We start from the raw sequence: 72,089 nt of genomic DNA, 5'->3' as shown, positions 1-72,089 counted from the left end.
GCTAACACTTCAGAAAAACATCTCAAAATAGTTAGCCAACATAAGCCATAATAATAAGAGATAAAAACATATCATAGACATAAATGTATACACGGTCATAATAGTCATAGCATATTCTCCATATAAAAGCAACATATAAGTCAACATAAAACATAATAAATTAGCATAGGAAACACATCATAATAACAATAAGGCAATTCCTCATCATAAGCATCATACAAACATAATTGACTCTTAGTCCTCTATATCATAATAACACCATGCTCAAGTAACCACAAAAGCATACAAGTGCAAGAAAAGAATATCATCCCATAATACTATTCAAGTCATGTATTCCTTATTGGCCATCTTAATCATAGTCTACATGAATAGTCTAAGTCATTAGGCTTCACTACCATAAGGGCACCATACGTGTAGGTTACCTCAACACACACAATCCTATCTTAACTTACTTTATTTGTTAACCCTAAGTCATACTTGTGCAATGCAATCATAGCATCCCATAATATTAATCATGCTAAGTATTACTTTAAGTTCCTCTTGCTAATAGTTCTTCATTTGGAACCTAGTTACTCTCTTTATCTTTAGAGCACTAGGAGGTACTCTCTTAAGCACATCTTAGTTCATTAATTAGTTGAACCCTATGAAATTCCACTTTTATAATGTCTAAGTTCATTACTATCATGGATACTATTAGATACTTACTAAGCATGTGTGTCCTCATAACACCTGAACTCTATGACAATACTCTCTAAAGTATGTCAAATTTCATTCACATGGACCCTATGAGATGTTATCCTAAGAATGTCTTAGTCCATCTACACTTTAGAACACTATGAGTTACTTCATTAAGTATGTCTTAGTTTCATAATACTTTGAACACTACGAGATGCTTCTCAAACATGTCTTAGTTCATTATGCTTTGAACACTATGAGATGCTTCCCAAACATGCCTTAGTTCATGGATATGGATATTGCTAGTAGGAACCTTGACCCAACTACGTTAAGGATATCATCTCATGAGATCAAACTGTGGTAAAACCCACACTCTAGTACACAAGAGTTCCCCCTTATGCTTGGATAGTCCTTACATCAACTATATGTGGTTCTCCTTTATACTTAGAGCCCACCCTTTCTTGTGTGACACTTCATCTTATTGTCATATCCACTTCGATCTAAGCATATACCCCAATACTTATTTTCTAAGACTTTCTTAGCACTTGCAGTCATAGAAAGATGTCCTTGACAACCTAACCATGCTCAAGTAATTCTATCACTTCATACATTTAAGCTTTCATAAGATAGGTTAGATAAGTATAAGACTTTAACCATAATCCAAACTATTAGACTCCTACTTTCTTTCAGACTTTGCTCTCAAAAACTTTACCTCAATAGTTAATCATATTAGTTTCATCCTAGCTATCATGATCATAATCTAAAGCTCAACTCTTCTCTCTTAATTTCTTCTTTATAGCTATACTTCATGGTTTTCTAGTCATAACCCTCATTAATAGATGATTCTTATCATAATTGACCATAATGATTCTAATTTATCATTGCTATCCAAGATCAATCATAATCAATCAGGTCTAGTTCAATTCATAATTAGTTGACTTTGATCAATTCTATACAAAATATTAATTTAAGAAGGTCACTCACGAACATTCCATTTTCCCTCTAATGACATCAACCTAAAAATCATGCAATTCAACAAGGAAACAAGGATTAACAATTTAAACAACATAATTTCATTATATAACCCCTAAAAAGCTTAATAAATCATAAATGGTTGATATCAACTAGTTTGGAATCATACCCACACACTACCCACAATAAAAGCACAACCCTAACTCAACTTTGGGTTTTTGACTTCCAATTGGGGGATAACTATTGGGGCTCCATGGGTGGAAGAACCCATGGATGAACAAGCTTCACATACCTTATATCAAAGCCTTAATGAAAGCTCTCAACAATGGAGGCTGATCTTGACCCTATCTTCAAGCCCTAGTTTTCTTCAAACCTGAAAGAGATAATTATTTGAAAGAGATAGGGGTTTGGGGATTTTTATTTCTAAGTGACATAAATGGGTGTTAAAATATTTTTAAAATATTTATATAGGTGTATGAAACCCCTTTAAAATGACCCCCTAATTTATTCACACTTTTAAAAAATTACTAAAAACTCCTCGACTAGGCAGCATGGTGCCAAACACCACGCCCCTCTCTATGGTCCGTCAAGGGAACCATGGTCATTGACCAGTGTGCTAGGTCATATATCCAAGCTTTCCATGCTCTAAGGAAAGACCATTGGACTTTCCACGAGTCGTGGTCTTGACCATGGTTCATTAAGTGGTCCGTAGCTTCTTGGGGAGTGGCTAGCATTCTTGGACAAAACCTATATGAACCTAATAGAATTTCACAAACCCTTTCACTGTTCGTAGTCTTCACCACAGGCCGTGAAATATGTCGTGGTCCCTGGGTTGTGTGATACCAAGATTGGGCATCCTTGGCCCTTTGTCTAAGGCTTGCCCTTTCCCTTGGAACATGCCTTTCCCGAAATATAATATATACTCTTAAAGGTCTCCTGATCTACGAGGTCTAACACGTAACTTAACGTTCAACCACTAACTCTTCATTCTAAACACGAAAAAAGTCTCATCTACGACTCTAATCTTAAACAGCACACTCTAGAACCCTGATCCAAGTCTCTAGTTTAGTCTACTAATTTCCGGGTTGTTACAATATCTCCCCCTTGGGAACATTCTTCCTTGAATGAAATTTCTAAACACTTCTTAAAGGAAACGACTCAAAACTAGCAGCCCATTGTGCATGCATTCTTTCTAAATGTATACACCAAACTAGAATACATCAATTCCAAGATTAACAACTTCAATACACACACAAGGAGGTAGGAATTCAAACTACTTCTACCAACCCGAAATGAGAGAAATTATATCTCTATTCATTTCAGGGATGAACTAATATCTCCTAGGTAAAACATGTTCAAGATACAAACATTGGGCCTAAATGCAATTTACTCTCAGAAAGCATCTATTTAAGTAGGGACATTTCAAGTCCATGCTACGGCATACTCATCATTCATCTCATTAGGCCTATATACAACTATACTAAAGGCACTATAACATGAGACAAGAAAATGCATATAAGTCATTTCAATTGAGACCTAAGCATTTTCATTAACTTGATCATAAAGGAAACATGGCAACTTAATACACCAAATATACTTACTAGATTGTCCCCCTTGGGAGCAAACCTACACATGATTTTCTAAACATCATACTAGAAAAAATATTATAGCCCAAATTAACAAGTCACAAAAGATAAGAAATTCGTAAACTTACTAAAGCATGAAACACATACCAGAAAGGGACATGAAGAGATCTGTCACGACCGGAGAGTACCCCCCTAGTTGTAATCGACATTTTTATCCTCGAAGAGGCCTTAGACAAGCCCTTAGCATATATATATATATATATATATATATATATATATATATATATATATATATATATATATATATATATATTATTGCATCATCGATAAAATAAAAAGCGGAAATTTAGAACTCATCTTTGAAGTTTAATTTTACTTCACATATATCAAAATGGAATCTATAATTCTCTCACATGCCCATCTAAACATAAGATTAAGAGAAATAGGACTTAACCTTAACATCACTACAACATATCTTATAAGAGAATACAACATAGTTCTTCAAACAGGGGAAATAGAACAATGTTGTTAAACGTAGTAAAATATCACATTCTTGATTCATAGGCTTCATCCTCGGACTTGAGGATTCACCAACTTGGGAAGAATCCAAGCTTCTTTGAGAATGTCATTGAAGCACCTCAATGGCCCGAACCTACATTTTTGTAGCTTTAGAAGAGATATGGATTAGTACAAACCACATGTACTAATTATGGAAACATAAGCAAGTAAATCATTTGAAAACATGCACAAAGAGAAACTTTGTTTATAAGCATGCCAAGTTAACTTTAAAAGCCTTCATGCACATTCCAAGGACATACACAAGTCCATAACATAACAACAATGAAGCATATTTATATTCATGTTCAAGAGTAATATCACAACATATCTATAGTCAACATTTTATGTTTGGAATTCATTTCATCAATACAACAAAAGACCTTACTCACAACCCCAATCCAAGTTCACTAGTGCATTGTGTTATAAAGAACCATAACCCCACATAAACAAAGTAGACTAGAAAAGAGACCATAAGTATAGCCTTTACCTCATATAACATCATAACAAGTGTAGTCAACACCATATATAAAACAATTTAGCCCAACATCATGTACATCAATATCATATAACACCAATATCATGCATTTCATGTCTACAAAAAGGACCACCCCTAGAACTCCTCTCAAGGTCCACTTGTGCAATGTAAAGGTAAAGTCCAATTTCCTTACCTACACTAAGTAACACCTCTTAAATAATCCTAGCTAGTGTTTTTCTTACCTTTATTCATTCCATTTATCTTTCGGGAAACTTTGCCATAACCAACATTAGACCATATGAGCTAAATATGGAATCTGGTGTCAACCTCTCACATCGAAAGGAGTCTATTCTACTTGAAAAGGTAGGACATATACAAGATAATAGCATCTAGGTGGATCCACTAGCTATGTTTCCATTGGGGGCACATTGTAAAGGAACTAGGAGATTATTACTAGAAACCCTCTATATGCTAATTTGCACTGTAGTTTCCACCTCATAAGAACATTTGGTGAACCTTCCTTCTTTTCAGGAAGATACACCTCTCATATAGGTCTTAGGAGTTTAACCCCTAAAATATCATATTCATAGCTTCTAGGTTCTAGGATGAGAAATTCCTTTCATCACAACCCAACATCATGTGAGAACTTACCTTATAACATAGTAATAAGATACACATGGGAATCATCTCCCATACCTCATAATAATACACTTATCATCGTCTCATACCCATCATGTTCATAGCATAATCACACATTCATAACTTCATCATTCATACTTTAATGGCAGAAGTCATCGGTGGCCCCTTAAACTTGGCACGAACTTTCACTTGGGCACCTCAACTAGTGGGATTTCATTTTAAACATCTAACGTAGGGTACCTGTGTGTCACTTAAACACATTTTTCACTAACATTTGTAGACCATAGGCGCGTGCAAGAAAACCCGTTCTACGTGGATTAAGTTACCAATTATATTATGCCAACTGTTAAACTTATTTACACGTAATTTTTATTCAAATTATTAGACAAATTAAATCATCTAAAAGAAAAAAGAAAATCTATTCATCTTTTCACAAATTTCTTTCAACTTCCTTCGTACGTTTCTCTATTTCTCCTTCTTCTCCGACGAAAACCCTATGTCAATGAATCTTCCTTTGCATGTATTGCATTGTTTATCCTTAAATTTATTGTTACTAATAACCATTTTTGTATTTTGTGTCAACATTTGTAGGTTTAAGGTTGTATTTACGAGGTATCGTGTTGTACGACGTGAAGTTGATGAGGTATTGCGCTGTCACCATTTTGTTTTTTACCTCTATTTTTTCGTTGTAGAAGATGTGTTTTTTTGTTAATTCTGCTTTTTTTTCATTTTTAATCTAGGTTTTGGTCTTAGCAGTGTTGATAAAGTAAGGGGCTTTTGGGGTATTTCCTTTTGTTGGGGGTGGGTCTTCCTGTTGGGATATGGACAACTATATATTAACATGTTTTCATCCTGGGGGTGTTGTTTCAAACCCTAAACGGACTTATCAATGAGAAGTAGATGTATATGGTGTCTCTATAGATAAAGACTATTTTAGTCTGTCGAGTTTCTTTCCTATGCTAAAGAACTTGGGTACACAAATGTTAAAGCATTTTACTGTGAAGATGGTGATGAATAAGTTCAAGTTACTTCTGATACTCAACTGTTAGAATTTGTGAAAGTCTTGGTAGATGGTGATGAGTTTCATGTGTATGTAGTCCATGAAGTTGATGAATTAGAAGAAGAATTACCTGCTCCTTGTTCTTTTTTACCATTGTTTGACACTGTTGATGAATCTGTGGGTATTAATGATGAGGGGAGTGATGATAATGATTCAAATTCGAATGGAGGTGATACAAATAATAAGTAAGCTGAATTAGATCTTCTTAGTAGTGATTCAAATGTAGATGATATTCCAGATGAAGATGATTCAGATGTTGATGAACAACTGAGATCCCTTAGGGCTGAAAGGAGAAACAAAAAAAATCCTCATCTTAGGAAGAAAAAAGATAAGAAGACAAAAACAGTAACTGAAGAAGTGCCAATAGGTGAGGCAGGTCTAGATAAAGGCTTTGAATATATTGGAGTAAATAAGAAGGATAAATATGTTTCCAGATTGGGAGGGATGAGAAGTACATTGATAGCTTCGAATGTGATAGTGATAATAGCATCGATATCCTAGATGCAGAAGTTGTTGGAGGTGTTGATATACCAGGTAGAAAAAAGAGCAAAAAGGTCGGGTATGATGATGAATGTAGTGTTGCTATTTTTGAACTTGGAATGATTTTTGAGAATGCTAAGGAATTTAGAAACGCTCTAGCTAAATATATCAAATTAAGTCAAGGCCTAATGAAGCTCATAAAGTGAGAGCTAAATGTAAATTCCAAGTAAAATGCAAATAGTTTTGCTATGGTGCTATTGATAGGGATTCTGGTACCTTTATGATTAAGAATTACCATCCTATACACAAATGTTTACCATCTAATAAAAACAAAATGTGTACAACTAAGTTCCTAGCAAACAGATTCAAGGATGAAATAACTAAACAACCATCTTTGAGGATTTGGGAAATACAAGAATTGTGCAGGATGGAGCTAGGACTGCATGTGGGTAGAACAATTTGTTACAAGGAAAAAATGATGATTCTTAGAGAAAGAATGGGTGACTGGAATATGAAATTTGCAAGGTTATGTGATTATGCTGAAGTTATAAAAAAAACCAATCCCTGTAGTTTTGTTTGGGTAAGAATGGATAGGGAAACTGTACCAGGAAAAAATTGGTTTGTGTACTTCTATGTATGCTTAGATGCATTGAAGAATGGGTGGAAGGAAGGATATAGAATAATAATAATAGGATTTTATGGATGTTTCCTAAAGGGAGCTTTCAAGGGTGAATTTCTTATAGCAGTTGGCAGGAATAAAAAAGATTAGACGTTTCCAATAGCTTGGGCAGTTGTGGACAAGAAGACTAAACAGTTGGAGCTTTTTTATCAACTATTTGAAAGATGACATGCAGTTGGGTACTGGATAAGGTCAAACTGTAATGTCAGATATGCAAAAGGTACTTAATTGTCTATTACTTTAATAATTGTAGATTTGTAAGATGTGCTTTCTTTCTTGAATTGTATTTAATTGTATTTGTAGTATCTTCAAGGAGATGTTGTTGAACTACTGCCAAATTTTGAAGTTAGAATATGTGCTAGACACATCTGGTCTAACAGGAGTAAAATATGGAAGGTAGAGGAAAGAATAAAATAATTTTGGAGATGTTCGAAGGCAACTTTTGAATTGAAGTACAATGAGGAGCTTTATAAAATGAGCAAACTTGGTATGAAAACATTAATGAAGATCTATTACATTATCCAAGAGTGTTATGGGTTAGAGCTTTCTTTCAAGAGCACTCTAAATGTGATGCAGTTGAAAATAACATGTCTGAAACCTTTAACTCATGGATATTATCTTGTAGACACAAATCTATAATAACCATGTTGGAGGAAATTAGGAGAAAATTAATGACTAGAACTGTGGATATGGTTAAGTTCGCTGACACCTGGATATGTGATATTGCACCTATGGCTAGACTTATGTTAGAGGAGAATAAGGAAAAGTCTAGGGCATGCAAGGTGCTTTGGAATGTTGACGTTGGGTCTGAGGTTGGAGAAGGGAAGTATACGCAAACAGTCAACTTGACTAATAGAGTTTGTATTTATAGAATTTGGTAGTTGAGAGACATTCCATGCCAACATGCTATTACTGCATTGTACCACATAGGACAGGAAGCTGAACCACTTGGGAGCATAAGTATAGGATGGATACCTTCTTAAAGGCTTATAGTCATTTCATTCAGCCAATTCCAAACATAAAGATGTGGCCTGAAAATAACAATCCAAGGATTGAGCCTCTTGAGCTTAAACAAATGCCTGGAAGACCTCCAAGAAATAGAAGAAAGAGTAAAAATGAACCAAGAAAGAACTATGGAAATATGTCTAAACAAGGGGTGAAAATTACTTGTTTCCAGTGTAAACAACCAAGCCACAACAAGAAATATTACAAGGTAAAATAATTTATTATTTGTTTTTGCCTTTTTAGAAGTCTTCCTGAATATTATGAACATACTTTTTTTATATATAAGTTGGTGTCCATACTTCACAACCATCTAGCCATCATTCATACTTCACAGCTGGTCAAAGTTCACAAGGAAGTAGCCACCCTGAACAAACAAGCTCCTATCAACCTAGACCAACAACATCAAACAATCGTGCTTCTTCAACAACAGTTTGTGGTGATACCAGTAAAGTTAAAAGGGCAAAGGAAACTGCAAAAATAAACCAAACACCACCGGTTGGGGATACAAGTATTCCTGTTACAAGAGGAATAACATGTCAACTACCTCCAAGGACAAGACAAACTGCTGGACAAAAAAGAGGATATGTTGGAACTGGAGAAGATTTTGCAAGAGGGGGACCAAAGAGGCAAACTAAAGGTGGAGCAAGTAATGTTGGATTTGACAGTTACACAAGTGCAAGTAGAACCCAAATACTAAACGTAAGTGTGTCACTAACTGTCTCTTAAATGTCTGAAAATTTATATATTAATTTTGATTTGTTCTTCAAAAAACAGCTTGGGACTTCAAGTCAAAGAATTCTACCAACAGGTTCAAGTTACAAGGATGCAAGTATAACGGGTATAGTGGCTTTAAGCCTAGAGGCTTAAATGGAAAAATAAGGATGTGTCACCACTTGCCAATTGCAGCAGAAGGCAAACAAAAAGAAGAAGTAACACCAATTGTCGTATATTTTTGGAGTATGCTAGATTTATTTTTGTACTAGTAAACACTTTTGTGAAGGTTAAATGTAATCTTTGTTTGCGCTAGCTTTATTTTGGAACCTTATTTTGGTACACTTTTTTTGGTTGTATCCTTGAATATTATGAAGCATAATGCTAAATTTTAACTCATTATGGAACATTCAATATAATTGTCTACGTCTTGTGTAGTTTGGATGTTACATTGTGACAAATATGATAATTGTTTATAGACTATGCATTTTCTTTTGATACTACATTAATGACAAGATAAAAATACTGTAAGAACTTAGAATTTCATTTGATTCAAAAAGACAATTACATAAAAAAATTTACAGCAACAACAACATCTAAAATACTACTACATTGAACACCGTTTGGCTCATCAAAATAGTACTAGATCGAACAACTCAAGAACAATAACAATTAGGATTCAATTTCCATATTCCAAACATAAGCAACCCAGTAGTAACGAGACCAACAATAAATATATTTCTTGCTCGCTTTAACTTTTCATTAGAAGCATTGACTTTCTTCAACAATCCCCACATTACCTTATTTGCTTGTAGAGGGTGTCAATCTTCATACCAAAGAAAAAAGTCACAACCACCCATTTTCTATAAAACCAAACAAACAGAATTAGACGTAAACGAATTAATCATCTAATTGACCTGAAAATGAAAGGGAAACAAGAATTTTACCTTTGAAACTCTACAAGTCAAAAACCTTTGCCCTGAATTTAATTGGGTCCATGAAGTCTTTAATAATGCGTCATTACCACACCTTCAATATCGACCTTCATCCACATATGTCATGGAAAAATTGGAGAAGCTTGACATGAAAGGTTGAAGAAGAGAGAAATTGAAAAAGAAGGAAGAAATTGGAAAATAAGAGAGAAATTGGAAAATAAGAGAGAAATTGGGGTTAAAATTAGGGTATAATTGGAATAACACCAATATCAATAAATAATGTGGAGTAATATTACCGTTGGGGACTCCACATCAGACAAAAATTTCCTGTTTACGTGCCTAGCATCAGTGAAATTCACACGGTACTCCATCTATGCAAAAAGTGTTTAAGTGACACATAGGTACCCTACGTTAGGTGTTTAAAATGAAATCCACCAGTTGAGGTTCCCAAGTGAAAGTTCGTGCCAAGTTTAGGGGGTCATCGATGAAATTTGCCTACTTTAATTGAGAAACATTACCAAGGATAGACCAACATTATTACAATAAGTTTTCATGACCATGAAGGTCTTATCAATGGCCTCTAAGAAACCCATTCAAGACTTCATGCCCAAATCCATGATATTTACTTAACAATTCAATCATCATCATCATATAATAGCAAATTATGCAAGAAAACAATCAATCACATCACCGTAATTATTAATCAACTTTATTCATAAGTTAGGGTAGTATAAGAGGGACATCCATGGGTCTTTTGGGGAATTAGGTCGAAGCCTAAGGTGATACATCAATCCAGTCATATACATTCATAATCCATCACTATTAATCAAATCAATACCAAATTAATCAAGTTTGAAGGGTAACCCACAAAATTGGGCGAAACCTTGATTTTGGAAGAACATTGAAATTCAATTTTGAAGAACCTCTTGGGGAACGGAGTCCCAAGAGTTAAGAGTCTCCATACCTTATCAATACTTAGAGATTTTAGGAGGAAATATTTGTCCTTGTTCTTCTTCATTAATAGGGGTCTTGAGTTGAGAGAGATAATTCTCGAGAGAAGTGAGAGTCTTTAAGTTTTAAGGAATTAAAGTGGGGAGACTTTTTCTATGTGTTAAAATCCCTTAATATACCTAAAATAAATATATTAAACGGACCCTACATTTATATGTCCAAGGGTGAAATTTATCAAACCACCATTGGCTTGGTTGTGTCATGCACAAGTGAGCAGACCCCAATTGACGCCCATGATAGACGGTCCATTGATCCATGAATGGACCATTCTGGAACTCCGTCATTTTGATCAGAGAGTGATGAAATGGATCCAAGTTCCATAATTCTAAGTGGACTCACAACATCCACTGACGGAGCATGAGTCCATTGACGAGGCGCATTTGCACTCGTCAAGTGCATGCCATTTTTGATAGCTTTTGGGTCAAGCGTTTGGGTCCTCCTCGAGGGCCGTAGGGGTGGTCCTTGGGGAGTCGCACCCGTACATTTTGACCCTAAACATTCACTAATGCATACTCTAAGAATTTTTACAAGGTTTGACCTTCATACGACTCTTTAAACCCCTTCCAAGACTTAATGACAAGCTAGGTCACTTTCACTAGTCTCTAGACGTCATGGTCGTTTATTGATGTTTAGGATTTAGTACTTACAAATCAAGTTAATTACATTTGTTTAGGCTTGGAAACAACATGTTAAACATTATTAATTAGGTGAGGCTCTATCCTAGGTCTTTGGGTTTTCGAGGTATAACAATATCCCCCCTTGGGGAACATTGGTCCTCGAATGAAACTTTAAACATCCTTTTGGAAACTATGACTCAAGACTAGCATCCCAACCTACACATGATACATAAGCATAATTAAATAACAAAGGACGAAACATTTACTCTATTCTCAAACACAATAATGCATCTTTATGAGATAGAAACTATGTCAACTACCAATTATGCGCATACTTCATTATTACACATTTTGCAAGGATGAATGTCCTTCTCCTACTCATATAGCTCAACATATTCAACAAGGAGGAATACATCTTTTAATAACTTCACACTTGAGCAATTTCACAAGAAATATCATATAACTCAATTATACCAACCATATAATAATGTACCGTCAAGTATGAAGAACATATAATCTCAAGACACGCATGAAACATGGATTTACACAAGAACATGCATAATGAAGGGAAATCATAAAAGTTAAAATACATGTATGACCATTCATAAACCAAAACGAGGAGAAGCTACTAACCTTAACCTTGACATGAAGAGTAAGGAAAAATATGAGGATACCAGGACATCATATCGGCCTCGGCCTCCCAAGTACCATTTTCCACAAGATGATTCTTCCAAATAACCTTTAGGAAGCTACTTCCTTATTCTTCAACTTCTTCACTTGACGATCTAAGATCTCAACCAGACCTCTTCATAGGAAAGGTTAGCATTAACTGCTAAACCTTCTAGAATAAGGATAGACACTGAATCGCCTATGTACTTTTTGAGAATTAACACATGGAACACTGGATGCACTGGAGCCAACTCAAAAGGTCATTTCAACTCATAGGCAACACTTCCGACGTGTTTCACAACCTCATATGGCCCCACATATCAGGGAATAAGTTTCCCCTTTTTATCAAACCTCATCACCTCTTTCATAGGCAATATCTTCAAATAGACTAAGTCACATACCATAAACTGAAGGTCTCTCTTTATATTGTCGGCATAAGATTTTTGCCAACTTTGGGCCATCTTCAGTGTATCCCTTATGAGTCGGACTTTCTCTATAGCATCCTAGATTACTTCAGAACCTATTAGAGCAAACTCACATACCTCAAACCACCCAATAAGAGATCTACATCTCCTCCCATAAAGGGTCTCAAAGGGTGCCTTTGTAATACTCGATTGATAACTATTATTGTAGGAAACTTCAACCAATGGTAGATGGTCATTCCAATTACCCTTGAATTCAACGACACAGACCCTCAACATGTCCTCCAAGGCTTGGATAATTCATTCCACCAAACCATTCATTTGTGGATGAAATGTGGTATTAAGTTTCACCTTGGTATCAAGTCCACTTTGGAATGTTTTCCAAAAGTGGGAAGTAAATTGATTACCTTTATCAAAAATTATAGACAAACAAACTCCATGCATTCACAATCTCCTTGAGATACAATTAGCATATCCCTCCACCGAGTACGCAGTCTTGACAGGAATAAAATGGGCTAATTTGGTCAACCTATCAACAATAACCCAAATCTAATCATATTGCCTTTGTGTACGGGGCAAACCTCACAACAAAATCCATATTGACATCTTCCCATTTCCAAGTAGGGATTGTTATATCTTGAGTTAACCCTTCCGGTCATTAATGTTAGGCCTTGACTTGTTGATAATTAGGACATTTGGCCATAAATTATGTTATATCCTTCTTCAAACCATTCCACCAATAGATCTCTTTAAGATGACAATACATTTTGGTGGCACCCAGATAAATGGAATATCGAGAACCATGAGCCTCTTCTAAAATCTGTCTTCTTAGGTCATCCACATCCGGCACACACAACCTACCTTGGTACCTAAGTACCTCATCCTCTCTTGGGATAATGATTCATTGGACTTACTAAGAACCGATTCCTTCAAATCTATCAATATAGGATCAAGATGTTGCTAAGATTTACCTCAACCACAAAAGAGGATTCAGAGTTATGATGAACCATGAAACCCCCTTTTGGAGAATCTTCAAGTCGAACACCTAATCAGGCCAATCTATGAACATCCTTCACTAGCTCTTTCTTACCATTGGCAACATGGGCTACACTACCCATAGACATTCGGCTCAAAGCATCCGCAACCATATTGGATTTCTCGGGGTGGTAAAGGACACTCATATCATAATCTTTCAAAAGCTCTAACCACCTTATTTATCGGAGATTTAACCCTTTTTGAGTGAACACATATTGGAGACTCTTATGATCTGTGAACACATCTACATGCACTACATATAGATAGTGTCTCCATATCTTCAAGGCAAACACTACGGATGCTACTTCATGGTCATGAGTTGGATTGTTCTTCTTATTCACCCTAAGTTGTCTAGAGGCATATGTTATCACCTTAACATGTTGCATGAGGAAATAATCAAAACCTAATCGAGAAGCGTCACAATACACCATAAAACCTTTGGTACCCTCTTGTAAGGTCAACACCAAAGAGGAAGTAAGCTTATTTTTCAACTTTTGGAAGCCTTTCTTACAAGCTTCCGTGTGTTCAAACTAGACTTTCTTTTGGGTTAAGGTAGTTAATGGATAAGCGGTAGATGAAAATCTATCAACAAACCTATTATAATACCCAGCTAAACCTAAGAAGCTTCGAATATTAGTGGGAGTCAGGGGTCTAGGCCAATTCTTTACTGCTTCTGTTTTCTTCGGATCGACCTCTATATCCTCAACTGAAACAATGTGACCAAGAAAGGCCATCGACCATAGCTAAAATTTGAAGTTACTATATTTAGAAAAGATTTGATGTTCCTTGAGGACTTGCACTACTATCCTCAAATGTCCCATGTGTTCATTCTTACTCTTGGAGTATACCAACATATCATCGATAAACACAATTAAAAATGAATTAAGATAATTCTGGAACACCCTATTCATAAGGTCCTTACAAGTTGTCGAGGCATTAGTTAGGCCAAAAGACATGACAAGGAACTCATAATGACCATATCTTGTTTGGAAAGCTGTTTTTCAGAATATCAACTCATCTAACTCTAAGTTGGTGATACCCCGAACTCAAATCAATTTTTAAAAAGTAACTCCCACCTTGGAGTTGATCAAATAAATCATCGATTCTAGGGAGAGGATTCTTATTCTTTATAGTAACCTTGTTCAATTGTCGGTAATCATTACACATTCTAAGAGACCCATCTTTCTTTTTCACAAATAATACCAGAGCGCCCCATGGATATATGCTTGGTTGTATAAAATCCTTGTCTAGAAAATCCTTGAGTTGAGTCATTAATTCTTTCAACTCGGTCGGAACCATATGATAAGAATGAACTAATATGGGTTTAGTATCCATTATCAAATCTACGCCGAAATCTATTTCTCGTTCGGGAGAATTCTGAGTAAATCATCTGGGAAGACTTCCTGAAAGTCCTTCACTACGGAGACCGACTCTAAAGGAAGTGCCTCAAACCCAAAATCCTTGACCCTCACAATGTGGTAGAGACATCCCTTAGAAATCAATCTACAAACTTTTAGACATGAAATGATTTGATCTCTATATTGAGTTCCCTCCCTTCATTTTAAAACGGGTTTATTAGGAAATTGGAATTTAAATACCCTTGTTCTACAATCAATTGAAGCAAAACAATCATGTAACCAATCCATCCCCAATATGACATCAAAGTCCAACATATCAAGTTCTACCATATCAACCAATGTGACTCTATTAGACAATAATATGGACAACTCCAATACACTCTTTTAGAAACAACGAAGTCACCCACTGGGGTAGAAATCAAAAAAGGTTCAACTAAGACATCGGGTAACACATCAAACTTCATAGCCACTAAAGGAGTTACAAAAGATAAAGTGGCACCGGGATCTAGCAATGCATAAACATTAATTGAAAATACCTGCAACATACTGGTAACAACATTGGGAAAATACTCTCAATCACTTCTACATTTGAGAGCATAGAAACAGTTTTTAATAGGAGCACTAGAATTAAGATCACATGCTTGTGCTTGATTACTCTCCCTTCCATAATCCTTGTCCATGGGACAATATTTAACTATACGACCACTCTTTTCACAACCAAAACAAATATTCGTTCCCATCAAACATTTACCCACATGTTTCTTGCCACATTTGGTATATTGTGGGATCTCTTTTGACGAACCACCACATTTTCCCATTGGGACCTAACCCTATCATTATGAGCCTATGAGACTATTGGAGGATCTTGGTTGGAGAATATTTTCTTAAACTTGAGTTTGTCTTGAATTTAAAACTTTCCTTAGGAGTACCTCCATAATAAGGACTTTCCCTCTTGACCTCTTTATTATTCCTCTTAATCCTACTCTCCTCAACTTGTTAAGCATGCACCATAAAACGAGATAAATCCATGTCATTGTGAAGCATTCCCTCTTCCATAAGATCATCGGGCATACCCGTAACAAAATGACTTATTTCATCCCTTGGGTTAGTCATCAAACAAGAGACATATTTAGAAAACTTAGTAAATTTAATAGAGTACCCTTGAACACTCATACCTCCTTGATGAAGGTTGATGAACTCTTCCACTTTTGCCTGTCTCTTCTCCCTTGGAAGAACCTATCAAGAAATGCCCTCCTAAAGGCTTCCAAACTTATGGGAGCCGCTCTAAAAGCCATATTATCTTTCTATCGAGTGTACCAAGTTTGGGCCACATCCTTGAGTTGATAATCTCATTTGAACTCACCTCCATAGAATACAAGATCTTATAAAACTCATCTAGAATGTCTTGTTGGGGATATTCATTCACCTTAGACCCAACGAACAGGGGGCGGTTCATCCTAGTGAAGTCCCTTAAACGTGAATTCATGGTACTAGCTTTTTGGTTCACATGGGGTGCAACTTCCCTATTTACTTGAGCCGTCATATCTTGATCTTGAGTAGTTATTTCTTGAGCTTTAGCATTCATAACTTAAGTAAGTTTAGGAAAGTCGTCATAATCTCCCCATTCTTCATGACCAGAGAGTTTACCAGCGCTTGGCCAGTGCTTGGCCACTCAGAGGAACTTGTTCTTGAAGAGGAGCTTGGTTGTCTTGATGAGGAACTCTCGCATAAGTACTCTCCTCTTCAAACCTTCTTGTGGCTGCCCTTATATTCACATAGCCTATAACCACAAGAAAAGGATTAGTAGAAAAGGACACACATAGAGTTAAGACTCTTGAGGCATGACCTAAGGATACCAAAAAGTAAGAATTTACTAAGCATCACATAGCCTCTCATTCATAAGTGTGGAGCGCTTCACAATTATGAACAAGACTCTACATAGACGTGGTTTTGTGAGACATGATTCCTAAGAATTATTTAATCTCATGCTCTTATACAAAATTTATCACAATCGTAAAGTATCCCCTAGTCGTAATCAGTGTCCTCGTCCTCGAAGGGGCCTTAGACAAGCCCTTAGCTTACATTATTCCAGCATAGGTAAAATGAAAAGCAAAAAATTTAGAACTTTTCTTTGAAGTTCAACTTCACTTTACATATATCAAAATAGAATCTCTAATTGTCTCACATGCCCATCTAAACATAACAAGAGAAATGGGACTTAGCCCTTAAATCATTACAACATGTCTTATAAGAGAATATAACATCGTTCTTGAAATAGGGGAAATTGAACAATGCCTTTAAACATAGTAAAATGTCAAAAGCTAGATTCATAGGCTTCGTCCTCGAACGTGAGGACTTATTAACTTGGGAACAATCCAAGATTCTTTGAGAATGGCCTTAAAGAACCTCAATGTCCTGAACCTACATTTTTGTAGAAATAGAAGAGATATGGGTTAGTACAAACCACATGTACTAAGTATGGAAACATATGCAAGTAAATCATTTGAAAATATGCACAAAGGAAAACTTTGTTTATAAGCATTTTTAAGTTAACTTTAAAATCCTTCATTCACATTTCAAGGACATATACAACTCCATAATACAACGGCAATGAGACATATTCATATTTATGTTCAAGATTAACATCACAACAAATCCATAGTCAACATGTTATGTTTGGAATCCAATTCATCAATACAACACAAGACCTTACTCACAACCACAATCCAAGTTCACTAGTGCAATGTGTATGTGAAGCCCCATAACCTCACATAAACCAAGTATACTAAGTAAAGAGACCATAAGTATAGCCTTTACCTCATGTAACATCATAACAAGTGTAGTCAACATCATACATAACAATTTAAACCAACATCATATACATCAATATCATGTAAGACCAATATCATACATTTCATGTATGCATAAATAACCCACCCTAGAACTCCCCCAAGGTCCACTTGTGCAATATATAGGTAAAGTCTCATACCCTTACTTACACTAACACCTCTTAAGTAATCCTAGTTAGTGTTCATCTTCTTACCTTTATTCATTCATTTTACTTTCAGGAAACTTCTCCATAACCTATATTGGACCATGCGAGCTAAACATGGAATTTGGTGTCAACCCCTTACAATGAAAGGAGGACATCCTACTTGCCAAGGTAGGACATATACATGATAGTAGCATCTAGGTGGATCCACTAGCTAGGTTTCCTATGGGGGCACATAGTTAAGGAATTAGGAGATTGTTACTAGAAACCCTCTTTATGCTAATTCGCATTGTAGTTTCCACCTCATGAGAACATTTGCCTCTTAACGAAGTCCATCAAACATTACACTAGTCTAAAACAAGAGCATAAACATCTCAAGTATAAAAATAGTTTAATTTATTTTGCTATATTTATTTTTATTTTTATTTTATTTTATTTTATGATAAAGAGTTTTTTTTAATTTATTGATACAAACAAAATTCAATAAATCTTTTCTATAAATTATTATGGTTGTGTAGCCTTTTGAGATATTAACTCCAAATTATTAAAATGACAATTATTTACTCTAAAATAATCTAAGTGAGAAAATAGTGAACATGACAATAAAAATTTTGTCCTCCTAGCTACTTAAAAATGCTATAAAAAATAATATTATCCGTCCATTATCTACATTGACCCAATTACATGAAATAGAAAATCCCATAATAACTCAAGGTATGATTGGAAAGAATTTTTTTGGTAAGAGTTTTAATCCATACACCAAACTAGGTAAGAAACAATGAACCAAACCCTTGATAAAAATAATCCCTACATTACTAATCTCTGCATTACCAATCCCTACATTACTAATTCATGTATTACTTATCCCTATATTGTTGTTCTTTGTACCAAATGACCCCTAAGCAATTTTACATGGTTTGACCTTTATACGACTCTTCAAACCCCTTCCAAGACCTAAAGGCACGCTAATTCACTTTCACTAGTCTCTAGACATAATGGTCGTTTCTTGACGTTTAGGCTTTAATACTTCCAAATCAAGTTAATTACATTTGTTTAGGCCTAGAAACACAATTTTAAACATTATTCATCAAGTAAGTCTCTAGCCTAGGTCTTTGGATTTCTGAGGTATAACAAGATCATTCATGATCTTCTCTATAGTGGAGAGAACAAAACTTGTTCTTCTTTTGAGCACCATTATCCAAACCAGTAGAGGCAACTTTCTTATCTTCCACTCCCTTAGCCTTAAAAACCAGGCAAACTTTAATATTATGCCCTTTCTTACGATACCAATAGAAACCAATCATGTTGGTTAGACAATTACCATAATGACTCCTTCCACACTCGAAGCTAGTAGGTTTATTCTTTTGGTCAAAACTAGGGGCGTTGGAAGAATCTTGACTGGAATACCTAGGTTTAGTCCTAGTCCTACTTTGCTTTGGAACTAGCGTTATAAAAGTTCGCATCATTGGTCATATCCCTCTTAACCTTCTTATTCATCTTCTTGAGCTTTTGCTTCTCAATTTGTTTGCCATGAACCATAAGACTTGAGATATTCATAGTAGGGATAATCATTTCCAAATGACATTTGTTCTCTACCAATTCATACACTCCCATTACAAACTTATTCATTCTAGCCCTTGAGTCCGCCAATAGAGTTGTAGCATACTTGGATAGTTGGGCGAACCTAAGAGAATTTTCCTTCACACTCAAATCCCCTTGCCTTAATGTTGATGAATTCTTGTATCTTTCGTTTCCTCAATTCCAAGGGAAAGAACCTATCTAGGAATGCTTCCTTGAACCCTTCCCACTTATTGGCTGCTCATAATGACCTATTATCTTTCCAACATTCATACCAAATTTGAGTTATATCCCTCAATTGATTGGCGGCTAACTTCACCTTCTCTACTGTAGTCAAACCCATAATGGCAAGCACCTTATACACCTCATCTATGAAATATTTAGGGTCTTCCTCCACTTTGGAGACATAGATTTTCGGAGGGTTCATCCTCAAAAACTCTTTCACCCTCAAAGCAACCACATTCACATTAATAGTCAGGGATGCTACATCCCTATTGGCTTGGGCCATAGCGGCTTGAGTTAATGCTTGGATAGCTGCCCTAATCTCTACATTAGTCATAGTTCCTTCATCAATAAGAATTTGAGGAGGAACTTGAAGAGGAACCTCTTACTCCCTGTCTCCTCTTCAACCCTCTTAACATTATCACTAGCATTTTCCATAACCTAAAAAATCATAGGCAACCATTAGAAGGAAAACACACTAGAGTTATACTTCTATGGCACGACTACGCAAATGAAGAAGTGGAGTTTCTTAAGCATCCCATAGCCTCTTATTCATAAAATGTGTTGCGAATTACACTCATGAATAAGACTCTACTAGACGTGGTTTGAGACATCCTAAAGTTTTTCCAAAACCTTATGCTCTAATATAAGGTTTGTCACACCCCAAGAGCACCCCATATACGTGACACGACATACTTGACCCCGAAGGTCTCTCATACAAGCCCTTAGCATAATAATAACATAAGTTAATGAAAACACAGAGGAATTTGAAACTTTTAAACAACAATCTAAGTCATTTCCGTAAAAGATACAAACAGAAGTCTTTTCTAAAACAATGTCTCAAATCCATCTAACTTGACTTGAATAATAATAATAAAGAAAAACTTCGGGACGCATACCATACAAAGTCTTAAACATAAAAGAAAATGACATAATAAGGGAAATGGGTTTTTCCTCAAAACTATGAGGACCCACTAGGTCTTCAATCTTCCTTAGCCTCTTAGAAACTTATCTCCAAGCAACTCTAGACTCCAATCCCTACATTTGATTAGAATGTAGGCAATATGTGTTAGTACAAAACGTACTAAGTATGGAAGCTAACAAAACATCACAAAAGCATCTCAACATGGTTAGTCAACATAAGACATAGTCATAAGAGATAAAAACATATCATAGACATAAACATAAAATGGTCATAATAGCCAAAATATAATCTCCATATAAGCCTCATATGAACCCAAGTCAACATAAAACATAATAAATTAGCATTAAAAATACATCATAATTACAATAAGCCAATTCCTCTCATAAGCATCATACAAATATATTTGAATCTTAGTTATTTATATCATAATAACACCATTCTCAGGTAACCTCAACATCATAAAAGTGCAAGACAAGAATAGCATCCAATAATACTACTCAAGCCATGTATCCCTTATTGGTAATCTTAATCATAGTCTACATGCATAGTCTAAGTCTTTAGGCTTCATTACCATAAGGGCACCAACTTTGTGCAATGCATGAAAGGCATAATAACCTTCACGCTAAGCATAATTTTGAAGTCGTCCTAGTCATATTCACCCTACCTTGGTCTCACTATTAGCTTAACTTCTCATAACTAAGGGAGGCCCTCATCTTTAGTCAACTATTGCGAGGAAGGCAACTATGGAACAATCATATCTTAACATACTCTATTTAGTAACCCTAAGTCATACTTGTGCAATGCACTCATAACATCCCATAATACTAATCATGTTAAGTATTACTTTTAGGTTCTCTTGCTAATACTTTTTGGTTTAGAACCTAGTTCCACTTTTTATCTTTAGAACACTAGGAGGTACTCTCTTAAGCACATTTTAGTTCATTTATGACTTGAACCCTATGAGATACCACTTTTAGTATGTCTAATTTCATTACTAGCATGGATACTATGAGATACTTACTAAGCATGTCTATCCTTATAACACCTGAACTCTATGTGATACTCCCTAAAGTATGTCTAAGTTCCTTCATTTTAATGGACCCTATAAGATGTTATCATAAGCATGTCTTAGTCCGTCTACACTTTAGAAATCATTGAGTTACTTCATTAAGTAAGTCTTAGTTCATAATACTTTGAACACTACGAGATGTTTCCCAAGCATGTCTTAGTTTATTATGCTTTGAACACTATGAGATGCTTCTAAAACATGTCTTAGTTCATGGATATGGAGATTGCTACTAGGAACCTTGACTCAACTACGTGAAGGATCCCATCTCATGAGATCTAAATATGGGAAAACCCACACTCTACTACGTAAGAGTGCACCCTTATACTTGGATAGTCCTCACAACAACTAGGTGTATTTCTCCTTTCTACTTGGAGCCCGTATCCTTTCTTGTGTGACACTCCATCTCATTGTCATATCCACTTGGATCCAATCATATACCCCAAGATTGATTTGTTAAGCATTACTTAACACTAACAACTCATGGAAGGTTGTCCTTGATAACCTAACCATGCTTAAGTGATTATATCACTTTATACATTCAAAGAAGGTTTTCCTTGATAACGTAACCATGCTTAAGTGATTATATCACTTTATACATTCAAACTTTGATAAGATAGGTTAGGTGAGTATAGGCATTTTACCATAATCCAACATATTAGACTCCTAGTCTCTTTTAGACTTTACTCTCAAAGCCTTTACATCAATCGTTAATCATATTAATTTCATCCTAGCTATCATGATCATAACCTAAAGCTCAAGGTTTCTCTCTTAATTTCTTTTTTATAGCTAAACTTCAATGTTTTCTAGTCATAACCCTCATTACTAGATTATTCTTTATCATAATTGACCTTAAAAGTTCAATTCGTCATTTATAGCTAAGATCAATCATTACCAATTAGGTCTATTTTAATCCATGATTAGTTGACCCTATCTTTGATAAATTCTATACAAAACATTAATTAAAGAAGGTCACTCATGAACCTTCAATTTCCCTTCTAATGGCATCAACCCACAAATCATGCAATTCAACAAGAAGATTTGGGTTAACCATTGAAACCACATATTTTCATCATATAATCCCTAAACAAAGCTAAATAAATCATAAATGGGTGATATCCAATAGTTTGGAATCACACTCACACACTACCCTCAATACAAGCACAACTCTAACTCAACTTTGGGGTTTTGACTTTCAATTGGGGGATAGCTATGGAGGCTCCATGGTTGGAATAACCCATCGATGTACAAGCTTCATATACCTTAGATCAAATCCTTAAATAGAGCTCTCACTAATGGAGGTGGATCTTGACACAATCTTCAAGCCCTAGTTCTTCTTCAAACCTTAGAGAGGGAACTATTTAAGAGAGAGAAATGTTTGGGGTTTTTGATTTAAGTGACTTAACAGGGTGTTAAAAGATTTTTATAATATTTATATTGGTGTAAAAACCTTTTTAAAATGAACCCATAATTTATTCACACTTGTAAGAAATAACCAAAACTCCTCAACTAGACAGCATGGTGCCTGGCACCCACGCCCCTCTCTACGGGCTGTCAAGGGAACCACAGCCCGTGAAGGTGTATTTGGTCCCTTGACCAGTGTGCTAGGTCATATATCCAAGCTTTCCATGCACTAAGGAAAGACCACAGGCCTTCCCACGAGCCATGGTCTTGACCACGATTCGTGAAGTGGTTCGTAGCTCTTTAGGAAGGGGCTAGCTTTCTTGGACAAAACCTATATGAACCTAAGGGAACTTCATGGACCCTTTCACGGTCTGTGGTCTTCATCACTGACCGTGAAAGTGGTCATGGTCCCTGGGTAGTGTGCTACCAAGATTGGACAAACTTGTCCCTTTGGCCCCTTGGCACATGCCCTTCCCAAAACTTAATCTATACTCTTAAAGGTCTCCTAAGCTACGAGTTATAACATGTACCTTAACGTTCAACCACTTACTCCTCATTCAAAACACGAATAGTCTCATCTAGGACTCGAATCTTCAACTACACACTTTAGAACCCTAATTCAAGGCTCTAGTTTAGTCTACTAATTTATGGGGAGTCACATCCAATGTCCTTCACAAAGGGTCTTACGAGCAATATAGTAGTAAAAATGATTTATTCAATAATTTGTAACAGTTAAGATCCATGCAATATGAATAAGAGAGATTTTCCTTAACATACTTTGAATACAATATTGAATCCTTAATATTGATAATCTATTTTCTTTTGGAGATTAAATTAAAAAGTACTATAAATCATAATAATTGACAAGTTATAATATTTTAAAAAGACATATAAAGTTCTATTGACTCTCAAAATTTTGTTAGAGCCACACAAGTTGGAAAAGAACAACATATATTATTTGAAAATTATGTAAAATATATTATAAATCACAATAATTAACAATTTAAAATATTTTAAAAACATAAAACGTTTAGTTGACTCTTGAAATTTTATGAATGTCGCATAAACTGTGTCAGAGGAAGTTACATATATCTACTGAAAATTAGTTAAAAAGTAATATAAATCACAATGACTAATAAATTTTTATCTAAATGTGATGTTACCGAATCACACACGATGTTGCTATAAAACCCTCAAATTTAAGCTTGTAAGCCTTCGACACGGGAGAAAAGACAACCATAAGCACACATGTATTACACTAATTAAACAAGGATTGAATTCTTTTTACACTAACAATAGGTGCTATAAACTAACAATCTTTCATCATCTTTCTACTCACTTTTGTGTTTGCCATTGCGGGGCTAATCAAGCGTTAAAAATTAAGATGAACTATTTTTATTTTTTTGTTGTAATTTCAAAATAACGATTGATCTTCCACTATATTTCATTCTCTTGAATGGATAAAATCTTCTTTCTATTGCTTGTTTTATAATCACATAAGTTAAACTTTCTATTAGCCAAAAACAGTCTATTGAATATACTTGCGGCCACCAGAGTGTTGTTAAACTTATACATATATAAATCTCATGATGTTTATAATGTATGAAGTTAAAATTTCATCCAATATAAATTAAGGATAGTAACTTGATTAGGTCAGAAGTTACACAATGTTTGGTTCTGATAAGTCAAATTCCTATAACGTCTACATAAAATATGTGAAGTTGCTTGCACAACTAATATGCCAAACTTGAGGCAAAGTGTGGACACGAAATTTGGAACTTTTCCATCTGTTTGGAGTGGAATTACTCATATTCCTTCTGTCCCATATTAAATTGACATTTTACTCAAAATATTTGTTCTATATTAATTGTTCACTTATTAAATCATGATATAATTTTCCCCTCTATTTTACCTCTACAATTAATATTTTATTTGAAGAACAAACAAATTTTAAAGATCTAAAGTTTCATTTTTCAAGAGGCTAATTAGACATAATGCATAAATCATAAATGTGTTTGTTAACATGACCTCATTTCGCATTTACGTCTTCTAACTTTGGATGTGTACAAATAGACACTGAACTTGTATAAAGTTAAACAAGTAGACACATGAGTCCTACGTGACATAACCACATTAAAACAAAGTAGGATGAAAATTGTCATGTAGGATGTGTGTGTTTATTTCTTTAATTATATAAAAATTTAAGTGTTTAATTGTACACACCCAGAGTTGGATGTCATTAATGTAAGTTGAGACCAAGTTAAATGACATAGTATTATTCCGGCTAATTAATATGAATAAATGACGAAATAGTAATTTTGACCAATCTATTAATAATTTCTTAATTATCATATAAAATAGAAAATGTTGATCTAATATGTAAAAGAGGTAGAACCATCATGATTTAAAGCCTGCTTGACATTGTTGTTAGGAGGCCAAATATATTTTTTCTCGATACAAGCATCCTTTTTTTTAAAAGAAAAAATTATGTTTGGCAAATTCTCAAACCTGCTTTTAAATGGAAGCAAAATCAGTTTTCTGCTATTGGGAAGAAGCTTAAATTTACGCTTCTTAAAAAAAGCAAAAACAAAAAAAATATTTTCTTGAAGACTAATATATATATATATAAAGTATATCATAAATTTGGTTAAGTTTCATACAAGAATTTTATTGTTATTTTTGTAAGGATCATACTATCATCATAGTATGATGGCCGTTGGTCAAGCGGCCCCCCATCGTCTAGTGGTTTAGGACATCTCTCTTTCAAGGAGGCAGCGGGGATTCGAATTCCCCTGGGGGTAGGGTACTACGAGATAATTATTTTATGTTTATATACTATTATTATTTTACGTCTTATTTTATATAATCAAAAATAAATGTAACAAGAACATTTTTTTAGGATTAAAAAGAAGAAGGATTTTATTTGTTTTTATGGTGATTTTTTTTTGTACATAGTGGTTTAATTTGTCAAATAGTTTTTAAATTTATTTTTCTTGATATTTTGAATTATATTTAAGTCATCATATTAATATTGTATTAATATTTTGTTTATTTATTTATGTATGGTATTGATTGAGAATTTGAATATGCATATTTTCATTAAAAAAATTCTAATAGATATTTAAAATAATTTCTCTCTATAAATAATTTTTGTAATAAAAATACATTGATACTTAACCTTTAGTAATTTGACTTTCAAAAGCAAAAGATTAGTCAAATACAATTTACTTATCAAAAACACTTTTCAGATGAATTAGTTCAACATGATTTACTTTTTTTACAAAAGCAATTTTCATAAAATAGTTGTTTAAAAAAGTTCTTCTAAAAATAAGTAGTTTTTTAACAACAATGTCACACAAACTCTAAATGGGGGTTCAAATTTGGTTATTTGTGTATTCTTTGAATGGTGTCCTTCCTTATCAAACCATCTCCAATCCCACTTTATCTTACTCTTTATTCTCTATATTTGAAAAGTAAAATAGAAATATGAGTATTCAACCACTCTCTAGAAAGCCCTCTATTCTCTATTTATAGAGAGGTGAATAATAATTATTCAAATTTGGAGAATTACTATTCACCTCTCTATTTCACTTATTCATTATTTTAATATCATTTTTACTATTTGTAGCTAACATTTTTTTTTATATAATGCTATTAATTAAATTTTGAATATTCGTAATTTTTTTTAAATATAATACAACATTTTAAAAAATATATTATATAGTATATACTACTTTCATCCCGAATTAATAATATTTTAATTTTTTTTTCAATTTGTCACTTAAGAGAGAATTTGATATTATTATTGATTTTCACTATGAAGAATGCACCAAATTTAAATAATAAAATAAAAATTTATTTTTAAAATAAAACATGACATAATAATTTAAATATATGATAACAATACAATACATGGCATAATGATTTTTAAAATCACTACAATAATTTAATAATTCAGTAGGTTGGTTTCAAATTTAACAATATTCGGAAAAAGATAGTGTATGATATAGAGAACTGTTGTGTTTGTGATTGCGGTTGTGCTTGTTGATTTCTTTTTTTAATTTTTCATAGTTGTTCTTTAAAATTTAGAATATAATTTTATACTAAATAGAAAAACATAATTTTATATTACAAAATTATATAGGATAATTTTTGAAATACGAAAGAGCGAGCTCATATTATGAAATAAGAAATTGAAATAAAAATAATAATATAATATTGAGAGAATTCAAAGAGTAAAGATAGAAAACTAAATTCAGAGTTATTGTTTTAAATAATCGAGAACTTTATTGAAAGTACTTTATGAGTGTATTTTAATAAATAATTACTGATTTAGCGATATTTTTTGCTTATTATCATCTATAGCAATGCTATATTAAATCTGTAATATGTATTAAAAGTGAATTAAGTATGCAATACATTGTATTATAGTTGTTTTTAAAAATATATTAAACTTGTTTGGAAAGAAGTTGACACGTTGTATTATAAGTGTATTACAGTGTGTGATAAATGTATTATCAATCAATAAAACTTGTATTATATATAAAATGATAAATTATTCTTTGTAATATGAATTCAAAGTGTATTATAAATAAAGTTGATCAAGTGGAAAAAATGATATTACTATAAATGATATATACTTTTTATTTATAGTATATTTATGTATGTTTCCCAACTTTATATTTATTGAAGAACAAAATAGAACGTAATACTAACATTGTAACGTCACCTTATAAGGCACGGCGCGAAATTTTGCATTTTTGATTATCTTTAAAAATGCTAATATTCCATAGAATCATATATTCAAACACCTGGCGGTCACCATGCTCACTCCTCTCTATCATCCGTCGGCTCCGCTGCCAGTTCAGTTTCTCCAATTGTTTTTCTAAGGTTTTTCTCCAAACTCAGTCATCTTTCATCAACAATGAAAATGTATCATTGTGCATGGATGACAAGAAGCAAATGTTGATTTAGGATCTAGGTTATGTGTATTGTGATTATGCTTAGGCAAACTGTGTGTTCCGCATCCACAATTCCTTCTGTCTCCTCTCTATCGGTTACTTTATTATTCTCTAGTTTCTGTCTGCTTATTACTCTTCCCCTCAGCTTTTATCAATCGGTTTTGCTTAGTTATTGTAATTTTCCCTGTTTCACTTCACTGTTGTTGAGTATTTTTATTGCAGACTTGAACAAGTTGATAATATTAGTACTCTCTTCTGGTACAGTGCTACATTGATGAAGAGTGTAATGACTTTTTACTGTGGTTGGAACACAAGGCAGGGGTGGAGATATCTTCCTTGCTTTCAATTGGAAAGTTTGCTAATGGAAGGTTAAGTTCTATTTATCTGACACAGGTCATTGTGCTTTTGCTATGATAACCATCTGTTTGTATTCTAGTGATTGATTTCTTTCACTGTCTTTCGCAAAAAGTAAATCCTTGTTTTTCTCAGAAAGGAGTTCAAAATCATGCTGTCCGGGAAAATATATTGGGTTCATTGTACTGTGTCATGAGACATTCTAATAGCTTTGACGATTAAGTCAAGTCACTTTCCCTTCTATATGCAGGTCGCTCGTCGCTCGTCACCCTATAAAACCAGGCGATTGCTTGTTGAGGGTTCCTTACAACGTGGTATGTGATTCTGTAACTGGAGGTCTTGCTATTGTTTAATTGGTTCTGTTACTGTATCTGACAGAACTTACATTCTTACTGCAGCAATTGGCCCCTGATAACCTTCCTAGAGGAATCAATGCATTATTAGGAGATAATGTGGGCAATGTTGCGAAAGTTGCCTTGTTGATTTTATATGAGCAGAAGCTGGGCAAGGTACCATGATTTTGCGTGACTTTGGCTCAGTAGTAAGATTAGAGTCCCTGTTGTTTGAGTATTCATGACCTCTCCTGCTGTGTTGTTTGCAGAAATCGGAATGGGACCCGTACATTTCTCGTCTTCCCCGGCCTGAGGATATGCATAACACAGTAAATTTTATCGATAATATTTGAACATTTCCTTATTATGAATTCTAGTTTCAGTTCGTTTCTCTTTAACACTTCTTCTTTAACTTGGTGGGGGTACACCTAGTTTTCTAGCAATAGATTGGAAGAGGGAATACCCCATTAAATGAATAAAACCCGGGATGTCATTGTGTCAATAAGAGTCAGGATAAAGGATTTTTGGGATCATTCTACTAAGTTCTAGAGATCCATGGATTTCGAGAGAAGACATTCCATTTCTTTGTGACATCCGAATCATATTGAGAGGCTGTATTCACTGGAAAGAGATTGTGGAGAAGGGGCGAAAGTATATGTTTATATTTGCGAGCAAGGAATCTGATTCCATAATCATATGTTGAGAAGTTGTTATTTCAGCAAAGATGATATTAGTTGTTTTAAAATTTGCAGATATTCTGGGATGACAATGAGTTAGAGATGATTCAACAAAGCTCTTTACATCAGAAAACAATTATGCATAAGCTGTTTGTTGAACAAGAATTCTCAACAATTAAGGAGCTTGGAAAGGTGTCTATATCTTTGTCGGTTTGTTACTTCACATGTTTTTGAGATTCATTGTAGTTTTACTTGCCTGTGGTAACAGTATAACATCCAATTTCTCCACTCCAAATCTCGTTACTGTTATCCTGATATAAATGTTAACCTAACTGATCACTGATCAGTAAATGATTATAGTCACTTTATGTACCCTACAACAGTGATGTTGATCTTATCTAGGAAGTTGTTGAGATACATTTACCATCAAGAAGAAAAAAATGAAGATATCAGACCTTTATTCTCTTATACACCAAGATCTTATTATTAGTGATATAAGAAATCAGTTATGGATATTTAGCTGCCGGAGGTTTAACCCAAGTCAATTTTTTTAATAATGGCAACATTTTATTCATCAGCATAAAAACTATAACGGTAGCAATATTTACAAGCTACAACCTTGTGTACTTTACAGGGCTTCCGAAAATTGTAGAATAGATCCTGCATCCTCTACAAAGAAGACTCTGTACACCAAAAAGAGAAATTTAAAATACAATTAACTTTAACTACTTGTATGAAGCTACTCCTATCTTCAAAACGTTTGTTGTTTCTTTTCCTCCATATGGTTCACTAAATGCAAGATGGAACAATCCTTCAGCACTTCTTCTATTCGGCATGTTTTCCAGCATAGTTCCAATCTCTCAATAGAACACATGCATTTCCTGACATTATACATTTTCAGTTAACCAGGGCCACAAACAGATTCCACAGTTGCGAAGTGAAGATACAGTGAAAGGAAAAGATGGTTGTTGTTTTCAGATTCAACTTTGCATAGAAACATCTAATTTTAACTGCATACCCACACTGTAGATTTTCCTTAGTTAGACAAGTCCTTCTTGCTACTAGCTATGTAAAGCAGTTAACAAGGTATCTTGAGCTTTCAAATCGGATTCCATGGCCAGTTGATGTACTATTGTCCAATATTGGAATAATATGCATATGCCTCTTTGACCGGGAGAACCTTCTTGTTTGTGCCTTCTCTTATCACTATATCTTCATTATCATTTGGCCCTTTCAATCCCTCCAAAGCTTGATAGAAATCAGCCACTATCCCCAGTTCCCAGTCATGATGCTTTCCTGAAAGTGAGATCCCATTCACGTGGGCTCCATACATTACTGGTAGTTGCATTATCTTGCAGTAATAACCTAAAGATATCAGGAAACATGTCTCTCAAGGGTTTATTGTTACCCATTTATCAGTCCAACAAGTTTTTCTCATACCATTCCCATGGTAAAATCAGTATTAGCTGCAAAATCTCCCATAAAGCTCTGATGAATTTCCAGTTATCCACCCCAAAGGTTGTGTTGATAGGTTTAGGCACCACAGCAGTGTCCCAGTTTCCCGTATTTCTGTGTTATGACTTCCCTCCACAAGCTATTTTCTTCTTGCCATACCTCCATAACCATTTGGACATTAAGCTCTTGTTATGTAATCTGAAGTTTCTTATTACGTAGCCTCTTGTTGCTTGTTTGTGATTAGTCTTTTCCATCTCACCAGATTGTTTCCTTTTTTTTTGGTGTTACCATGCCACAAGAAATTGCTTCTAGTAGCATCCAACCTCTTCTCAACTACTCCACCTTGGAAGGGAGTAGAAATTGAACCACGACTTATGTAGGCAGTACATCAAAATCAAAGTGGGTTTGCCTCCAAGTTACAGAGACTGTGCCTTCCGTCTGGCAATTTTTTTATTACAGTTACGAGTATATCATTCCATATCTTCATTGCTTTTGTCTTTGATCTTAGAGCGAATCCCAAATATTTTGTAGGTAATGTTCCCACCTCACACCTTAGGATACTAGCTGAAATAAGAGTTTCTGCACCTTCATTTGCAGGATATACCTTACTCTTCTCCGAAATTATATATAGCCGCGAAACAACTTCAAACAAGATCAATACTAATCTATTGAGTCTGACATTCCCTTGGTTAGCTGCACAAAAATTTCTGTGTCATTAGCATACAAGAGATAGGTGATGGCTAAAGCTATTTGTCAATATGGTGTTTATCTGAAATCCCCTGATCCAACCATTTCTAGTAGCTTTCTCCATCATGTTGTTTAGCCCCCTCCATGGCAATAATGAATAAAAAAAGGGACAAGACGTCTCCTTGCCTGAGTTCCCTTGAAGATGGAAACAAACCTTCGGGACTTAAATTGATTTGCATGGAGAAATTGAATCCAGTTATTTCCTGTCAAATTTTATGTCCCCTAGTATATTTGATAGGACTACCTAATTAACATGGTTAAAAGCTTTTTGTATGTACGTTTTGCATGGTAACCCTGGAACCTGTCCCTTCATTACAGAGTTCACACTCATTGCAATTAAGGCCGCATCCATTAAATGCCTCCATTTAATAAATGTCATCTATTGTTTGCTTTATGCACCACTTAAATATTTTAGCCAAAAGCTTTGGGATTTATCTTTTACTCAGTGCCAATAAGCCAATAGGTTTGAATCATTTAGTTCTTTGGCCTCACTCTTCTTAGGATCAGTACCACATATGCAGCATTGAAGCTATGAGAAATATAGGTGATAACATTATTGACTTGTGTTTCTACATTATTACATTGAGACACTATTTATAGATTATGTGTGTCCATGGTTCGGTTTGGATCGATTATTAGTTAAAACCAAAACCAAAACCAATTTAGTTGGTTTTTAAATTTCTAAAACCAAATCATACGAAAATAATGACTGCCGGTTTGGTTCGGTTGTTTTGTTTTTTCCAGTTTGATAGTAATAAATCTTTAAGTCACTGGTATTCATATCGAGGCCCTTGTCCAAGAAGGTGGCAAGGTCTGAGCAATCTCTCAATTTCCTATTCTAAGGTGTCCACTTTCTCACAGACATCACTAACCGATTTGGACAATGGCTTCATTACTTTTCTGAATGCTCTATGGATGATGGTAAAGCACTGGCTAGCTTCGTTAGTTGATTGTTATGATCATTGGGCATGGTTGCTAGTGTGGCAAGGTCTTGAGTGGAGGGTCTCATTTCTGAAGTGGATGGTGAATTGGGTTGAGATGCGGATGTTTCTCCTCTTTGTTGACTTGTTGGAGCATATCTCTCCCGATTCTTTGTCATCGTATGATGGTAATTGTTGTCCTAAATTTAACAAGTCTGTCTACCTCTTTTATGTGTGTGCACTCTGTATCTACACACAAGAATGTGATCATTGTTTCTGTCTACCTCTTTTATGTGTGTGCACTCTGTACACACAAGAATGTGATCATTGTTGGGTAAGGTAGAGATCCTTTAGATTTCTGTGTTGCCCGCTTTATTTTTTCAGCCATGATTTGTGTTCATACACCTCCATTTCTGTCATGAGGTGAGCTATCAAAACGACAGCTTTATAGATACGTTCACAGAGTTTCTGGAAGGCGTTAGACTTCTTCGCAGAAAGTCAAACCATACTTCCGCTTGTGCCTATTTCAGAGAATCTATTGCAATGACTTCTGCTACCCACACATATTGACTTCAAATTGATGTTTTATGGTAGGTTGAGCTGCTTTTTGGAACTGGAATACATGGCACCAAAAAGAGAAGAGATTATCCAGGGGTAATGGGAATTTCCTTTCCTCTTACAAACCATAGACGTTATGGATGGGCTTGTCTCCATATCCTCCTGCTGCCCTTGCTTGTCCATTTTGGCTCGATATGACGCATAGAACTCCCATAGCATTTCCGAAAAGTATAGATCCCGAGGAGTTAAGATGGTGACCCACTCATGTTCCTCAGTTTGAGTTGATAAGTTGTGGAGGTCTTCATTAAATGACTCAACATGGGGAACAACCTGCAAGATGCCTGTTGGTTCCTGCGGGATGTCAGTTCCTTCGCCGGTGTGGTTCAGTGCTATTTTTGGGGCTTCAAATCCATCAAACTAGCTATTTCTAAGGAATGCCTGCATCCAAGAGAACCAGGGCCTAAAACCCCTTAAATTAGCATTAAAACAAGACAATAATTTATGAATTTGAGTCTAATGAGTCGGTAAAGTACCAACTCATCAAAAGTTTAGCCTCTTTTCAATATGGGTGATAGGGTGTGCTTCTTTATTTCTAGTGATGAGTCTTTTGAATTAATCAACATTAGTGAAGGTCCATTCAGGTGGTTTTTGTTCAAAGAGTTCAACAGTCTGTTTATAAGTAAGATCAAGATCGACGAAGACTTTCTCAGGTGGGTCTGCAGTGTTATGAAATTAGCATGCAGAGGTGTCAGGGACCTCTACAGTAGATAGGGTTGACTGAAAAAGGGGATTTATTTGGAGTTTATCAGAACTTGTTTGCCTATGACACACTGATCTTCTGTGAAGCTGAGAAATCGCAAGTGCAATATCTTAACCTCACTCTTATGCTTGTTCTGTCCATGTCAGGACTCCGCATTAACATGTCTAAAAGTATTATCTACCCTGTTAATGATGTCCCAGACATGGAGAATTTGGCAGACATTATGTCCAGCTCAATTAGATCTTTTCCCACTGCCTATTTGGGGTTACCACTGGGTGCTAGTTATAAATCAATTGCAGCTTGGAGTGGTATTGTGTCAAAGTTTGAAAGAAGATTGACTTCTTGGCAACAACAATATCCCTCACTAGGGGGCAGGGTAACACTCATCAATAGTGTCTTGGATAGTATTCCCACCTAAATTATGTCCCTTTTCCCTATGCCAGTTAAGGTGCAAAAACATCTTGACAAGATTAGGAGAGACCTCCTCTGGGAAGGTAATAGTAAGGACCACAAATTCCACCCTGTGAAATGGGCCAAAGTTACCAGGACAAAGCAATTTGGAGGCTTAGGGATTAAAGACCTGACATTAAATAACAAGTGTATTCTAAGAAGTGGCGTTGGTCGTTGGATGTAGAATCAGGAGACAACTGGTCTATGGAAGGAAGTGATCCAAGCAATTAGTAGCACTCGTCAGTGGTGCTCTAATGAAGTCACAATCCCTTATAGCACATGGGTCTGAAAAGCTATGAGGATGTCGTGGGAGGTCTGCTATAGCAATGCTACTCTCAAAGTGGGAAGTGGGGAGCACATCCAGTTTTGGAAAGACATTTGGCTGGGAAACATCCCTCTTATGAACATATTTCTTAGAATATTTCAAATTGCCTCCAATCCAAAATCAATCATCTCTTAGTGTTGGGAAGAATGAGCGACTCTCAGGAGAAATTTAAATGACTGGGAGTTGGAAGAATTTATAGCCCTCATGGACACCATCCAGACCAGCTCAGTCCACAGCCAAAGCAGGGATAGACTCACTTAGGGATACAAGGATGGCTCCTATTCGGTCAAAGAAGGCTACTTAAAGCGAGGCGACATTCATCTAAGACTAAGCTCAAGGAAGACACTGATCTATGGCTATGGAAACTTATCTGGAGAACTTAGATGCCTCCAACAGTGATCTGTTTCAGCTGGATCAATCTTAATGGTTCTTGCCTCCAAAAGTGACCCCTTTCCTCTCTTAACGCTAGATGTTTGATTAGTCTTTTTAGTTGGGTCAACCACTCTGTAATTTCGGTTAAATCATTCCTAGAATTATCAGCTCCATAGATCTTGATAGTTGTGATAGCTTTTTTTGCCTTCCTGGGAGCTGGTAATCTCTTTGTAATGCTTGCATCTTCTTGATGCTTTTTGTTAATGATATCCTTCTTATTTCATCAAAAAAGGGCAATTGGGGAAACATCCTTTTTCTGTCTTCTCTCCACAAAGGAAGGAGAGCACCGCCAAGCCAACCAGAAAGCAGAAACTGCATGAGGTAAGACAAACGAAAGACCTGGAACGCTTATCTAAGTCTCGGCAAACTGGATTTTTCCTGCACACATTCAGACGATGGTGACCACAGGACAACTGCAGGAGATTTTGCTCCCACTTCCAGTCCCAAATCAGAATGTGTTCCCCCAGTTTCCTGGTTGGAACTCGAAACAGGAATTGATGGGCACACATTTCAAATACACCTATTGAGTTCCCCATTTGCCTAAGCCCATCTTCAAACAACTGTCTGGTTTCGGCGTGATGTTGCTCCCTTCCCTCGAATCCTCAATGATTTTTCCAGCACTAGCTGTCCACCTGTATCCACTAGTTGCTTCAACAAAGGTTGAGTCCACCACTAGATGTCGTGATTCTGTTATAATGTCTTCCCTTCTATAAATGAGACTTCTAATTTTGTATGCTAGCTCGTCCCATCCTGTATTAAATGCTGTTTATGGTAGTATAACAGTGGATCTTTTACTCCTCTGTTCTTTTCTACAATTAATATAAATCTGCTGAAGTCATTAAATTTCTTTGCACAAAAGTAGTTGGCTTGATGGTCCTTGAGCTTCCACCTTCTGACTTCTTTGTTTCTAACCTCTGATGCCTTATGTAATAAATGGCATATCCATGTCATAACTTCCAGCTGATCATCATTCTTGGTAGCAAGTTGTTCCTGGTTTCCATCTGGTCAACCATTTTTCTGAAAAAAAACATTTTTGGTGATATCTATGACTTATCCAACTCTAAAATTAATCTTGTTGTCCATGTTTTTAGTGAATTACTGGATGAAGTAATATCTTTTTCTCCGGTCTTTACTAGTACCTGTTGCTATATATGATGTGTACTTCTTGATATTATGCTGGCGTTATTTTCCTTTCATTCCTACTTTGATTACTCTTCTTTTGAGCTGAGGGTTTACCGGAAAGAGTCTCTCTACCCCACAATGGTAGGGTTAAGGTTTATGTACATCCTACCCTCTCCAAACTCCACTTGTGGGATTATATTGGGTATGTTGTATTTGATGATGGAAGTAAAACACAGTTACCAAGCTTACGGCGATATACGGGTACCCCGGAACTAGAAGACTTTAACTAGCCTTGGTTTATGTGCCTGATAGCATTTCTTGTTGTTGCTCTCTTAAAAACAATAAATCTTAACCCAAGCAATTTCCTAAAATATTATTATTTCTTGATTTCAGGCTTCCTTCCAATTCTCTGGAATTATCCAAGATGTGACATTAGAGAACTTCAAATATGCATGTGCTTTAGGTAAAGTCTTTCAATGTAGATATATTTTTTTCCTAAAAGAATTTCTAAGTACAAATTACTTGAATTAAGTTGTCTCCTACAGGCTTGCAAAGATGTGCACACAGTTTCAATATAATCTAGTTGGAGTTTCAAATGCTTCTCCTAAGATGGTCGCCATTTGATCCAGACCTGTTGTGCATTTTGCGATTCCAGTGTTTTCTTACCGTTAAATATTCACAAATGACATAGTTGGTATTTTATATCTTTAAACTCTAGTTTATCTCAAAAAAAAAAAAAAGAAAACATCTTTAAACTCTAGTCTCCCACATAATTAATAAGCGGCAAGAAGTAGACATGATTAAAATTTCCATTTTTACTTCAGCAGTTTAGCTGAAGCTGCAAGAATCCTTGAGTCCTTGCCTTCTTCTCTAGAATGATTTATTTTGTTGAAGAAATACATCTAAACCACTTAAGATTAGAACATAGAGGAAGCTGGAAGCACACATCTATCTATATTCTCATGACGTGAGTTTCATATTAGTGATATGGATTTGGTTAAAGGAAGTAGTTTTCATTGTTAATAAACCAGCTATTCCAGTCTATATGAACTAAATGCCTGAACACCGTCTTAACTTATGTGGAAACTGCCTACCCTTATTATCAGCTCTGCTCCAAAGAAGCAAAGCTAGCCTGTTGGAAAGGTAGTCTCTTTCCTTTTCGTGGAGCAGGTCTTGTGTTTCAACATTTCATTTAGTGTCATGGATTATGGACCTGGATGCCCAGATTGATGAAAAACCTCTTTGTCTGCATTTCAGTTACATCGCGCGCATGGGAAAGTTCCAGGGGGGTATCAATGGTATTTCTGTTTTGGGGATTTTATTTTGTTTTCTTTAATTATTATATTGAGTAAGTTACCATTATCAAAACAATAATTGTATTGAGTTTATACCTTAAACTCCCCCTTAAACTATCCACTTTTCATCAGTTTAATACTTGAATTATGGGGTGTTGCTGTTATCCCTTGAATTATAACATTTTCCATCTGAAAATCCTTCCAGTGTAAAGTGGCTGGGATAGTGGTTTTACTCTCATTGTAGTGTATAGGAGCTAGAACATAAGCAAACAAGAGGATCCGTGTGGTATCTTATATTATTTTTGTATCTCTTATTTCTTATTTTTTCTTTTTGCTTTTTCTTTTCTTATTCATTTTTTTATTTCTTTAAATCTTATCTTCTATAATAACTGTAAACTGATTGAAATACAACCTAATATAATACTCCCTCCATCCCATTTTATATGATTTCAGTTTGATTTGACAGGAAGAAAGACTTTTGAAATTTGTGATATAAAATAAGTGATAGATGTTTATGTATTATTAGTCATTTCATTAAGGGTAAAATAAGCGTTTTAAAGTTAAATTGTTACTTAATGCAGAAATATGTTATTCTTTTTGGGATTGGCTAAAAAGGTAAAGCGAGATATAAACTGGGATAGAGGGAGTAGTGAAATAAAAATATAATAATCAGGAAAATATCTAGTAAATAATCACCAGATGTATTTTATCATAACAGTATAATCAATTGTTAAAGATAACTCTAAAATAACAGTAATACAAAGAATTAAGAAAAGAGATCTTATACACGAACTTAAATTTTTTTTTTCTTATTTGTTCTTCTTCTTAGCTTATCTAAATTTTTATTGGTTTTTTCTTTTCCCTCTTCAAAATCCAATAACTTTTGTGTAATAGAAAATTCAGTTGAATACTCATTTTAAAAATAATCGTAAAATAAAAAAGATAATCAATTGCATAAACTTAATTGCAAGAACAAAATTTACTCAATAATAATTGAGAAATTAGAAGAAGAAAAAAAGAAGAAGAAGAAGAAGAAGAGGAAGAGATATTAGGAATTGAATTGATTGATCATTCCCTCAAATTGATGGAATTAAATAGCTGTTACAGATAATGTTAATAAGGAAAGAAACTAATAAAATATTACATAATATCCTAACTACTTAGTTAAAGGGATTAGGGAATATTCTCATATCTTGACTATCTAATCATACCTTATTTAAATATTCTCATATCTATACTATCCAAATATACCATAATTAGCACTCCCCCTCAAGCTGGAGCGTACAAGTCATACGCTCCTAGTTTGCCACATATATCGTCAACTCTAGATCGTCAGAGTGATTTTGTGACAATATCTGCTAGTTGATCTTTTGAGTTGACAAAACTTGTGGCAATGTATCCAGACTCAATCTTTTCTCTAATGAAGTGACAACCTATCTCAATGTGCTTCGTTCTTTCACGGAATTATCAGAAATCAATATCATCCCTTCAACTCCTCCCATCTTCAATCTTGGAGAAGTTGTCTCAACCATATAAGCTCACATGTAGCTAGTGCCATAGCTCGATACTCTGCTTCTGTGCTTAATCTAGCTATGACAACTTGCTTTTTACTTTTCCAAGATATTAGATTGCCACCAATTAGAACACAATAACCTAAAGTGGATTGCCTGTCAAAAGGAGATCCTGCCCAATCTGCATCAGAATATCCAACCATGTTGGTGTGTCCCTTATCTTCATACAATAAACCTTGTCTTGCAGAGCTTTTGATATATCACAAGATGCGAATCATTGCATTCCAGTGACTATCACAAGTTGATTGCAAAAATTAGCTAACTACACTAACAACAGATGAGATGTCTGTTCGTGTTGTCGTAAGATAGTTGAGTTTGCCAACAAGTCTTCGATATCTGCTAGGATCTTTTAGAGGCTCCCCCCGTCCTGGAATAAGCTTAGTATTTGGATCCGTTGGACTTGCCACATGTTTGCAATCCAACATACCAACATCTTCCAAAATGTCCAAGGCATATTTCCTTTGAGTAATAACAATACCATGGCCAGATTGTGCCACTTCAATGCCCAGAAAGTATTTCAACTTGCCCAAATCTTAGTCTTAAAGTGAATTGAAAGTGACTTGAGAGGTATTGTTTAAGTTGAGCAATACCTTCATAATCATCTCCTGCGATAACAATATCATCAATATAAACAATTAAAAAGATATATATGCCATAAGATGAATGCCTATACCATACAGAGTGATCACTTCTGTTCAGATCATTCCAAATTGTTGGACAACAACTCGAAATCAACCAAACCATGCTTTGAGAGACTTGCTTGAGACAATAGAGGGATCGACGAAGTTTACAAACTAGTCTAGACTCCCATTAAGCGACAAACCATAGTGGTTCCTCCATAGATACCTCTTCAACAAGCTCTCCATGTAGGAATGCATTTATGATGTCTAGTTGAAAAAGGGGCCAATGAGTCATTGCTACCATAGAGATGAGAAGAAGGACAAAAGCCATCTTGGCATAATTACCTTTATCTCAAAAAAAAAAAAAGCCATCTTGGCAACTGGTGAGAAAGTTTCTCCATAATCGATGCCATAAATCTGAGTGTATCCCTTAGCAACCAATCTTGCTTTGAGACGATGAATAGCTCCATCCGAACCTACCTTAACTGTGAATACCTAACGACAACAAACTGTGATTGTGGTTTTGCCTTCAGGTTAAGGAACAAGCTCCCAAGTTCCATTATCATGCAAAACAATCATCCCTTGACGCCAACTTGGATGGACTAATGCTTCTGTCACACTCTTAGAAACTTTGACGGATGATAAGCTAGTAAGGAAGGCATGATATCAAGGTGACAAACGATGAGAACTGAAATAAGAATAAACGGGAGTTTGATTAGCAGTCGTTCTAGTACCTTTGCAAAGAGCAATGTCGGGAATAAACATTAGGAGTTGGAGGTGGAGCTGGGGTTGGAATGGGAAGGACCGCTATGACCTTCTAATTTTCCGTATTAGGAGAAAAATAAGGAGAAGTCTCGAAAAAAGTAACATGTGCAGAGTTCAAGTACTTATTGGTAGAGGTATCAAAGCCTTTGTAACCTTTTTGTAGACGAGAATACCCAAGAAAGACACATTTAAAAGCCTTGTGCTGAAGTTTATCGTTTCCGGGGGTATGGTTATGAACAAAACAGGTGCAACCAAACACACGTGGAGGAAGAGGAAACAAATTTTGGTCCTGATAAAGGACTGAGTGAGGACTCTGGTACTGCAAAACAGATGAAGGCATGCAGTTGATTAAATAGCAAGCAGTAATAATATCACCCCAAAAATGTAAAGGGAATGATTGTGAATGAGCAATGTTTGAGTTGTTTCAGTTAGATGTCTGTTCTTTCGCTCAGCAACTCCATTTTGTTGAGAAGTATGTGCACAAGAAGACAAGTGCAATATGCTGTGCGATCATAAAAGAGAGAAAGAAGTAGAGAAGTATTCTTGGGCATTATCATTGATTAAGTTCTTAATGGAAATGCCAAATTGATTGCAAATTTCAGCATGAAATTTCTAAAAGATAGAGAATATCTTAGATGTATTTTTCATTAAAAATAACCACATGCACCGAGAATAGTCATCTATAAAAGTAACAAAATGATGAAAGCCTAAGGAAGAACTGACACCATTTGGACCCATATATCCGGATGAATGATTTCAAACATAGAGGTGGCCTTATTATTGACGCGTTTTGGGAAAGAGGAATGAGTGTGCTTACTAAGCTGACAAGACTCACTTTCTAACAAAGATGAACTAGATGAACTGGGGACCATCTTTTGCAATTTCAGGAGATTTGGATGACCCAATTGACTATGGAGCAATTCATAAAAAACAGAAGTGAAAGCAAATGTGGTTTTGGGATGGACAGTAGGTACAATCCCTATGACTCATGTCCTTTTCCAATCACCTATCCCATACTTCGATCCCGCACAAGAACAGAATCATCAAATGAAGTTACAACTCATTTAAGAGTTTTGTTATGCTAATGGAAATAACATTATATGGACATTCGGGTGCAAAAAGGACTGATTTTAAAGGTGTGGAAGGAAGAGGATGAGCTATACCTATCCCTTTTACAATTGTCTTTGATCCATTCGCCAAAGTAATAGTAGAGAGAGTAGAAAGGGTAGGAAGAGTAGAGAAAGTGTTTTTGTTACTAGAAATATGGTCAGAAGCACTATAATCAAGAATCCATTGTTCTTGAGACGAAGATTGCGCGACATAAGCAAAGGAGTTACCAGGTCGTATTGTGCAAACAATTGATGATTGTTGTCTTTATGATGCTTGATAATGAAGGTAGTCATTATAGTCTGCTCTAGTTAAAGTGATAGATTGAGATGATCCATCCATTATGACCTCCTTTATTTTTGGTCACAAAAAGAAGTGTTGGAGTAAGAGAAAGATGAAACTTGAAGTTTTCTGATATGGTTGTTTTAGCAACCAGTTGATCAATCCCTCTGTTTATTTTTTAAGTTTCTGCTGAAATAGAAGAACATTCAGAGAGAGCGCTAAAAAACTAATAGCTCGCATACCATGAGAAATTAGAAGAAGAAGAAGAAGAAGAGTAGATATTGGGAATTGAATTGATTGATCATTCACTCAAGTTGATGGGATTAAATAGCTGTTACAGATAATGTAAATAAAGAAAGAAACTAATAAAATATTACGTAGTATCCTAACTACTTAATTAAAGGGATTAGGGAATATTCTCATATCTAGACTATCTAATCATACCTTATTTAAATATTCTCATATCTATACTATCTAAATATACCATAATTAACAATAATAAACTCAATTGAAAAGTTTGAATATTTAAGCAACTGAAGATAAATTTTGTGCATGTTATGCTTTTTTAATGGAGTTGACCAAAATAAAGAAAAATAAATTTGACTGTCAAATTCCACGTGGATGGTCTTTTGACCTATTCTTAGTTCCCAGACACTACAAAGAGGAATCACTCTCCATGTCACTTGACACTGCATGTTTTTTTTAAATGGAGGATGACCTTTTTGTACCAACAGTGACAAGGTGGTAATATTTCCTTGACACACTGCATGTTTTTTTAGATAGGAAATGTTATAGTTTGCAATGGGGTGGAGGGGTCGGTGGTGGTGTAACAACACCCTAAGTTTAAATATATACTGATAAAACGTGGATAGTTAAAGGTGATTTTGAGGTATTAACTCTATTTTATTTTATTTGTTTTGTGTCTGATTGATAATTTTTGGAAGGACGTTCATCCGGCGAGCTCCTTTTATTTAAACTTCTAGAGGTTAAATCTTTTATGACTGTTTTAAGGATGACTACTTTTTGGGTGCATGAGGTGCCTGATAGTTTGTTCACTACATTGTAGATTCCTTTTGCCGATTTTGCAAATCACAGTGATCTATCTGACACAACTGTTCTGTGTAGTGAAAAGAAGCAACTTTCAGAGGTATGTTCCACCAGCTTAAAACATGGTTTTCCATCTATGCATCTGCCAGAAAAAAACTATTATTATCACCTGCTCTGCCTATGAAATAATAACAACACTTGCTTTGCATATTATTTCTCTGTCTGTATATGTGTATGTGCTGCACATGATGACATGTGCTTTAAGTATATTTATGTTTGTCTAAGAGAACAATAATTCTCATGACGTTCATCCTCCTGGCAGTGTTAGAGTTTGATCTACTTCAAAAATATTCACCGGATATGTTTTGGTGTGAGATGGAGGAAATGGGTCAAATTTCGCATCCAACGATAAGGTATTCAGTCCTTGTGATGGTATCCATGCAGCTATTTTGGTAGTTAAAGAGGACTAAGACAAGGGGACCCCTTGTCCCCTATGCTTTCATCCTAGTGATGGAAGCATTGAACAAGAGACAGATAAAATTGTGGCAGGAGGTTATTTGAGGGGTTTGTCTATAGTTGGTGGATAATGTTTTGTTAGGGTATTTCACTTTTTGTTTGTAGATGACACTTATGTGTTTTGTGATGCAGATAGTGTTAAGTTAATCTTCTTGAGATAAGTATTGACATGGTTCCAGGTCGTGTCAGGCCTAAAGATCAACCTTAGTAAATATTACATCTTCTAGTTGGTATGGTTGAAGGAGCCTTGACAGTCTACCACAAGACTCAAAGCAAGGGTAATAATTCAAGGAAATATTACCGCCTTGTCAGTGTTGGTGCAAAAAGGTCATCCTCCATTTAAATGTTGAAAGACGCCATATGCACAATGCAAGATTTGCAATCAACTTGTTCATGAAGATGTTACTTGCAAAAGCAAATCTCAGAAATATGAATCCGATGCCCAAGTCAGCAATGAAGATGAAGAAGACTACTTATTTGTGGCTACATATTTTCAACCAAGAAGTCAGACTTTTGGATAACTGATATTGGGAATGATGACTATATTGTTGCAAATGAAAAAGGGCTATTTCAATCAAAACAAGTTCAGACAAGAATTGTCGAATTTTTGATGCCACAAAATAGGAGATTTTACGAGTTAAAATGAGAGGTAAAAACTTCTTATTTAATCCAATAAAATGAACACAAGCCTTGCAAGACCAAAGATGAATTGGCAGGCTACAAGGTCAATACCAGCCAAGACTACCATCTACAATTCCTGATCCAAGCAAGAGTGTTGAAGATACGTCTAGGGATATTGCAAAAATATGATAGATAGCTGCATTATCTGTAAAAGATTGCAGTAAAACTATCAGTTTTTTAGGATATCAAATAATTTTTTAAAAGTGAATATAAGAGTTAATTTTCTACTTTTTTGTGATTGGATTTAATCATTAGCATATTTTTCTATTTGTTAGTAGGAATTGTAGCTATAAATATGTCTTTGAGTTATTAATAAAATAATTCTCTTTGATAACGTTGTATTTTTTCTCTCTAAGCTTTTCTTTGCTATTTCCCTGAATTCTTTGCAAAAAACCAAGAATAAGTTATTCCGCCATATATATGGAAACTTATCCCATCGTTATAGCATAAATGGTGGGATAACTAATCTAGAAACTAACTAATATCCCTAACCAAACGTAGGATACAATAATTGCACATTTTATCCATGGATAATTATTCCTTATGTGTAAGGGTCCTGACCAAGTAAATCGACATAAGTACGGTGACGGCAAAGGGTTGGCATGAATGATTTTGTCAAGGGCCAAAGTGCGGGTGAAATCAATCATGTGTTGTGTGAGCAAAGTGTTGTCATGACTTAGTGGTGTCAAATAATGCTGACACTGTCAAGACATGAAATGGATGTTGGCAAGGCAACATGCCATGACATGACTTGGACGCTGACCAACATTGGTTGTGGGCAAGTTTGCATGCGAAGAACACATGGTCTGATCAAATGCAGGAAAATCGATCTGAGCTAAATTGAAGCATAGTCAAATGTGAATGAAACGCAACAAGAAAACAAGGAATGACACAAGTGAATAAAAAGATAACATGGCCAAAGCAAGGCAGCGACAAGGCGTTAGTGGTGTGCAGGCATGGAAAATGTGCGGATTAATACGGGTGGACTTTGATGAGATAATGAATATACAATGTTTAGACAATGTATTAGAGTCAAAATTATGGAGGAAAATAGCAGCAAAGGACCGAAATCCAATCAGCAAAGGCACATGCCAACTACATACGACGGTTACCTTTTTGTAACCGCTTGTGTCCAGATTTGTTGTATCTTTTGTATGCTTTTTGAATTCGTAATTTGAATGCTTCTTATCAGTTGGGGATGTCAACTGAAATATAATTTAGCGAGCTGAATGTTTGACACGTGTTAGACATGTGTCACAACACTGTAATGTAAAACACAAAGCTGCCACATGTTCTACAAATGGACAGCCTTGTGTGTTGGATGTTTTGAGAGATAGAAAACGGGATAGACTTGTTATCCTAAGAGTGAAAGAGGGAAGATTTAGTCTTGAACTTCACTAAGACACTTAGAAAAAACGTGAGGGTTTTAAAAAGTGTATAAGGCAGCAATTGACTTGTGGTTGTGCCTTAAGTTGAAGTCGAATTCGAAGTTGGACAGAATCGTTGTTCCAATGAGTGAGTCCTTTGTATTAGTTTTTGATTGTTAATATAAAGGTTGGATTTGCCCGTATGTTAATGTGTTGATTTCCTTGTTAAAGTTCTGAAATATAATCTAAGGTAAAAACAGAAAAACGTCCTTGAACGTTAGGCAGAATAGGCTGCGAAAGGGGCTGAGTTGAGTGGGACTTGACTGTCATCACATTGGCTAACCTCTTGCACGAAATTTAGGTGAAGTAGTCTGCCCATGTGACATTATCCCTCATACCAAACAGTCCCTTTTGAATACTAAAGAGAAGAAACAAAGAAGATGTTGCTTCTCTAGCACTTACGTGGACCATATGGAGAGAAAGAAATAGTAGAGCTTTTGATGGAGTTAGAGAAGGATTTTGTACTATTGAGGAAAAGCTTTTTATCTCTTATAGCTTTCTGAGCACTCACTAGGTTCCCTGCAGGTATAGAAGACTAGTTCTTTCATGGAAAACCATTTTTTTGTGAGGTTTTCTACCATTTAGTATACTTATTATATATAGGCTTTTTTCTTTCCCTTTTTAATATAACATTATTACTTGATTAAAAAATGTTACTTTTGCCATTTTATGGAGTATCTTCTGCTCAGGTTTCTCTTGCATGTTTGACCTGCCCTATTTTAAGCATTTGCAGGTCATTGCTGATTATAGTTACGCTCCTGGTGATCAGGTCTCATCATTCATGCAATTTGAATGTATTCATGGTTCCATTTGATACTGTTTTTTCTCTATCTTTATGTAGATGTCAATTTGCAACTTTTTGCCTCTCTGGTCATTAACTTAAATTTTTGTGCTAGCTTATGATCTCAAGCCTTCACTTTGAATGTTTAATTGTCAAATGGCTCTTTCTTTTACTGTGTAAAGTGAAATGTGGAACTTCTCAAATTTCTGCTAAATGCCTCTCAAATTGAGAGTCTTGCCATTAAATAGAAGTATACAAAGTATTAATATCCTCAAAAAAATAAAATAGAAAGTATACAAATTGCATCCCTAGAGGTCCGTCATTTGTATCCTTAAAGATAAACTATTCTATCCCTCTAAAATGCTGTTCTACCCCTCCGAATCTGCTTTTCTATCACAACTTTATTCTCTTTGATTACTACAACGAATCTTAAATATCACACTTATATACATCACTATATAGTTGCATTAATACATACAATTATTCACTATTAAATTCACGATCTGTGAGCTGTCCATCATGCTAACATCCCCCAAATCAGTTGTGTATCAAATTCAAGTGGCTTATTGGGGAAACTACTTTTACACATGATATGTTAGTGCTACCCTTCGGCTCCTGTGATGTTCCGTGAATGCAATGGCTGGAATCTTTGGTGATATCATTATGAATTTCAGCAAGCTGACCATGCAGTTCAAGTATAAGGGGTAAATACCACATGTTGAAGGGTGAGACCACTAAGGAAGTTGTGTCCAAAAATGGGCACAATTCAAGCTTCGATAAGACAAAATATCCCACTGTTGAATTAACTTAAAAATGATTCAAAAGAACCCGAAATGTGCCCACAAACTTTCCTACACACTCCAACATGAATGGCCAAATTCGACACAGATAACTTCCAAATTTGTGAATTAACTAAGCTTCAATGAGAGAGTTGCATGTTGCCTTCGTCTCTTTTAAAAGACTGAAGTGCCAGTAGAGGCTTGGAAGGCTAGCCCTTGCACCCTGCCGTGAGTGCAAAGGCAAGAGAGGCAACCCTCCACGAACGCGAACGCAGAAGTCAGGAGACTCTGGTCTTCATGAAAGCGGGCAAGGGCCTGAGATTGCAAAGAAGAAGTCAGTGTTGCACCAACAGTATTGCATCAACAGTTCACAAGGAAGCCAAAACTCTCTGTTGGGATTTCGAAACCCCGTCAATGCAAACCAAATATGATACTAGACTGAAAATGACATTCTGGACTCAACGGAGTCGACAAAACAACAAACCGAGGTCGTCTCATCAAAATGTTGACCAAAGCCAACACTTACAAGAAAATATTACAAAATGATAAACGCTACAAAATCATCCCGACTGCCTCGAAAACTGAAGCAAAGATCGTTCTAGACCAAACTTGGTGTTCCAAAGCAAATTGTGCTGACAGAATTTGGCCAAGTGCGTTTACCAAGAAAAATGAAAGTCAAATCTTAGGCAAAAAAAAAAAAAAAAAAAAAAATCTTAGGCAAAACTCAATAGCTAAAATGCCTAACCACACCAACTCTAAAAGAAAGCCTCAAAATTTGCACCAATCAACACATTAGACCTATGACCCTTCATAGCTAATGGAACTAACAAAATTTTGATTCGACATTAGAATCTCCTGTTGTTGACTATAGTAAACTCTACCAAGCATTAAGCCTCCAACACCCAAGAACTCACACCAAACTTAACCCAACACCTTGGGAAGCGTGTCACCCAACCCAACATCAAACAAAAGTTGTAAAGAAGCTACAAAAAGGGGAAAAACAACAAAAACACTCAAAAACACACAAATGACCTCGAGGGTCATTACAATCTGTCATAGAGGAGTTCTTAGATTAGTTGGGAGGCTTAGATTTATACCAAGTTGGACCTTAAATCTGATCGTTAAATCGATTTTGCAGATGTGGCTAAAGCTTTTAGAACGTACTCAAGTCATTATGAATACTTGGCAATGCCTTCTGGGTTACTAGTTCCCCTTTCTGTTTTCTCAGTCTCATGAACCATATCTTTAAGGAATACACAAGGAAGTTCATTCAAGTGTTCTTTGGCGTTCAATAAAGGACAAGAGGAATATCTCGAATATCTCAAGATAACATTTGTCATCATGAAGCTAAATCCCATAAGTTATTTGTCAGAAAGTGCTACTGTTCTTTTGGGTTAAATAGTATTAAATACCTGGCCATTTCAATTCAGCCCAAGGTGTGTCTACTAATCCTAAAAAGATCTCAACAGTGCAAGATTGGCCTCAAAATATTAATCTTAATTTTTGAGGTAACTAATACTACAGGAGGTTCATTAAGGGCTATGGACTCATCAGTAGACCATTAGCTAATTTGCTCAAGATAGATGGTTTCTATTGGACAGAAAAAAGGCTACTCTAGCTTTTTAAGAGCTCAAAATGGCCCTTACTTTAGCACCTGTGTTGGCATTGCCTGAGCTTTTAGATGAGATGGTCACACACTTCAATATGAAATATTAGAGTAGGCAAAGGTCCTGTGATCGAATCTCCCCGTCACCCATATCAAAAAAATTTTCCACGTGCTTGACCCATGAAAAAAGAATTAGACCTGCACGTGAGGGGGCGTGTTGACAATAAATTAAATAGTAAAAGTGCTCTCTCTATCATGTTAAGCTTTTATATGAGATGGTCACACACTTCAATAGATGGTCTTCTTGTATGGACTTGGGCAAACCTCCCCTCATGGGCTAGCTTTTGGGGTTCAGTTAGACCAAGTGATATTAGAGCCAGGTCCATTCCCGTTTTGGCTCCTGGTCTATGCTCTAGTTTGCCTGGGAGTAAAGCGCGTGTTAGAGTGGTAAAAGTCCACATTGTTTGGGGAATGGACTTGGACAATTCTCCCTTCATGAGCTAGCTTTTGGGGTGGAGTTAGGCCTAGGTGTCATATCTTTACATCTTATCAAAGCAGACAGAGGGATCCTTGGATCGAATCTCACCACATCCAAATTAAAAAGAATTTCCACGTGCTTGACCCATACAAATGAATCAGGCCCACACATGAGGGGGCATGGTGAGAATATAATTAATTAATAAAAGTGTGCTCTCTCTAACATCTTAAACTTTTAGATGAGATGATCATACACTTTAACAAAGACCAATGCATGTGACCTACGAATTAGGGTTGTTCTCATGCAGCAGGGTCATCCCATAGCATACATTTGTAAAGGATTTTCTCCTAAGCACCAAGCCCTCCCTCTCTATGACAAGGAGCTGCTTGTTTTGGTGTTAGCTATTAACAAGTGGTCTTAATATTTGAAAGGAAGGAACTTCCTTGTTAGCACTCACCTAAAGGCTCTCAAATTTCTTCTAAAACAGAAACTGCACACATGTTCACAAATGAAGTGGGGTTGCTAAGATTATGCAGTTTGGTTTTTGAATTGAGTACAAGAATGGGAAAGATAACACTGCTATCGATTCCTTATCAAGTTTTCCACTTCATATATGAGATATTTCTACTCTCTTTTTGAGTACTGCAGGGGCCACATTATTTCAGAAAGTTAGTAAGGAATGGGAGGATGATCAAGGTTTGCAGAACCTTATCAAATTGGTATAGACCATGATGGGGAGTATAAGGGAAGTTAGTAAGGAATGGGAGGATGATCAAGGTTTGCAGAACCTTATCAAATTGGTATAGACCATGATGGGGAGTATAAGGGGTACTATTTTATTAATCAACAACTCAGGAGGAGTGGGAAGTTGCTGATTGGTGATAAATGTCAGTTGAAGGAGGAAGTCATTAAGAGTTGGCATGACCAACCTGTTTGAGGACATTCTGGGATTAATAGTACTTACAAAAGGATAGCATCTAAAGGACTGCCAGATGATGTAACTTGGTATGTAGAACAGTGGCAGATACAGTGGGATGATGTCTGTAAAGAAAGTAAGTATGATAATGCACCTTACCCTAGACTACTACAACCCTAGGAGATCTCTAATATGCCTTGTCTAGTATAAGTATTGGATTTTGTAGAGGGACTTCCTTAAGTCTAAAGAAAAGTCAATCATTTGGGTGGTGGTAGACAGACTGACTAAGTATGCACACTTTGTGACAGTTTCTCATCCCTATGCAGCTACTGGCATTGCACAATTGTTCCTGGATAATATCTACAAACTACATGGCATGCCTGAGTTCATCGTGAGTGGCAGAGATCTAGTGTTAGTGAGCAAGGTGTTCCAAGAACTCTTCTCTACTCATGGGGTCACATTAAGCACCTCAACTGCTTGTCACCCCAAATCTGATGGGCAAATAGAGTTGCTAAGTAGGTGGTTGGAAACCTTCTTGAGATGCTATTGTTCTGATGCATCCACAAACTGGTTCCTTTACATTCTGCTGGTTGTGTGGTGGTACACTACACATCACTCAACTATACAGACCACATCACCAATACACTTACCATATCTTGTGATAAACTGAGCAGGTAGACAGAAGTCTGGAAGTAAGGGAGCTTAAACTACAGCTGAACAAGTTCCACTTGACAAGAGTAGAACAAAGGATGATAGCTTAAGCCAATAGTCACAACACAGATAGGTTGTTTGAAGAATGGAATTGGGTCTACTTAAAAATCCAACCTTACAGACAGTACACCTAATCTACTTCTCTATTTTCAAACTAGCAGCCAAGTATTATGACCCTTAGCAAATCTTGCGAAAGAGCAGTCCAGTAGCCTATAAACTGGCAGTACCTACCACATTACTATGCATCCTACCTTCCATATTTCTTTGCTTAAGCGTTGCTTTGAAATGCCAAAAAGCATTCATCATCATCCTGTTCTGGATCTTTCTAGTTTTCATTGCCTCTACCTCTAAAGCTATCATGGATAGAAGAATGATTAAGGAGTGAAATAAGGCCATTCCACAAGTCCTCATTTGATGGGATTAGATGCCTCCTGACCAGCACACCAAGGAAGATTACCATGCCTTGAAGATGAGATTCCCTGTTCTTCCTTGATGACAAAGAATCTTCCTAAGAGGGGAAATATGTTGCATACACATCAGTTGTTGCACTTAGAAGTGCTGGATTGGTAGTTGACTGTTAGAGTAAAGAGTCAGTTTTAAGTTATTTGAGTCTCAAGCATATGCCTTATGTTTTAAGTAGAAGTTAACTTATTCGCCAAAATGCATGTTTTAGTTATGCAGGATTTAGTTATGCAAGTATTAGTTATGCAAGATATAGTTATGCAGGATATAGTTATGCATGATTTAGTTATGCAGGGTTTAGTTATGCTGGTATTAGTTATGCAGAGTTTAGTTATGTTGGATTTAATTATACGGATATTAGCTATGCAAATATTAGTTACGTATGTGTTATTTAGTTATGTAAAGATTACAATACATGAATTATTAACTTTTGAATATTAAACTTGTTGTAAATTATTAATATATATTATTTATAAAATAATAATAAATTTTAATAAAATGTGGAATATATTGAATAATATATAATGCTAATATTTGATTAGCATATGCACCGTCAAAAAATATACAATCAAATTTATAATATTAAAAGAATATTTATATTTGCATAAATAAATAAAAGTACAAAAAATAAAAATGAAAATGGTCTATATATAAAAAGAAATAAAAATAACAAAAGTAGATAGGAAAATAGTAAAAGTTCCAATTAAAAAAAATGAAATAAATTAAAAGAAATGAAAATGGTTTATATATAAAAAGAAATAAAACCAACAAACGTATATAGGAAAAGAATAACGTTTCCGATAAAAAGATACATTAATAGGGTAAATATGTAATTTATCATTTTAATACATGTATAACTAATACCCACATAACTTATTCCACCTTCTACCCTGCATAACTTTATAAATAGATTCACTCATAAGTTATGTTGGTATTAATTATGTAGGACTACAGAAATGCAGCCAAACACCGAATAAATCAAAAATGAATAACTTTTATACAACATTTAAATTCTTACCAACCAAACATGGTATAAACTATGTTGACTTTTATACCTAATACAAAACTTCTTCCAAACATAATAAAGCTACTGCTACTTTTTATACATGAATAAGATGTTTCTTATACCGTAACCAAACGGCCCCTAAAAGTGGTAGAGCTACTCCATGTGCTGAGAAAAGTTCTTCCCAGAATTTGATGACAAAATTGGATCTCGATCAATAACAATATTCTCTGGCATCCCATGAAGGTTGAAAACCTGATCATAGTAACAATTGTGTCGAGTGACTAATAGGTATGAAATGGCCTATCTTTGTCAACCTGTCCACTATCACCATGATAGTGGTTTTCCCCTTCGACTTAGGTAGACCATCAATAAAGTCCATACTGATGTCGGACCATGCGAAATTTGGAATGGCCAGGGGCTGAATGAGAGCAGATGATGCTGCAACATTGTACTTGCTTCTCTGACACACAGAATAGCTTCTAGCTTAGCTGTTGACATCATCCCTTAGCCTTTTCCAGTTGAACAAAGCTGAAAGCCTCCTATAGGTCTTTTCCGTTCCTGAATAACCACAATTTGGGCTTCTATGCCATAGTTGCAAGATGTCTTCCCTGAGCTGTTCATTGATGCTCACCACCAACATACATACCTCTTTAGTCGTTGATTGTGGAAAGGAAATTCCTTCAGATCCTCCTCCTGGTTCTGGACTTTCTGAATTAGCTCTTCTAACTCAGTGTCCGTCTCCCAGATTGCCTTGTTCCATAGCTTTCGAAAATCATAAACAAACATAGAACCTTGCCTAAGAGTTTGAAGACATTGCAGATCACTTTGAAAGTGTAATGACTCAAGTCCCTTCCTCATAACCCTTCTCATCTTGATTCAAGTAGCAATAGGTGTCTCCCTAAACAATTGTTTGTCCCTAACAAACTTTTTGCCTTCTTCTACCAAATAACAACTCTACCTTTCATAACTGTTTTCATAATCATCCTCTAATTAATCAAAAGAATTTTTTTTTGTTGCAGATTAGGAGCTTTAGTAGCTTGTGTCCTAATTTGGGTCCTTGAATTTGGATTATCCCGCCTTCGTGCAACTATAATGACATTCATCTCAAATTGTGGAGTCCACCTTTGAAATTGTTGAAACATGGCACTCAAGGTGAAATCATCCCCTCCATTTAAATCTGCTTCTAATCGAGCCCTTCTTTCATCATCATTACCACTTGCTTGAGACATCTTAAAGATAATATTTATCACTCGAGAATTTGACTTTTACCCTCTAATATTGTCACCTATCTTGCCTTCTTTAAAATTTTGGCAAATGGGGCTCTCCAACTCCAAATATTCTATTATCCAATGCAACCGAAACCATAACCAAGCAGGTTCCAAGAAGTTCAATTTGGTCTCTGTCTCTTCTCTTGAAATTTATGAAGAAAATTTCTTCTCAATCATGGCTTTGGTGTCATCATCTCTCATTGAGTGAAGATCCAGTTGAAGCATCTATTAGCTAAGTTACTCAGACTTGGGTGCGGGTGTTCAGTACGGGTGTGAATCTAGATGTCGGATCCTTCATGATCTTATTTTTGAGATTCGGGAATATGGATCCAGGTATGGATACGGGTGCGGGCATTTGCCTAAAATAATTAAAAAATCTAAAAATAGAGTTATAAAACCTAAATTATGAGATATTTTGTGGAGAACTTGATGAGAATCCTGCAAGGAGATTAAAGGAAAAGGAGTGACAAAAATTTCTATATAAAATCTTCAATTTCATCTTAGCTTTTGTATTGATTATAGAAATCATTAAGAATCTCCATCCTTATCAATTTTGGTTAAAGTACCCAAAGTTGGTTGACCAATTCGGACATAGATCCCACATCCACACCTATGTCGTGTTGACATGGGTGCGGCAACAAAAGTGAATAGTCCGAACAACTTAGTCTATTAGTGGATAGGTAAAAGAGTGGGAATCCTCTAATGTTCTGTAGTGAAAGTGCATGTAATTTTTGTTGAAACGAGACAGGTGGAATGAAGAAAAAGAGTGTGGGACCTGCTTATTGTCTGGGAAATGGAGGTCAAATGATGGAGGGACGTGATGACATTTTTGGTTGGGTAGATGGTCAATAATGTGCTGAAAAGTTGGATGAGAGGGTGGGTTTTATCACTTTTAAATTTCGTATCAGCTTAATTAAACAAGTTCACTGCTCAAGATGTTGTGTTATCTGTCCTTGTGGCTAATAGACAGTTTTGAAAATGGATTAGGTGTTTAATCTGTCAGGAACTTAGTTTAGGTATCTAAATGATAAATTCTGACACATTCAAGCAGTTGTCTATGTAGTGGGACATTAAGTTGAATATTGAGCCATGACAACTGTGACTTACGAGTTCATATGGATTAGTTGACTACCGAAAAGGGTTTAAATTTGGAGAAACTACTTAGATGGAACTTTTTTGTGTAATCAAGTCACACTTCATATTGCTTCAGATCCAGTGTACACTGAGAGAATCAAACACATAGAGGTTGATTGTCACTTTATTAGAGAGAATAGTCTCAGAAAATATTGTCAGAAGAAGTGGAGAACTATAATATCAAATGATTAGTTTGCAGACGTATTTACCGGATCTTCCCCTTGAGTTAATTATATATGTAATAAATTAGGCATATACGATGTGTAATCATCTACTTGAGGGGGAATCTTAGATAGGCTAGTATATTATTGTTCAAAGTAGTGTCCCAGATAGGACAAGCTTGAGGTATCCATTCTGAAGTGCGCATATAAAATGATAGAAGCATGAAACATCGAAGTCACACATTCTCATAGTTAACCTCACCTTTGCATAATCCATCAGATTGTACTCACAAACATGATGTTTCAAAAGGAATTTAGACAAATATTAGAAAACTTTCAAATTATCAAGATGAAATGGTACTTATTAACCACAAGCATAGATGTTCATATCACGACATATCTATTTGACTAAAATTGCTACGAATTATTGTCGTTAATAACTGTGCTTGTGGTAGCATACATATATTTGTGAAATAAGCATTCTTACTGAAATTAACAACAATTTTCCCACAGATGTTCATACGATACGGAAACTTTTCAAATGCAAGACTCCTTTTGGACTTTGGATTTACTCTCCCTTGTAATATGTATGATCAGGTAAGATGACAACTTCACTGTATGTTTTGCATTATCTTTCAAAATGGATGAACCAAACTGAATTATCACAAAGCTCATGCACTCTTTGCATGTGCAATTCCATTTTATTGATTTACGTACATTGCCTCATTTCAATTCCGTCCGAAAAGTTGTTTGATACTGCTTGTCAGGAGTCCTTTCAAGCTTGACCACATGCTTTATACTGAACCTCATTACTTTGACATTTCCGGGGGCAAACTACTAACAACTTCCCTTTGCTGACATTGTTAGAGGTGCTGTTTCAGCTGTGGCTCTACATCCGTTAATTGCCTCAATAGGACAGTCATGCACACAAATATTTTGCTAGGTGGTTTATTTTGTAAAATGGTTGAGATTCAACGATGACACCCATTGTGACAATAACCTTCTTAGTATTTGAGTCATAACACTTGTATCCCTTTGGACTGGGGGCATAGCCAACAAAAACACATTTTTTGCATGTGGATCAAGTTTTCTTTTAATCTTATCATGAACATGAAAAAATGCGTTACACCCAAAGACTCTCAAAGGTAGATCTATGGTCAATCTAGTAAGGAAGTATGTCCTGAACATACTGAAAGAGGTTTAAAACTTGGCACACGGGAAGACATCCTATTAATAAGATAGGTGGATGTCAAAAGAGCTTCTCCCCAAGAAATTTAGGGACTCCACTTGTGAATATTAAGGCTCTAGTTACCTCCATAAGATGCCTATTTTTTCTCTCAGCTACTCTATTTTGTTGGTGTGTATTAGAGAATGAACTTTGGTGCACTATTCCCTTGGAAGTGAAAAAATTGCCTAGATGGTCTTTAAAATACTCTCTCCCTTGTGACTCCGAAATATTTGAATCTTCTCATGAAATTGTCCCTAACATTTTTTTTGAGAAGGTAACATTGTGTATATTCATTGAAACCAGTGCTTGGGTTGCACTAAACCATATTTACAACTTGTCAAAAAGTAAGAAAACTGAATCTGAATCCTAACAGGAACCCAGGATATCTATAATGGATTCAGTGTCCTCTAAATACATTTGCTTGCACCAGAAACAAAAAAAGCCTGATACAATTTAGTTTGATCTTTTGGAGATCACAATTCTTGCTCTCAAAACATCATTTCTTTCTTTCCAAACAGTCCACCAAATACAGTTTGGACAATCCTCCATCTATCTCTATCTGCAGCTCCCACCCCTACTTCTCCCCAACTGTATAAAAGATGCATGATTCTGTTAGGCATAGCCCAAGCAAAACCCCTGAGACTAATGAAAATCCTCCACAACTAGGATGTGATTCTGCACTGGAGAAACAGATGATTGATTGTCTCAACCTCTTCCCCACATAAATAGCATCTAGAACACATGAAGAACTTCCTTTTCTTGAGATTTTCATGTGTTAAAATTGCTACTCTTGCCAGAAGCCAAGTGAAACATGACACTTTGAAAGGGATTTTAGGTTTCCAAATCTGCTTCCAAGGCCAAAGAGAAGGTTGTTGTCCATCTTGATTTAGCAAATTATATGTAGAGTTTACCTTGAATGTGCCTTCGTTATTTCTGCTCCACCATAATCTATCATGTTCATCCCTTGTTCCTGTAAAAGCTCCAACCTACCAAAAATATCAATCACGGTCCCGATTTCCCAATCATTGAAATTCCTTCTAAACTGGAAATGCCATCCATGCTGTTTCCAAACCTCAGCTACACTTACTTGTTTATTCAGTGCCAAGTCATGCATCTCCGGAAAGATACTCTTCACGCTAAAGTTGCCCAACCATTTATCCTCCCAAAATGAAGTCTTGATGCCATTTCCTACCCTGATGGTCGTATTGATCTTAAAGAGAGGCCACAAGATTCTGAAGGACTTCCATAGGCTTACCCCATATGGTGTAAGTACCTTCTTTATCATCCACTTGTTCTCTTCTCCATATTTTGCTTGAATCACTTTTCCTCAGTATGGTTGAGGCTCTTGAGAATACCTCCATAACCACTTTAGTCTAAGGGCTTTGTTGTGCTTTTTCTAATTCCTTACTCCAAGACCCCCATGTTTCTTCCCCCAGAGAACCTTGTTCTACTTGACTAAATGTTTGACAGTGGAATCATTTTCCTCTGCCCCTTTCTATAAGAAATCCCTCCTAATTTTATCATGTCTTTGTATCACCCCGTTAGGAATAGGGAAGATGGACATCATGTAAGTAGGTAAGGCATCCAAAACTGAATTAATGAGAGTGACTGCCTCCCAAGGAGATATATTGAGATTTCCATCCGGTAAGCTTTTTCTCACACTTTCCAATCACTGGGTTCCAAATGTTCAAAGCCTTTGATTTGGCTCCTAAGGGCATGCCCAGATAAATGGTAGGCAAAGAACCTATCTCCCCTCCCAAATCCAAGACCTCCATATTAGAAACATTATTAATAGGATACAACTGACTCTTTCTCCAGTTGATATGCAAACCTGAGACTCCTTCAAACAATACCAAGATTGATCTTAAAACCAATAGTTGTCCCTTATTAACATCACAAAATATTAAGGTGTCATCTTCATACTGTAAATGAGTGACTTCCATGTTTCCATTAGATATTGAGGTTGAGTTGCGGCTACCTCAAAACCCCTGAGGATTTCGTTCTCTCTAGCCACCTTTATCATGTTATTTAGGCCCTCCATAACAATGATAAAAAGGAAAGGAGATAGGGGATCTCCGTGCCTCAGACCCCTTAACATAAAAAGCCTCAAACATATGTTTTACTTCACTTTTGTCTTTCAATAGGTACCAAGTCAGTCTACTGTGATTATATCTGAAACTTACAAACCACCTTTTTCCATTTACAGTTGCTAGCTTAGAAGGTCCCCAATCATCGATCGCTATGGATTAACTTAAAGGGTTTATTTGGGAAGAAGTAGATGAACGTCTGTGTTTACCGTTTCACAAAATTCACACTAGAAAGAGGATGTACTTTTATTCATAAACAACTTAGGTAACAAGAGTTTCAAATAATGAAAACTAGGATGACCAAGTCTATAGTTCCATAACATGACTTTATTATCAACTTGAACAAAGTTCAAACAAGCTGAACTAAAATTTACTGAGTTGTCTCCATTTTCAAGAAAATAGAGACCTACAGGCTCTCTAGCATTGCCAATCATCCTCCCCGAGACTTTGTCCTGAAATATTCATGACATATAGTCAAAGATAGCACGACAATTAAGGTTGAGTCAATTTGCTGATGGACAAAAGATTATGAAACAATTTTGGAACATGAAGGAGATCAAAAAAGGTCAAAAGATGGGTTAGTTTGACTTTCTCTTTTCCAACAATTGCTGAGAAGGAACCATCAACAACTTTGACTTGTTTATTTCCTACTAAAGGAGTGTAAGTTGGGAAAAAATGGAAATTCCATGTCATGTAATCACTAGCCCCTAAATCTATGATCCAAGGACTTATACTAGTTGAATCTGTACTTAAAAAATGGATGGGACATTACCTGCTTGGGAAAAAGAACATCTGGGAGTAGAAGGATCAAATTTACTGGTTTGGAGTTGAGATTGGATTAATTTGTGTAGTAGCTCTACTTGTTCCTTAGTCAAAGGTCTCATTTCTAGAGATGATCATACCCCAAATTCTTTGCTGGTACGCTAAAAGGCTTCACCATGGTTGTCTTCCATTTTTTTTTGTTCTAGCTACGCGGTTTCCTATGGATATTCCGGTAAGTCTTACAAGTGTGCCCATATTTTTGCAAAAATCACAACACAACTTCATTGTTATCTCTCTCAAAATTTTGTTGACCGAACTCTTGACATTTATTGATGCTGCGGGGCAACGAAGCCCAGTCAATGTCGTTTTAGTTACAAGAATAATCTTGCTCTAATAATAACCATGTAGGTTTTGCTACCAAAGTTGTATAATTTTATTCATCTATAGAGATACAAATCATATATTTATATAAAAGAGAACCTTCGACCCGCTTACGTGGCGCAACCACAAACAATAATTCTCTTTTGATTTATTTTTTTACATAAATTAGCCTTACCCTTTCATGAAAAGTTGTGACTTTTATTAAAAGTTAGAACTTTGTTGAAAAGTTGCAACTTTAATGAAGAGTTGCGACTTTTATGAAAAGTTGTGACTTTTATGAAAGGTTGTAACCTTTTCGAAGCGTTGCAATTTTTTCAAATAGTTGTAAACTTTCCGATAAGACACAATAAGTCATTTTTCAAACTACCCTTTGTTGTCTATAAATAAAGGGATTTCCTAGCTTTTTAAAACAAAAAAAATTCTGAACCTCTTCTTCTTCTTCACAATTAAATATTTGTGCACTTTGCTCTTGCTGATTGGCTCACTAACACCATTGCATATGTTTTAGATCACGGTATGTATTTTTATAATCATTAATTTTTCTTATGTTATTACGAATAAATGATAAGATGTAATAATTTTCATATTCCTTAACATTATTAATGTTTGTTACTACGTAATCTTCTAGGTAAGATAATATAGTGTTTTAGTTTTAATGACTTATAGGTTTTTAAGTATGATTTTATAAATTCCATGATACTAAATACCTGCACGAAGCGCGGGTAATTTTACTAGTTAATAGTATAGAAATAAACTAGCTACCAATCAGATCCTTTGATTCTATGATATTTTAAAATCAAGGGACGATCTAATTTCCTTAACCTATTCAACAACATATCACATGTGATTCTGTTAGATCATTTTAAACCCTACAAAATCATATGTAATCATACTTAGATATTTGCAAATCAACAACTATCCGAATAGTGTATGTTGATTATATCATACTTACAGGGAGATGACTTGCCCGAAATGAAGAATTTAAGTAAATAGTTGGCCTCGAAATTCGAGATCAAGATTTGGATCAGTTGAAATATCTTGGCATGGAAGTAGCAAGATCAAAAGAAGGCATTATAGTGTCACAAAGGAAGTATGTACTAGATCTTCTAAAAGAGACCAACATGAGTGGTTGTTGTCCAGTTGAAACACAAACTGATCCGAATATAAAATTCGGAAACAAAGAAGGAAATTCAGTTGACTAAAGTCAATTGCAGAGACTAGTGGGGAAGTTGATCGACTTATGACACACAAGGCCTGATATAGCTTTTGTTGTAAGCTTAGTGAGTTAATTTATGCACTCTCCGAAGAAAGAGCACCAAGAAGCAGTCTACAAAATTCTAAGATATTTGAAAAATTCACCGAGGAAAGGATTGTTTTCCGGAAAAGGTCAAGATAGGCATTGAAAGCTTTAAAGATGCAGATTGGGCAGGTTCTACTATTGATAGGAGGTCTATATCGAGATTTTGTACTTTTATCTATGGAAATCTTGTTACTTGGAGGAGTAAAAAGCAGAATGTTGTAGCCCGTGCAGTGCTGAAGCTGAATATCGATCTATGGCCCATGGGACCTGTGAAATGATTTTGCTTAAAAAGATAATGGAACTAAAAAAATTGTTTGTGTTACCAATGAAGTTGAACTGTGACAACAAAGCTGCCATAATTATTGCTCACAATCCAGTTCAACTTGACAGAACAAAGCATGTTGAAGTGGGTAGGCACTTAATAAAAAAGGAGATTGAAGAAGGAAATGTGTGCAAGCATTTTGTCCCAACAAATCAGCAAATTGCGGGTATTTTCACAAAATGGTTGTTTAAAACAAAGTTTGAAATTCTTGTAAGCAAGTTAGGCATGAAAGATATTTACATGCCAACTTAAGGGGAGTATTGATTTGTAATATCTAAGTGTGATTAGATATGATTTTTGTTAGATTTAAATTGATCTAACAAAATCGTTTCAGATATGCTTTTGAATAGGTTAGGATATTAGATCATCCCTTGAGTCTTAAATCTCCTAGAATCGAGGATAAATAAATTTTGTTACCAAAACTTATTTGTATCTCTATGGATAAATAAAATTGTACAATTTTGTTACCAAAACTTATAGTTACAAACTTACAATAAGTGTGGTGTGCTTCACAATCATTGGAAAGACTACTAGACACTTCTTCTAATGTGAATCTGATCTCTTGTTTGAGTAACGAAACCTCCCTTTTGAAATGCAAAGCCCCAATGTTAAGTGACGTAAGTACATACGAGATTGTATTTTATACAAGGGCAGAATGAAACATAACTAGAAGAGAGACAAGACAACCAATGGAGACATAATCAAAATGTGGAACATTCAAGCGACCAAAAATAATTAAGTTGATCTTGATGTTCATAGTTTATTATTGGAGTTTTTTTAAAGTATAATCAACATAATCCACCATGGGAGCACATGGAGTCAAGTATTGGCCGAATTAGCTAGGCCTTTCCATATATTGTTGGGTGTGAAACATACATAACATAGTTTTGCTAGCAAAAGATCGATAATATGCCTTGTTGGTCAACCTAGAGGATACTCCCAACTCAACGGTGCAATCCAAATCTTATGTCGGCAAATGTAGTTTCGGGCACTTGTCGAATAGACTAATGCCTTCTCAGTTTACCATTAATTCAGTCCAAAGTATCATGATTGTAGATCATGCTTTGTTTTGAGAGCTCAAAATCATGGTTGCAAAACTCATTAGTAGTGAAATAATCTCAACACTCCCAAATTATCCTCCTAAGTTATGGTCATATTTGGTTACTTTTCACATAAAAGGCATCAGTTTCTCTCAGGTTGAAGTTGAGCTGACTATACCTCATGAAGACAAACTACGTCAGTTGAAGTTGAAGCTTTTGAGCAAACATCAGATACCAATTCTTAAAGATGTCAATGGATTCAGTTCCTCTGAGAATTCGTCTGCACTCAAGTTTGTATCTCCTTACCAAGTTTGATTTTTTGATTATATAGATTATTTGTATGTATCAGCAAACAATATTATAGATATAGTTGGTTTACTATCTGATGGCTGCTATAAAGATATGATAATGCTGTTAAGTTCTTCTTCATAACCCCTCTCACCCCCTCTCCCTCTTCAGGGAAGTTAGGTTTGCTGACGCTCAAGGTAGGGGAATTCCACAGTCAATTCGTGCATTTGCTCGTGTTCTGTGCTCCAATTCTCCACAAGGTCCTAGGGTCATCTTTTTTTCCGTGCATTTGTTCAGCTATCTTTACAGTCAATATTTCCAATTTCACAATATACTAACTTTGTTTAAACTGTAACATGTAGAGATAAATTATTTGGCCATGGAAGCTGCAGAAAATGATGGTCGGGTGGCTCGGCGTCCACTAAAGGACAAGAGCAGAGAGATTCAAGCACATCAGTTTTTGCTCTCAAAAATCACTGGGCTAATAGATGAGTATAATGCATCTATTAAGGTAAGAATAATAGTTTATTCATATGTTTTAGGAAGATTCATATAGATTCAGAACGGAACCACAAATAAGAATTTGTTAGGTGCAACTGCTCTAGATAGTACTTTTGCTGACAGGCCATATTTAAAGAGAAGTGGATATTTCAAACAACAGAGTTGCAGGCCACTTTGCAGGCACTGCTGATGAAAATCATTAACTGCAAAGAACTTGTATAATATTATTTAATGCTAAACCAACATAAAATGATGCAGAAGACTAAGTTGAGTTCTCTATGTAAGGTGCATTTCTACTTGGCCGCTAAAGGGGGGCAGCAGCCCTTAGATGGATCTCCTGCCACCCATGCAGGAAGGGTTGCGCTAACAATAAGTCTCAACCCCCCTTTGTATGGGATTGGCATATGCTTACAACTACTATGCAATAGTGAGAGGAAAATGCCATAATGGCATCATGATTCTAGCTTTTAGTGAAGGAAAGATTACTTTTTCTTTTTTTAAGGTGTCTCCTCCTACTTCCATTTTTTTTCAGTAAAATTGCAGCCTTCAAGTGTAGTAAGAAGTAGAGTGGGTATTCGGTTCTTCGGGTTGGTTCGGTTATTCAATAGTTCCTACATCTGGGTCGGTCTTTTCTAATTTGGTTCTTAGGTATGGGCCTTATTAATGCACTATTTTTCTTCTTCTCAAATGAATATTTTTAAGGGATTCTTACATAGGTTCCACACAAAAAATTTCAGCTAACGGCAGCCTGTATATGTAATGTATGCCCCTCAACTATGTGATTTGGTACAAAATTATCCTTCTACCTTTTGGGCCTAAAACGACTTTGACGTCAACCTTTTGGATTTTTCCTCATCTTTAACAACCTAAATAATAACCTCAATTAGCAAATTCATTTATGACGTTTAGCTATCTTAATAATTAATTAAACTAATTAAAAAATCAAATATCCACCCAAAAGTCCCACTCATAACCCAGATCTTTTAACCCAAATATTCTAACCCAAATTCAACATTGTCAACCCAATTTCATTCATCACTGTCAACTGTAAATTCAACACCATATCCTATCAGTGACGATACTGAGGAGAGACATTCACTTATCCGATGACAAGTTAATACCGTGGCAGAACAACAATCTTTCTTCTGTTTTTATTTTTGCACGAATGGCGGACAACACCTTAACAAGTGCATTTTCTGACAAAACTTATATTTGTTTCATAGTAACTGATATTCTGGAAAATAAGTACTCCAATCTTACATAAAATGCATTATGTTTTTGTACTACATAAACTCACCCACTATGAATTTACAGTTGACAGTGTTGAATTTGGGTTATGGGTGGGTATTTGTTTTTTTTAATTAGTTTAATTAATTATTAGAGTAGCCAATCGAATAGCGACACGTGATAAATGAATTTTCTAATTGAGGTTATTATTTAGGCTGTTAAAGATGAGGCCAAAATAGAGCCAAAAGGTTGGCGCCGAGGGCATTTTAGGTCCGAAAGGTAGAAGAAGGGTAATTTTGTACCAATTCGCATAGTTGAGGGGTATTTAAGGCTCTTTTCTATGTATAAATAATGTATAGCCGTATATATATGATGTATAAGAGATGTATATGCATACTTATGCATTGTCATACAATATTCACATTGTTATATAATGTATCTATATTGTATAAATACTGTATAACCATGTATATATGATGTATAAATCTAAGTGTCTCTGACTCTTCACTTTTGGTGTTGCACCCATGTCGACACGACATGGATCCGTGCCCAATTTGGCCAACCAATTTTGAGCACTTTGACAAAAATCGATGTGGAAAGTTTGGACAATGTTATCTTATCTGGAATCAATACAAAAGCTAACGTGAAATTGAAGAAATGGAATACCGTTTGTATTAAAATTTCTATGTCACTCTTTTTCCTTTAATCTCCTTCCCGGATTCTCCTCAAGTTCTCCACATAGTATCTCATAATTTGGGTTTTGTAACTCTATTTTTAGATGTTTTAATTATTTTGAGGCGGATCCCCACACTAGTATCCATACATGGATCCATGTCCCAACATCTTAAAAATTAGATCACGGAGGATCCGACTACCAGATTCACACTCGTATGGGACACCGACACCTTAGTCTGAGCAACTTATGTATAAACAGTGTATTCACACCAATATACACAAAATCAAATGCTAACCAGGTTGTCTTCTTCATCAACTATTCAATTGCTTGAATTGGTGTTCGAAACGTGTCTTCTTCATCAACTATTCAACTGCTCAAATCGGTTCGCAAATTTCCAATTGACATTTATCTATCTCCGAAAGTAGAACTCATAAAATGGAGAGAAAAGAGAAAAGAACTTGTCATACAGACGATCAAGGAATAACTTGGCACCGCCGAAACGACATAATATGTTTGTTGGATGACCGAATGGGTGTATAGCGAAGGTTGTGCGAGACACTTATATTGCTCGCACCGCCAACTTCTACAACTTTGTTCACCACTGATCGCAACCATGACATCGCCAATCAAATAATTGAGTTTCTGGTTAGATTCTCCCAGTGTTGTGAAAGGCGATGGCCTCGTTGCCGATGAGGCGAGACAATCCGTCATCCCCTTTTAGTTTTTTGACGAGGCAATTTTCAAAAGGAGATGCCATGGAGACAATGGCGACAAAGGCGAGAGGAGAACAAAGGCGTCACCTTTTGTATTTTCTTAAAAACAGGCGACTAATTTAGGGTTTTAAAAGTTAAAAAAGGTAATTTTGGGGTTCGCTTTTCACAATGTACAGTTACACTCTTAGACTGTGACTGCATCTCCGACTGCAACTAGTCATCCGTGACCAGGCGGACTTTTCCAGCAACTCCAAAGTCTAACCAATACGTATTACTTCTCTTCTTCTAATTTCTTTCTTATACTTCTTCAGATTTCTTCTTCCTCTATCTTTTATCCTTCTTCAGGCTTCAGAGTTACTTTCACCTCTAATTTTTTCGAACTGATTTTACTCTTCTTATGTTTTTTTCTCATTCATGTTCTAGACTTATAGTATGTACTATCTATTTTTAATTTTTCAATTCAAATATTTGCTAATATGTTATTGCAATTGAGATTTTGATTATTTATATATGCAATTAAATATTTTATTTTTTTGGTATTAATTGGAACCACCATTCAAAAAGGTGAACACCTCGCCACTCACCACTCGCCTCACCTTGTGGCGAGGCCAAACTTTGTTTCCTTTTGTCAAATGTCTCCTTTCGACGTCCAAAACATTGATTCTCCAATGGATGACATTGAAGAAGAAGAAGAAATGGAATGAGACACTGGAACTGGAGTTTGTTTTTTGTACAAGAGCCGAAGAAAGAGGTGAGATTGTTCGGTAGAGAGAAAAGAGATGGAGGAGAAAACAAAGGAGGAAAATAAGGCTATCCGCTTATATATTGAAATGAGCAATAATTGGGCTATTTTGGGTAAGAACTATGGTTGAATGGTCACCTTGCCTAAGGAGTGGCACAACTCATATTCCAATGGAGTACATCAAGAACCAAAACTCCATGTTCCTTATGTCACTCATAATTAAGTTATAATTTTTCATAGGATAATTCTGATAATACTGGCACATTTCCTCTGTTTTCATCCATTTTTGCAGCCAATAATACACAGGCTTCTGATAATAACCTCGCTGCCCTGTATTAGCAGTAGCAGTAGTAGTAGTAGTAGACAAGACATGACTCACTTGCAGATCATCCAGGACATGAATGTAGATAGAATGATATGGATGTCAAGGATCAGGGTAGAAGGGTAGTAGGTTGAGCGTTGTCTTGTTCGCTTTTCAATATTGTAATTATTACTCTCCCACTATCTTATTCTTTGATATTAGTATACTGGTTGTTTCCTTTACTTCATTTATCATATTGCTTTGTCGTTGCTACTAGCCTTTTTCGTTGTTTTCAGCATGATTCTTCGACTGTGTTTGCTTTACATACTTGATTTTCATATGCTTTACTTGAGCAGTGGGCCTATTAGAACAACCTTTCTACCTTCACAAGGCAGGGTAAGGCTGCATACATCCCACCTTTTTCTGGCCCAACTTGTGGGATTGTAATGGTTATGTTGTTGTTAGTAGCAGTAACTAGCCAGGCAGAAGTAATAAGTTTGTGTAATAAAATTTTGGTGAACCAGACACTATAACCGAGAACCAAATAGCGAAGTTTTACAAAAATAGAACTGAAAAACCGAAATTGAAGAACCAAATTAGTTTGGTTTGGTCCGGTTTTCAGTTTTCGGTATTTATGTTCTGCTTACCCCTATTAAGAAGTGTGCTTATTACTTATGGGAAAGACATTACTTTTTAACTTCATCATTTTCTAAGTTCAATGATGTCAGGCTGAATAATGGATGCCTCACATTGTCATGGAAATGCATATTATTCTTTGGATACATGACATTATAGGAAACAGTTATTTCCTGGCAGACTTCACTGTGTGATTAATGGTAGAAATAATCAGTGTGTTCATTTGGCACACTCTTGAACTTTTCACTTCACTTTTGCCTATTCAGTCATTGGAGCTGCCTACTCTCTGCTTGGTTGGAAAACATGATATGCGGAGACAAATGGCTCAATACCTTCTCACGGGTGAGCTTCGTGTACTTAAATCTGCTGCACTATGGCTGGAAAATTATTGTAAAACTTAATCAAGAGTCTAGACAACATTCTTATGCTCATTTGAGAAGCAAAAATCTAATTGCTGGTGGAGTCAGGTGCAAACTTTAGTTATCATAATTTGAATGGGCAGTTTTTCTTAAGGTGTTGTATTTGATTGAATGACTTTGGATCCTATAAAATATAAGAATTTGTTCTGTTTGCTTTCCTACTGATGGAAAACAATGATCTTCATTTGGCTCAAGGGCATAAATAATCTGTATCCTGTCACTGCAGATAATTTTGCTCCCTGTGGGGGAAGTCTGGTTCCCTCAAGTCTAAACTTATTGAAACTAGCATGTAATCTTTTAGTTGACGAGGCCTTGCATAGCTGCTAAAATAGTTCTCAGGCCTCTGTACATTGATGAGTACTGTGTGATATAATTGGCGTGTAAATATTCTGAAAATAGTGCTGCTCTGGTTCATCATTCAGTGATTACTGAGACAATACATCATTATACCCTTTTCAGGCTACATTGTTTGCTCTCATGTAGATGCAGATATAATATTGGGGAAAGGGAGGTCCATTTTTTCTTTCCTGAAATGTTTAAATTGCAATTTTATGGGGAACAATATTATTAGAATCAACTACAATACTGTAGGTTTTGTAAAATTTTCATTCATCACATGGCGGATGACAAGATGCATGAAGCATGGAAAGAGGGGAAAAGACGATTGATTAACCACTAGACTCTTTTTATGGATAACATAGTTGTGCTCAGAAATTCCTGAACTTGTACAATAAGCTCCCTGCCTTTCGTTTTCTGTAACTTATCTTCCAGCTTCTCTTTTCCTTGTGTCTTTTTGGTTACTTTGTCTATGTCTGCTTAATGAATGTATCCCTATCTATTGGTGTTAAATTGTGAGCTGTCTTTTATCTCCCCTAAATTATACAAGTGTACTTGGATGAAAAACAGAGACCATAAAAATATTCTTGATAATATTACTGATAAAGCAGACCAATTTTTTCCCCACCAAACAAATTCACACTCTGCTTTCTATATAAGCCTCACTCTTCATCCACCAAAGCTCAAGAAACAGTCTGCTATAACAATGGCTCATCAGTCTCTTTACCTTCTCTTCCTCGTTGTCTTGTCATCAATCAGGAGCCATGTAATTCAAGTTGAGGCTCGCCATCTTCTGGACGCAACTTTGCCAGATCTCCCCATTGGTCTCCCAAAACCTGAGCTACCAACATTACCTATGCCCAATCTTCCACTGCCGCAGCCTGGATTGCCCACACTACCTATGCCCAATCTTCCACTGCCGCAGCCTGGACTGCCCACATTACCTATGCCTAATCTTCCTCAGCCACAACTTCCAAACCCTCAGCTGCCACCTTTGCCCAAACCGGATTTGCCATTACCTATGCCACAACTTCCCAAACCTCAGCTACCTCTGCCACAGTTGCCAATACCATTGCCACCTCTGCCAAGCCCTTAAGTACTAATGTTCCTTCAATGATTGGGAAGTGTACTACGTGCTATCCAGGATGATTCGTTTGTATCATTATTGTCGTATTTGTGAACCTGCTCATGTTAATGTTGTTAAACTTTCGTATGTAATCTCTTATTAGTAAGTCAATTGTTTGTCAGTTAACATTATTAAATTACTTCTGTGAATGATTCCTCAACTCCATTCTACTGTCGTATACTAACACGATTGCAAGGTTAAAATTTGTACAAGAATATACTGACCACTCACTAACAAATGGAAAAATTATGGAACCACTCAAAATTAAAATTTATTTATGGAAAATAACTATAGTTCTAATATACTGTAAAACAAAAAGAGCAATTCATTCAAATGTACTATGTATCAATTGTATTTAATTAAACACAGGTGATAGTTTCGTATTTTATTACTTTTGTATTTTAAAAATAATATTTTGTTTTTTTGTATTAATTGTATTTGTATCAATATAAAATGTATTCATCCTCTCTTTCAAATGTATTTGTGTCCAATCAAAGAGAGGATGAATACATTTGTATATTGAATACAATTGATACTAAATAAATAAAGAATACAATGCAAAATAAATACAAAGTATGATTTATTGTATTTCCAATACAATTGATACAAAACTAATACATAACACAATGCAAAATAAATACAATCCTCTCTGCTTCCTCTCTAGAATTTACTTGTCTCTCTCCTCTTAACAAGTATACATTTTGATACAAATCAACTTATTGTTGTATTTTTTTCTTCCGAATCAGCCAAAAATACACCCTCTCCCAGGTCTCGCTCGCCTTTCTCCTATCTTTCATAACATTTTGCTATTATTCATAATTAAGCAAACTATAGCTATGGAATGCCTAATATTTGCTATTTTTGGAAATTTTCCCTTAGAAATTTCTTTTTTGATTGGCCTTTGATATACTTTACCTTGAGACAAGGGTCTATCAGAAACAACCTCTCTATTATTGGGTAGCAACCTCTCTATTACTTTGTAGCAAAGGTTTGTACATAACTTTGTTTTCTACACTCACTTATGGAATTATACGAGATATTTATTGTTAAGAGATTCCATAAGTCGAAATGTAAGAGGAACTCTTATAATTGTAGTCACAATCTTTATGCTTTAAAATAGAATTTACATTAGATAAAAGTCATTTTATCATCAATTTGTTAATATTTAAAACTTTAAAATTAACTAACTCTTTTTAAAAATTAAATTATGTCTTACTTGTGCATAGTACTATAATTTAGGACTTTAAAATCAATTAAAATTTTGTTATATAAATTAATAGTAAAATTACTCGTGCTTCATGCGGTAATTTAATTTCACGAAATTTATAAAAAATACCTAAAGACTATTAGTCATTAAAACTAAAACACTATATTATCTTACATACAAGATTACGTACTAATGAACATTAATAATTATATCAAAATATCCTTTTGCTTCTTGAAAGTGTTACCATTTGATATTTTTGGGGAATCCAATAAACATCAACTTGAGATATTGAGTTTTCTAATAAATAAATAATTGTTGGTGATGTGATAAATAAATTTAAAAGAGTGAAAAAAGTAAATGAAAATTCTAATTTTCAATGTGTAGAAAGTCCAGCGCTGCCTTTTGCTTTACATAATCAATTAAAAGTTCCCAAGTTAAATGTATCATAAGAAATTATTAAAATAGAAAATAAAAGGAAAAATGTATCATATTGGACCACAATTGAACTTATCATACATATTTGAAAGACACAAAATATTACATAAAAATATTCAGTTTGTTTGGTTTCTTTTTAAAAATCAGCATACTAGAGTGTCAAGACCGGAATCTAGACCCCAGAAGAGACCGGCGTCGTTGACCTCTCATAGGTCGCAAACAAGCCTACATATGCCATTCTTACTTCATATAGGTTAACTTTAGCGGAAAATTTAAAGTTTGTCTTCTTACTTTATGCTAAACATTTTAAACTTAACATCATAGGCGTTTACGAATCAACCATCTAATATAGTGATAATCATATGAAAAAAATAGTTCATAATTCCCTTAAACATATTTTTACCAAAACGGCACCAATACAAAGTATGAAATGAAAGTGAAAAGAAACACTAGTGGAACATGCTCCACTAGCTAAAGCCTAAGTCTAAGCTAGATAATACCGGTAGGCATCCTCGAAAGCATGAGGGCCTACCAAGTCAGGATGAAAACTCCACGTCTGGATAGCTGCAACGTCAACTTGTAAGCTCTAGCATCCACCTGTGCCTGCACCTAAAAATATAGAGTTGTATGGGATTAATACACACTTGTACTAAGTATGGGTATATGCAAGCACACACCAACGACATGCATGAGTAAAGATAGCTCTTTCCTAACAACATGATTATGGAAAGTCAAGTTAGTGGACTTGCCAAATTGGGATTAGGAAAGTCAGTGAACTTTCCAAAATTGGATTAGGAAAGTCAGTGACCTTTTCAAATTTGGATTAGGAAAGTCATGCCATGAGAGTAACATGCATCGTTATATTTTTCATATTGCACACAACACATAACATCTTACACGTAACACACATCATATTGCATATAACACATAACATCTTAAATATAGCACATATCATATGCCATGAGATCTTGGAATCATGGACTTTACATTAAGACTTTCCAAAATGGAGGCTCAACATATGGGACCTCAACTAGGAAGTCTTCATTAACAAACACAGAGTCGGTTTCATTCATTCATATGTACTTCATTTCATTTCGTTCATAGGCTAGTGTGAACACCAGCTATACCTAGGATGTAGTTTAAGACTTTCATCGGGTTTGCTGTGCAATGATCAAGAATAACCTAGTGTCATTACTTCAGTCTTGATCACCTCTTGACTATCCTATCCTAACACCTTTCGTATCGTTCATTTCATTATGTGCATCATTGAGGCTGGCCTCATTTATTCATTGGGAACTTTAACTTTAATCGACATAGATCATGAAATCCAGTGTCTCTCCCACACCGAAAAGAGGTGGAATCACCAACCAAAGTGATCCAAAACATGCTAGCGTAGATAGGAATTTAACCCCGCCAGATCCCTTTATTGGCAGTATAGGTTCGAAAACTAGGAGATATCAGGAGACCCATACCTGGCATGCGGACAGTCTCATTTCATGAGAGTTGCGTGAACCTTCGCCCTTCCCAAAAGAAGGCATCACCGCTCATAGATAGTCTATAAGTGCTCAGTATAAAGTTCCAT

At 35.5% G+C, this 72,089-nt stretch overlaps 2 protein-coding genes across 6 annotated transcripts; both read left to right on the top strand.

Moving 5' to 3' along the window:
• The first annotated feature begins 27,778 nt into the window (after positions 1-27,778).
• Positions 27,779-68,709, top strand: LOC101257971 (ribulose-1,5 bisphosphate carboxylase/oxygenase large subunit N-methyltransferase, chloroplastic). Of its 5 annotated transcripts, XM_026031444.2 has the most exons (17): positions 27,779-27,964; positions 28,300-28,403; positions 28,640-28,703; positions 28,788-28,898; positions 28,991-29,050; positions 29,474-29,590; positions 33,115-33,174; positions 36,561-36,630; positions 37,425-37,465; positions 42,874-42,954; positions 46,212-46,247; positions 55,294-55,377; positions 62,057-62,190; positions 62,360-62,448; positions 62,551-62,699; positions 67,251-67,326; positions 67,863-68,709. In XM_026031444.2, the coding sequence occupies exons 1-17, from the start codon at positions 27,851-27,853 to the stop codon at positions 68,069-68,071; spliced, it is 1,599 nt and encodes a 532-aa protein (XP_025887229.1). In that variant the 5' UTR covers positions 27,779-27,850; the 3' UTR covers positions 68,072-68,709. The 5 variants fall into 5 exon arrangements, with proteins under 5 accessions (XP_025887229.1, XP_025887230.1, XP_069155240.1 ...); XM_026031445.2 differs by lacking the exon at positions 33,115-33,174; XM_069299139.1 differs by lacking the exon at positions 33,115-33,174 and having other exon boundaries at positions 29,474-29,608.
• Positions 68,284-69,014, top strand: LOC100147717 (protein PELPK2). Its single transcript, XM_004240656.4, has one exon. The coding sequence runs from the start codon at positions 68,299-68,301 to the stop codon at positions 68,833-68,835; it is 537 nt and encodes a 178-aa protein (XP_004240704.2). The 5' UTR covers positions 68,284-68,298; the 3' UTR covers positions 68,836-69,014.
• The last annotated feature ends 3,075 nt before the right edge of the window (positions 69,015-72,089 follow it).

The sequence above is a fragment of the Solanum lycopersicum genome, chromosome 6 (genome assembly GCF_036512215.1).
Source record: "Solanum lycopersicum chromosome 6, SLM_r2.1".
Taxonomy (NCBI): domain Eukaryota; kingdom Viridiplantae; phylum Streptophyta; class Magnoliopsida; order Solanales; family Solanaceae; genus Solanum; species Solanum lycopersicum.
Note: the sequence above shows the minus strand (reverse complement) of the source record. Positions and strands in the feature narration are given on the sequence as shown.

What these genes read in the sequence shown, in the direction of transcription:
- LOC101257971 (XM_026031444.2), top strand. Translation starts at nt 27,851, where the DNA reads ATGCTAATATTCCATAGAATCATATATTCAAACACCTGGCGGTCACCA. An exon ending in TCTCCAATTGTTTTTCTAAG is followed by an intron (nt 27,965 to 28,299) that starts GTTTTTCTCCAA and finishes CTTCTGGTACAG; the next exon opens with TGCTACATTGATGAAGAGTG. An exon ending in CAAATATGCATGTGCTTTAG is followed by an intron (nt 36,631 to 37,424) that starts GTAAAGTCTTTC and finishes TCTGCATTTCAG; the next exon opens with TTACATCGCGCGCATGGGAA.
- LOC100147717 (XM_004240656.4), top strand. Translation starts at nt 68,299, where the DNA reads ATGAAAAACAGAGACCATAAAAATATTCTTGATAATATTACTGATAAA.